This window comes from Corythoichthys intestinalis, chromosome 17 (genome assembly GCF_030265065.1).
Source record: "Corythoichthys intestinalis isolate RoL2023-P3 chromosome 17, ASM3026506v1, whole genome shotgun sequence".
Lineage (NCBI taxonomy): Eukaryota > Metazoa > Chordata > Actinopteri > Syngnathiformes > Syngnathidae > Corythoichthys > Corythoichthys intestinalis.
The window spans coordinates 28334041-28406129 of record NC_080411.1 but is presented as its reverse complement, the minus strand read 5'-3'; the positions used below and the strand labels follow the sequence as shown (position 1 = coordinate 28406129).

Below are 72089 nucleotides of genomic sequence, written 5' to 3'. Positions count from 1 at the left end.
TACAAACCTGCCAATCATCGATTTTCGATCACGTGATCGGATCGGGACATCCCCAGTTAACTTTCATCATGTGATAGAGGATAACTTTCGATGATAAAATCGAAATTAACACTGGTAACACTGTGAAAATGCACACATTAAAACAGGTATCTACCAGAATGGCTGATGAAAAAACACGGCATGACAATCCATACCCAAGGACAGACTGGGGAAAAAGATGGATTTGCTTGAGAGGTTGTAATAACTATATGATTTTTTTCTGCCACAGAAACACAAAATATGAAAAGTTCGCATTTTAAAAATGGGAGATGAGTGGTTATGCTCAGAGTATGACTGCACTACTGCAGGCCATAAAAAAAGAAAATACTAAACGCTGCCATTTCTGGTTGAAGCAGTCATTTTTGGGTCAATAGCAGGTGTCTTTCTGCCAAATCTGTCACATATTAGGTATATAGTTGGTGGCCTATCATCATAGCTGTTGGGCTTTTGACAGGTCCCCTAGGAAAAAATGTTGACCATATCTGCTCTCTTGCTTTGTAACACGTGAACGTCAAGTTGTCATCCAGGCTTTGTTGTTCGGAGGACTTTTGTATGGTGGTAGGCGCATATGACATGCCTTGCCGAGGTGGCAGCCTGCTTGAACATTTAATTGCCCGCCTATGATGTAATTGTCTTTTATAGTAACAGAGACTTTTGCAAGAAGACCAAATCCCCAAAGTTTATTTCAGCATCCCAACCTTAATATTTGAAATAATCCATGTACAAAATACAGAAACATGCCATCTCAGGAGTAAATTTCCTGGTCCTGATTACAAGTCCAAAAGAACCTAAGAAAAAAAATGCTTAAATAATACTTTTTTAAAATACCAAATAAGTCGAGAGCAGTGATCCCCAACCACCGGGCCACAGAGAAATAATATTTTATTAATGACTGCAATCTGGCCTGTGGCTCTTGACACATCAATATCCATGTCTACTCTATAGACTAATCCGAGTAAAGATTTGTATAGGTCGCCATTTAGTGGTTGGCTGCAATTACTAGGGTGTTTGCACACCTATAGCAGCCCAGCGCCAGTCAATGTAAACAGTAACTTTATGTTACGGGTCCCAAAAATGGTACCAGACAACAAATACAATAGTCTGTGGAACAGACAAAAGTGCATGAGGAACGAGGACACGATGTTGTTCACGTGCTGTCCAAATTCAGTCTGAAATATAGGCGGAAGTCCACATCTAAGACGAGGCCAGACGGCAGCATTTCCGGTGTCAAAAGTTCCACTTACTTTTTCTCTTTTAATTTTACAGTTAATAACAAAATGAACCTAAGGGTATATTTTGTTAATTGTGAACCCACAATTTATATTAATATGATTACATATTTTTGTAGTTACTACATTTAGCTGCTGTTGGCTGTGTGCTGCGGGTGGAGACGTCTTTGGACAGCTTTTTTACGTGTAAAAGGCCACCTGGTGAGCCAGAAGAGGAGCCTACAACCTAATCCATTCTGAATAATATGTGGCTAAAAGCTAGCAAACGAGGCATCAAAAGCGATTGCACTGAGAGCATCATACCTCATGGCGAACCGTATTGTTAAAGCTAAGAAACCTTTCACGATTGGAGTAGAACTCATTATCCTTGCGACCACGGATATTTGTCGACAAGTTTTAGGAGAGGCCGCTGTTAAAAAAAAATGTTGATTCAGTGTATGGTGAGTGACATTTTCCCTGCGCTTAATATACGTTTTTAGCCTCGACATGTTATTTTATATTTACCGTCATTTTCTGCCACACATTGCAAGGTTGGGGACCACTGGTCTAGAGTACTCTCTAAAATGCCATTTTTCTTTTATTCCCAAGTGCGGCTGAACGATTTCATAAAAAAATTCATCTCGATTTTTCTGGCAGATACTGTGATTCGATTTTATTCACAATTCTTCATACCCCAGCACTTAGTTTTGCAAAGGATATTTTTCTGGTGGACATCTGCAGTCTCATATAAAAATTAGGGCTGTCAAAATTATCGCGTTAACGGGCGGTAATTAATTTTTAAAATTAATCACATTAAAATATTTGACACATTTAACGCACATGCCCCGCTCAAACAGATTAAAATGACAGCAAAGTGTCATTTCCACTTGTCACTTGTGTTTTTTGTTGTTTTGTCGCCCTCTGCTGGCGCTTGGGTGCGACTGATTTTATGGGTTTTAGCACCATATTTATTATTGACATCAACAATTGCGAGCTACTAGTTTATTTTTTGATTGAAAATTTTAGAAACTATTAAAACGAAAACATTAAGAGGGGTTTTAATATAAAATTTCTATAACTTGTACTAACATTTATCTTTTAAGAACTACAAGTCTTTCTATCCATGGATCGCTTTAACAGAATGTTAATAATGTTAATGCCATCTTGTTGATTTATTGTTATAATAAACAAATACAGTACTTACAGTATGTATAGCATGTTGAATGTATATATTCATCTTGTGTCTTATCTTTCCATTCCAACAATAATTTACAGAAAAATATGGCATATTTTATAGATGGTTTGAATTGCGATTAATTATGACCAATTAATTTTTAAGCTGTGATTAACTCGATTAAAAATTTTAATCGTTTGACAGCCTTAATAAAAATCCTTCCTAATGATGGATGAACCCTTTGTCCTGGGAATTAATCGTCTCAACTCCGCTTCTTGTTTCACTGTAGCCATTTCCAAGTCCACGGTCGTCTCATAAAAAAAAGGCTCTACTGTGATATTACAGTTATGAAGGCGATAAATTACTCTTTTCGCTCCCTTTTCGTGAGCCTCATCTCATTTCTAATTGGTAAGCAGGACTTGTACATGCTTAGTATCCTACTTATCATTAGCCTGACCAGTGGATTGCAAGTATTAGCAGCTCACTTTTAGTTGGAGAACGTAACGTGTGCACATGTGGCTCAAAGTTGGGTGGTCGAGTGAGGTCCAGCAAGGGTTAAATAGATGTCTCATTCTAGGTAAGTAATGAGTACCTTTAGAAAATGCAGCTTTGGCAATTTCGTCTGAATTGCCTGAGCCGTGTCCAACCCTGCTTTTTACCTTACTCCTCCTTTGACTGGCACTCGTGAGGTGAATGAAGGTCCTCCAATCTTAAAATCTTCGTGTCTGGTTAAAATTCGATTAAGTGTGCGATAATTAATTAATTTTAATAAACGCACTAATTTGCGGTGTAATTAATAAGTTAATTACCGTAATTTACGGACTATAAGCTGCTACCCCCCCCCCCCCCATTTTGAATCGTGCATAGTATAGTCCAGTGCAGCTTATTTGTCGATTTATTTGGGTTAATAGCTAACACTATTTGACAGCGGCGTCATAAGACTGCCATAAGACGGTCGCTTCAACTTTGAATGAGTGTCGTGACATTCGCGGACCGTCCACTCGACAGCCGGCCTCCGCGCCTGGGGGGTGATATCGGGGTCCGACCAGTGTGCCGCGACAGGGCAACGTGTCGTTGCGGGTACTCTGGTGAAATGCCGATGTCACACCCCCGTACCGGTGCCCTATATTCGGCTTGGACTCCAGGAGACTCCGATGGCTGGATGGAGCCCTGGTGGCCATTATTCTTGCTTCATACTTTTATGCCATTGGCGCAATCAGCTGCCACTCAAACACACCGGAACTAGCGTTGAAGTTGAATCTTTGTGTCAAAATGATTCAATCGAAAAAAAAAGTGCCTTCAAAACTTTTCCCACTTCAAAAAAAAAGTGTGTTCAAAACTTTTTCCACTTTGAAAAAAAAAGAGTTTAAAACTTTTTGCTTTTCAAAAAAAGTGATACTTCAATAAAAAATATATATATTTCAAATAAAAAAATATATTTTCAAAAAAAAATATTTTTGCAAATGATTTTTTTCTTTGATTAAAAATAGTTTTTTGATTAAAGCAACTTTTATTGCGATTGAATGATTTTGACACAAATGTCCTACCCCTAATATGACTCAAACACAAAAAGGATTGCTTCAATCAAAGAAAATGGTTTGAATGAAAAATAAAGTATTCAAATGCGAATTTCTGAGTCTCAAATATTTTTTCACATTTAAACTTTTTTTTCTACGATTGAATATTTTAAAAATTTTTGATTGAAGTGGTTTTCTTTTGAAAATATATATTTTTTTGTTTGAAGAGACTTAATTTTTGATTGAATAATAAAGACACAAATGTCCTAGCCAAAATGTGGTCCAAACGCAAAATGACATGACTTCAATCAAAAATGGTGTTTCAATTAAAAAAAAAAAAACTTGACTTAAATCAAAAAAAAATTTTTGAATCAAAGAAAAATAGTTTTCAATTATATTTTTTTGAGTTTCAAATTTATTTTTGCATTAAAACACATTTTTTTAAATTGAAGAGACGTTTTCTTCGATTGAAAATATATATTTTAATTGAAGCAACTTTTTATTTGATTGAAGCAACTTTTTTTATGATTGAATAATAAAGACACAAATCTACCTCCATACACGACCCACTCGCGCATTGTCGCGCTCAATCTGTAATGGCGCCGTTTTACCTATATAGAGAGATAAAAGGCAGCGTAAAATGAGTAGAGTGAATTTTGGCAGCCTTTGGAGCCTTTATTTAATTGGCTAAAGCCTTACAATCCCTCTCCCTAAGATTAGAAATATCATGGGATGCAATGTGGGGAAGCAAGGTCGCAATTGACCTTTTTCTTAACACCTTATGTTATTTCCCAACGCAGAGAAGATATATCAATTGGTAGCACTAGGCACAGTAATGGTTCTACTTCCCATCATGCATTTGGGCAGTCGTAGGCACTACAGTATCATCTACTGAAAGCTCAACAAATACACTAGATGGCAATATTTAGTCACAATATACAAAGTCACAAGTCTTTCTATCCGTGGATCCCTTTTACAGAAAGATTGTAAATAATGTAAATGCCATCTTGAGGATTTATTGTCATAATAAACAAATACAGTACTTATGTGCTGTCTGTTGAATGTATATATCCGTTCGAGTTTTATTCATTTTTTTCTTAATGCATTGCCAAAATGTATATGATCGGGAAAAATTATCGGGAATAATTGGAATTGAATCGGGAGCAAAAAAAGCAATCGGATCGGGAAATATCGGGATCGGCAGATACTCCAACTAAAACGATCGGGATCTGATCGGGAGCAAAAAAACATGATCGGAACAACCCTAGTCATAAACAAGGGCGTAGGTTTGCATAGGGGCGGTAGGGACACAACACTTCCAACTTTTCAGGATGCTGAAATTGTCCCCACCGACTTTTAAGCAACCTTATTTGCATTATATAATGGCTTCAGTTATATAGGTCATTTAGATTGTCTTCCCATATCTTGTAAGGCTAGGACTGACCCGACCATTATTAAGTGAACTACAATACTTTCATTATGTTCAGACTTACATTGACCCCTTTTCACTTGCTGAATGTGCCAGTCCATTTTTCCCCTCAAATGCCCATTTGATTGGCTGATGACTTGATCCCCCCTCCCCCACAGAAATACAACATGCCGCCTCCTCCGCCCCCTTCGAAGACGAGGGATATTAGAAGTGTTTTCCCGCCAGCAGCAGCCACTGTAAGTAATGTGAAAAGACATCAATGTTGTGGAGGTGGAGAACACACCACTAATTTTGCTATTGAAAGTCTGACCTCCATCAGAATTTCTTGAAATCGAGGAGGAAGCTGTGTTGAGAAATATCCTCTTGCGTGTTTTCTACTGTTAACGTTAATTAATCTGTAAGAAATGTAGTGAACTAAGGATTACCCCGTTATAAATGCTCAATTGATGATTAACAAGTTTGTATTTCTTGTGTATGTTAAGATAATTTGTGTTCAAAGATTGCTATTTAAATTTGCTAATAAATACCAGACATTTATTGTGGAAGTTTTCAAAATGTTTCTTTTAGTAGTTTTTGAAAACCAAGGTTTGAATCGAACGGTGTATCACCTGAACCAATACACATTTAAGTTAGGAAAAGTCAAGACAGATTTATTTTGCATTGATCATTTATCCTATCAATTAATTAGGTTCATATTGGTGAGAAATATAGCCCTGACCCCCGTTTACCCAGTCTATTTGGTTTTATAAATGTCCCGTCCCCAGGAAAAATTGTACATGCAGGTTATGGTGTTATATCGTCCCTACCAATATTAAGACCAAACATACGCCCTTGGTCATAAGCATTCATTAAAAGTCGTGGCACAACTTCTTTCAAGTTCTGCTATTTCATTGCAATTTCAAGTTTTGATGGTTAACTTACAAAGTCAAGTTGTTGCTTAAAGCTCAAAATTTTGAGCAAATTGGAGTTTCGTTAGGTCAATTGTACTCAAAATTTTAAGTGAACTGGATTTAAGATTGCGTACATGATTTGAACCGTGTTTCAACCTCAATGGCAGCGCAACATGTAGACAAACTGCCTGGTTGGCTATACTATATCAAGAACACTCTTTTTGAAGGAAGTCAGGCTCGGGCTAGGTTCCAACAATCTAACATTTCAAGAATTTTAATTAGTTATTTACATCTGTAGCGCTGCAATGCATGCTAGGAGGCATGTTGGTCGACAACAGTGTTGACAGCAGATGGCAGCAGAGGTTGACTGTCTCGCCCAAGAGAGCAGTGATGGCCAAATGAAGCTTCTTGAAGCAATGAAGCTTCGCAACCAATTGGTTCAAAGCTTCATGGTGTTTCATTTGGTCATATGACAGTCTTATGATGTCGCTGTCAAATAAAGTGTTACCAGTTGATATCTTTTGATGTAAATATCCCATAATACAGTGAGGTCAGCTGCGGCTTATCTATGAGCATATGCCATTTTCATATCAATTTTGGTGGGTGGCAGCTTATTGTCAGGTGCGTCTTATAGTGCGAAAATTATGGTAGGCAGCCCTGGTAAGTATCAAATAAATCCTGTAATAACAATTTTACAATTGGTCTAATGCTTTGATCAGTGTCCTTTAAAGATAAACTTTGTATGACTCCCCTGAATTCAACTACATAGAGAAAAAGATTAAATTAACTGCTAAACGTTTTTAGTAATCTTTTTGTGCTTTAATAGCATGTTTTCCTCTAGCAAACATGCCTGTCGAATGCCATCAAATACAGTGAGGATGGCGGTGGGTGGAAAATTGTGCAAGATTACTTTTCATGCTTCCTTGATTGAGCTTTCTTTAGCGGCTCCAAAGCAGCGACAAGACCTTCATGTTAACCCTAAAAATTCTGTTAAAAATAGCTTCAAAGGAGTAGTCGCACCGTATCAAAAGCATGTGGCAAGCTGTGAAATCACTAGATAAAGCTAAGTAAATTGGGGCGAAGTAACCCCCCCCCCCCCCCCCCCCCACACACACACACATGCACACAAACCACACATTAGTAGTCACTATTGATGGTTGTTGCAGAATGTGTTTGATTATTGTTTTTGAAGCACACTTTACACTGTGATATGCCACCTGTGTCAACACACGACGTCATGTGGAAAAAAATACCCACAGTTGGTTGAGTGGTCGTCTGCCAACCCAAAGGTTGTAGGTTTTATGCTCAAGCCTTTTGACCATGCTGACGTGCCCGTAAGCGAGACAATGAGCCCCAATTTTGAATTAACGTACAGTAATTTTCGCACTATAAGGCCCACCTGACTTTAAGCCGCCGCACCAAATTTGACACGAAAACCACATTTGTTCATAGATAAGCCGCACTGGACTATAAGCCACAGCCATCCTCACTGTATTATGGGATATTTACAAAAGATATTAACCGGTAACACTTTATTTGACAGCGGCAGCATAAGGATGTCTAAGATCAAATGAGCCACCATGAAGCTTTGAACCAAATAGCTTCATTGCTTCAAGAAGCTTCATTTGGCCATCACTGTTCCCTTGGAGGAGACAGTCAACTTCTGCTACCACCTGCTGTCAAAACTGTTGTCCAACATGCCTCTTAGCATGCATTGCAGCACTACAGATGTAAATAACAATCAAAATTCATGTTCTGTTCTAATTATTTCTTTAGTTACTGTTCTAGTTGTTTCATTAATTGCTACATTAACTGGTTACACTTTATTTGACAGTGGCGCCATAAGAATGTCAATAGACAATCATAATTTCGGCATGAGACTGTCATGAGCATTAATAAATGTTTATAACGGATGTCAGTGTTTTTCGGCAAATTATCTCACTTTTGAATTGATGTAAAATAGCCGAGCTGTACATAAATGGAGTTAGTGACATAATTTGCCAGATGACACTTAATAACATCTGTCATAAGCATTCATTAATGCCCATGATAGTGTCATGTCATGATTATGACGGTCTTATGACGTTACTGTCAAATAAAGTGTTAACTTTTAACCCAAATAAATCAACAAATAAGCCGCACTGGACTATAAGCCGCAGGATTCAAAATGAAGGAAAAAAGTAGCGGCTTATAGTCTGAAAATTACAGTAGTTTTTAACCAAAATGTAAACAAACAAAAAGTGTCTACAACTGATTTCTTAAGATTTATTGGTTTTTATTCTTTCAGACAAGTTGTGTTATTTTTAATAGTGAATGGCTGCTTTCAAGCAAGATGGAAAAATCCAGCTTGCAGACCAACACTATTACAGTTAAGTGTTTTGGGTGAGTCATTGAACATTACTGGTACGTACTGAAAAATATGGCCAGGAATTATTAAAAAAAAAATTTTTTTCTTCTGATGGTTGCCCAGCCCACAGTTCAGATTTATTATTATAAATCAAATCAAATCTCTGACTCAACCTGGCCTTTGAAGTGAATGGCAAAAATGTTAAAAAATAAATAAATAAAAAATAATCAAGGCTGATGGTTGTATAACAGTAGAACTCTTGCACTTTTGACGTCTGGTTATTTAAAATAAAAGAACAATGATTTACCTTAAAACAAATACAGAAAAAATACGACCTACTTTGACTGGAAGTGGCAACTATAGAGACATTTTTGCCATTTCCTGGGCCACTTCAAGGACCAATTTGCTGAGATTTTGCTGTATAATGATTCTTGTGTATTACACATGGCCAACACTAACTATATTTTATCATTTCTTTTGACTGAGGTTTTCAGCTAGACTGTTCATTATTATTATTTTAGATAATTCTGTGATTATTTTTCCACCTACCGCAATTTTTTGGACTATAAGCCGCTACTTTTTTCCATCATTTTGAATCCTGCGGCTTATAGTTCAGTGTGGCTTATTTGTTGATTCATCTGGGTTAATAAGTAACACTTTATTTGACATAAGACCGTATAATCATGACATGACAATATCATGGGCATTACTGAATGCTTATGACAGATGTCACTAACTGTCATCCGGCAAATTACGGCACTAACTCCATTTTTGTCCACCTCGAATCTTTTACATCCATTCAAAAGTGAGATCATTTGCCGGTTGATACTAAATGACATCTGTTATAAGCATTCATTAATGCTAATGACAGTGTCATATCATAATTACGATTGTCTTATGACAGTCTTACGGCACCACAGTCAAATAAAGTGTTACCAAATATCATAACTAGCAAATAATTAAAAAAAAAAATGGAACAGTAACTGAATAAATTAGCACAGAAGATTAATTTTGATTGTTATTTACTGTACATCTGTAGCACTGCAATGCATGCTAGGAGGCATGTTGGACGACAACAGTGTTGACATCAGGGGGCAGCAGTGGATAACTGTCTCCCAAAAGGGAGCAGTGAAGGCCAAATGAAGCTTCCTGAAGAAATGAAGCTTTGCAGCCAATTGGTTCAAAGCTTCATGGTGGATCATTTGGTCTTATGAAAGTCTTATGATCCCGTTATCAAATAAAGTGTTACCGGTTAATATATTTCGATGTAAATATCTCATAAAACAGTGAGGACAGTTGCTGCTTATAATCCAGTGCGGTTTATATATGAACAAATGCCATGTCCGTGTCAAATTTAGCTGGTGGCGCCTTATAGTCAGGCGCGCCTCATAGTCCGAAAATTACAGTAATCATACTTAACAAACTAAACTAATTAAGAGTGAATAATTGTGAAGCAGCACAGCAGCAAATATGCACAGTGAAAAAGTAATGATTGGGGATGGAGGGAACCTCCGGCTCTGTTCCAATCAATGCCGGCCAAAAAATATCGAATGAATCATGGCGAGGCTGCAGCATGGGCAAATATTTAAAAAGGTTTCAACACTTTTCCATTTTTGAAAGGAATTGCTGCTTAGTTTTGAGTAACATTTAGAGAAATGTACAATAGCCTTAAGATCATGCTGGTTTTATCACACAAAAGAATTCTAAAGAACTGTGGTGGTTTGGTGGCAGTGGCACTATACAATATACTGTAATGAAAAATGGCAGTAACAGATAAGCATTGTCTTCAGATTATTTAATTTAAAGAAAACCCCCAAAGAAAGTCAAGACCATGAGTAAACATAAGTCGCATACTTTTTGTTTTCTTCATAAATCATCATGAAGAATTGTAGGTGTTTGTTTCCAGAAGCATGACCTGAGAAGATATTGCCAGTGAGCTTTTTCTTTGAAAATACTCGTGGGATTGCCACCATAAGGAAGTACAAATGAAAATCAGTTGCATAAGCATTTGTCACAGCAAGCACAAAAACACTAATTTATATATTACGTACCTCAACTTATGACCGCTTCGACACACGATCTTTACGACATCCGATGTAAAATTTTGACTCCCCATTTGTTACTACATCCGACGACATGCTCAAAATACAACGATATATGACAGCGCCGCAGTTTGTTTTCCCGCAAGATGGACGCATGGCTGATGTTCTTGTGAGAGAAATCAACATAGGTTCCAAGAATGTTAGTGCAGGTGGTGAAAAAAAAGGGAAAAGCTGACACTTACCATTGAAATGAAGATGGAAATGATAGAAAAATTTGAGCGTGGTGTGCACGTCCGTGAACAAGAAAGCCAAAGGTTCCAGTAATCCATGTGCTTTGTTGACATGTCTTCAGCAAACTGTTTGCGGGCTTTCATGTGTACCGTCTTCAGAAGAGGCTTCCTCCTGGAGTGACAACCATGCACACCAATTTGATGTGGAGTGCGGTGTATGGTCTGAGCACTAACAGACTGACCAACCACCTCTTCAATCTCTGCAGCAATGCTGACAGCACTCCTGTCACATGAAATTTTGGAGGGAAAATGACAAGCAGTACTTAATTTGGACATTTAGGGATGTACGTAGTTTCTATGCGGTGTACTCACTTTTGTTGACAGGGGTTTAGATATTAATGGCTACATTTTGAGTTATTTTGACGGGAAAATGAATTAATAGGGCTGTCAAAATTATCGCGTTAATGGGCGGTAATTAATTTTTTAAAATTAATCACTTTAAAATTAGGGCTCTCAAAATTGCCACGTTAACGCGCGGTAATTAATTTTTTAATTATTCATTCATTCATTCATTTTCCATGCCGCTCATTCCTCACGAGGGTCGCGGAGGTGCTGGAGCCTATCCCAGCTAACTTCGGGCAGTAGGCAGGGGACACCCTGAATTGGTTGCCAGCCAATCGCAGGGCACAAGGAGACACACAACCATTCACGCACACACTCACACCTACGGACAATTTAGAGTGTTCAATCAGCCTACCATGCATGTTTTTGGGATGTGGGAGGAAACCGGAGTTCCCGGAGGAAACCCACGCAGGCACGGGGAGAACATGCAAACTCCACACAGGAAGGCCGAAGCCCGGGATTGAACCCTTGATCTCAGAACTGTGAGGCAGACGTGCTAACCACTAAGCCACCGTGCCGCCATTTTTTAATTAATCACGTTAAAATATTTGACGCAATTAACGCACATGTCCCGCTCAGACAGTATTCTGCCTTTTGGTAAGTTTTACAGCAAGGTTTTTTTGTGCTGTCTAACAGCGAACTCTTGTGGTTGCTTTGCGACATGGTTTATTGCTTTCTTGCCAGTTCAATATGGCTGCACGACGTCTCGGGCTGACGCCTACGTTGTAATGTTGTGCTTATATGATCCTTGGACAAGATTTGTCCGTAAGTATGGTTGTTGTAAAGAATGTACATATTATGTTAGTAAGCGAAATGTTATATTTTTTGTATGAGACGCTTTTTGTTTATGTTTAGTGAACCTGTATAGCGTGCTAACCTAACGTTGTTGCTAATGCGATGCTTGTGTACTTTTTTTTGTAGTTTCACTACAGTCTAAACAGGACAGTGGTTTGACACCATTTTATTAATAAATCAGATGAAAAAGGAAGAAGTCTGATTATTAAGGCGTCGTTCACTAACTGTCTAGCTTTGGAAAAAGTAGACGCTTCGGAGTGAGGACAGCATAGACAGATTTAAATGACAGAAGAGTGAAATGTACACTACAGTCCTTATGTACCGTATGTTGAATGTATATATCCATCTTGTGTCTTATCTTTCCATTCCAACAAATTATTTTACAGAATATATATATAATTTACAGAAAAATATGCCATATTTTATAGATGGTTTGAATTGCGATTAATTACGATTAATTAATTTTTAAGCTGTAATTAACTCGATTAAAAATTTTAATCGTTTGACAGCCCTAGTTAAAATATTTGATGCAATTAACGCACATGCCCCGCTCAAACAGACTAAATTGACAGTACATAGTAATGTCAGCTTGTTACCTGTTTTTTGGTGTTTGGCGCCCTCTGCTGGCGTTTGGGTCCAGCTGATTTTATGGGTTAGCACCAGTACCAAGAGTGAGCATGGTGTAATTATTGACATCAACAATGGCGAGCTACTAGTTTATTTTTTGATTGAAAATTTTACAAATATTAATAAAACGAAAACATTAAGAGGGGTTTTAATACAAAATTTCTGTAACTTGAACTAACATTTATCTTTTAAGATTTACAAGTCTTTCTATCCATGGATCGCTTTAAGAGAAGGTTAATAATGTTAATGCCATCTTGTTGATTTATTGTTATGATAAACAAATACAGTACTTATGTACCGTATGTTGAATGTATATAGCCGTCTTGTGTCTTATGTTTCCATTCCAACAATAATTTACAGAATTAATGGAATATTTTATAGATGGTTTGAATTGCGATTAATTACGATTAATTAATTTTTAAGCTGTAATTAACTCGATTAAAAAATTTAATCGTTTGACAGCCCTATAAATTAACCGTATTATATAAACTGCACACAGACTACATTTCATTGTGTCAAAGTGTCATTTTGTCAGTGTTGTCCCATGAAAAGATATACTTAAATATCTGCAGAAATGCTAGAGGTGTACTAACTTTTGTGATACACTGTACATGGGTGCTCTGGTGTACAGCTGATATGATGATCATAATTGTTGCGATGTTATGTTGCGACTGCACAAGCCATAATACTTTTTAAAAAGCAGTTTTAAATGTAGAATTTGGTTGACTGACCACTTTTATCTGCATACTTATCCATCATAACTTCCTGATATCTGATGGAATGTTATGAATGTGTTCCCATGGTCTGTCCCGAGTTTTAATTCTGACCACAGACTCAGCCCTAAACAATGAAATGAACAGAAATAAAATCAAACAGAGATGAAGATGATTTCGCTGGTATTTTTTTTTTTTTTTAAGTAATTTGTGGATCAGAGTTAAATATCTTCACCGATACCATCTTCCAGATTCGGCCCGAAATATTTTTTTCAGAAAGGAAAAAACACAACGAATTAAGTGGAGTCAAATCAAGTCACATGACTGTTTATTTAAACCCTTTTCTGGTGATTATAAATACTCGAAGGATGTTAAATTATTACTTTTGGGCAGGTTTGTAAAACCTTTGATGCCTATTGTCGAGAAAATAGTGACATTCACAGCAGCCTCAAAGCTTTTTTATAGATGCCTTAAGTCTATAATTTGCATCATACAAAAAAATTATAACGCATTTTTATAATAATACATTTTATTTATAGAGCGCTTTTACCGATGCTCAAAGACTCTTTACAATTGAAACAAAGAAAAACAGCAATTAACCTGAGCAGAACAAAATAATACAGAAAAGAATTATAAATTAAAAGCCAGTTTAAAAAGGAGAGTTTTTACACTTTTTTGAATATAGGAAGGTCTGAACTGGTGCGGATAGGTTTAGGGAGTGAGTTCCAAAGGGAGGGGGCAGCAACGGCGTAGGCTCTGTCCCCCCCCCCCCCCCCCCAAGTTCGTTGTGTTATTTGTGGGGGCAGTGCAAGAATGTTTCCATTAGATGAGTGGAGGTAATGGGAGGGGGTGTGGGGACTGAGAAGGTCTGTAAGGTAAGCAGGGGCCAAGTTATTGAGTGCTTTGTATGTGAGAAGGCTGATTTTAACCGTATCATGTGTGAAATGGGAAGGGAGTGCAGTTTGTGGAGGACAGGGGTCTGTGATTCCAATACGGGTTATGGGTGAAAAGGCGTACAGTGGAGTTTTGGAGATATTGTAGTTTATTGAGGAGGTATTAGTATGTAAGTATTAGTTTATGTATTACATAAAGTGTATAAATTTGGCGACAGGTAAAAAAATCACGAGTAAGAGCATCATTTTTTACGAACAACTGAAATTGCATTCTCATACACACAAAGCAATAATATAAATTCAAAATTAATACAGTATATACAATAAAAATGATCATACCCAAATCTGTGCTGACTTCCCTCTTCTTATCCTATCAAGTATTAGGTGTATCCCCTCCCTATGATGTCCCCTCACTAAATGAAGTGGTAATGAGCTCGTAACACTTCTTTTAGCAAGGTACTTTATATCCCATTATATACTTTAAAGTGCCTGTGACACAAAAAAGCATGTTTATTTCATATTACACGCGATATTTTATGCTCCTGAATGAAATGGACCACTTGGATGTGTGCGGACGTGATCGATATATTTATTCAATTTTTTTTACTTCCGGCCACTGTCTCGAATTGAGGAAGAAGGCGGATGTGACGTTAACGGGAGACATTATCTTCACTATACAGCCATACTGCTGTATGCAAAAGGGCTGCTTGTCCAGCTGATTTTGCGAATTTATTTTTTCGCGTCAGGCCAGCCCAATGTGCTGCAGGCTTTTGTTGCTACACCAGGGAGAGTGGTGTGAGCTTTTCTTGGTTATAAAAAGAAACTGTTCACAGTGAAGAATGGGCAAAGTCTGGCAAGTATGACAATGGCGCGGCCCTTGGACGGACGAACAAGTGAGTAAGCTACGTGTTTTATATTATGTCAAATACTGGGATTTTGGCACACATTTTAATAAGGAGGTGGCTTGCATTTTGTGGGTGACAATGCTCCAAGTCCACTCTAAATGTGGGCGTGGCCGCCTCCCTCGGCCGACGCTCTAGTCTACGGTTCTTGATTGTGTCGAGACTTCCATCTCCCTCGGCCCTTTTCGCGTGCCCGCCGAGAGAGCGCTATCCTTGTCTTGGGCCCGGGGAGACCCCCGCTCTCGTCTGCGGTTCTCGATTGTGTCGAGACTGCCACCCCTCTTGGCCCGCTTCGTGTGCCCAACGAGAGAGTGCGATCCTCAGCTTGGGCTTTGGCAGCCACGCGCTACGACATCGGCTGGTTTGTCCACCGAGAATGCGCCATTTTCAGCGTTCATTCCCCAGCTGTGTCCCCAGTGATGAGCACTCTTGTCAGGGCTACAACAGGGGAATGGCGAGCCGAAACTTGCTTGCTGCCGGGGGCTGGCCGATCGGCGAAGGTTGTCACCCCTGCTGCGGTGTGTGACATGAGTCGGGGTAGTTCTGTGGATTTTTCGTTTTCGAAAGGCGAGGAAGAGACTTGAAAGAGCTGCCCGGTTTGAGTTAGCATGTAGCATAGCTCTCACACTCCACTTTTGTTTACACTCTTTCGTCCATCTCCAAGCCCCCGTTGGGAAATGACAAGAGCCGGAATAGAGCTGGAGGTTTTTCGGGAGGTTTAAGAAGTTTTGACTTTTATGCAGTAATTTAGCCCTGTTGTACTGACTAAATGCATTATTAATATTTTATATTGCATTTAGTAGCAGACTGTTTATTGTGATGACCATACAATTTATTTAGCACTCGGGGAAAAATACTTAGATACAAAGAATATCCTGTAAAAATTTTGGAGTAGAAAGAAAAAAACTAATGACATTTTACAATATGCTCTGGTCATCAGCCTCGTGTTTGTTGTCTCTGTCGCTTTTTCTCGTTCTGAATCTTCCTCCTCCTGCAAATACGACTCAAACATGTATGGCTGTATGCCACAGGCTTCCTATGGATCGACAATATCACTTGAAAGATCCACATTTGTACCAGAATCGCTTAAAAATGCTTCCTCCTCTATTGGGCTGGATTTTAAATCTGCTGAAATCACTGTTCCGCCGATGTCATCACCCAGATGGAAGCGCCAGAGCACTACAATGACAGGAGGAGCTAAACGGCAGATTTAAAGACTCATTTCTCATCATCTGTGCTTTGTTAAATTATTGTATATAGTCGAATCGTCTCAAAATAGGATTTTAATTCCAATAATAATGCTAATTAAGATTTTTATTTTTATCGTGTCACAGGCACTTTTAATGTAGTAATATTGAGTAAGCCTGCCGCTCCCACCTGTACCCATTGTTGTTGTATCCTTGGACAAGATACTTCACCCTACTTGCCTGTGTAAAAGAAAAGTGAGCATTGGCTGCCTCGGTTCTGTCAGATTTCCCCAGAGCAGCTGTGGCTACAGTTGTTGTTTACCAACATCTAGAGCTGAGTTAAAAAAATAATGCAATGTAAGTGTTATATAAATCCAATGCAAATTTGTTGTTAACATTTTGTCCGCCACTCTAATTGACAGCACTTTGAACTCATGCTGGGTTCTGCTCTAATGTTTCTCTACGATTAAAATAATTACAATCATGTTATTTAAAATGAAATCTTCCCCTATCTGTTATTTTTTTTTATTCAAGCAAATTGATTCACAGTTTATTCACCCTTGGCATTTCCTTTTTGTGGCCAGCATTGATGTGATACAGGGTGGTTTGTGTAAAATATTCTAAGTGGTTCTTTATACAAAGCACTGGCAACATGGCAATCTTTAAAGATGGAGACAAAAGAAGCAAATGGCAGAAAACTCACCCCTCTTTAAAATAAACTGCTGTATTTTAAGCCAAAAGAACTGCTGTGTTTGATAGAATGATATGTCTATATGCTGCACTAACAGTTTTGTATCCCATTAAGCCCCAAACTACATTAAATTTGTCCATTTTACCCTGGAGACCCCCGTCTACAGACACCGCGCAAACGCTTTTATTTCAAACCAGCCATAAAAAGAAGTAAATATATTTATTATTCGAAATGTCGATCATTTTTAGCTTAGAATCATTAATTGATGTCTAGTATTTCGTTTAAAAAAAAAACGACTTTAAAAAATTATTCACTCGCATATTTTAAACTTTTAAACAAATTACGTCACAATGAAAAAAATGGCGTCTGTAAAAAAAGTCACGGATATCCACCTCACAACTATCGCTTAATTGTATTTTTTTGTTACTGTCGCATTAGTATCTCCGATATTGTAGATGATAAATAATTGATCCAAACAAAGAAAAATTGGGGGAAAAAAAGTTTAAAAGGGTAAATATTTGAAAAGGGAAATCTCGACCACTCCTTGATGTCTGCGATTTTTGCATTGCGACCCTTGTTATATCACCGTGTTTCACCCATAAAATCCCCAAAAAGTCCGGCTGTAGCCATTCACAGCTGTGTCTTGACACTCGGTGAGACATGCAACACAGAGTTTTTGGATCCAAACAAGGTAAGTACGCGATAATATCTTGTTAAAATCATGTTGTCTTTAATTATGCTCTCTCATGCTATCACCTCTAGTTAGGGTCTAGAGCAGGGGTCCCCAAACTTTTTCCTGTGAGGGCCACATAACCCTTCTCTTCTCTGATGAGGGGCCGGGGTCAGTTTGTAACAGAAAAAGTGTGACGATTGCAGGAGTGCCTAAATGTAAAAATGTATTGTTTTTCAGAAAGCCACAATCAAATAACCCTTTCTGGATTCTTCGCGGAACCAAAGTAAATAAAATAAAAATGATATAATATAATATAGTATAATATAATATAATTAGGGCTGTCAAACGATTAAAATTTTTAAGCGAGTTAATCACAGCTTAAAAATTAATCGTAATTAATCGCAATTCAAACATCTCTAAAATATGCCTTATTTTTCTGTAAATTATTGTTGGAATGGAAAGATAAGACACAAGACGGATATATACATTCAACATACTGTACATAAGTACTGTATTTGTTTATTATAACAATAAATCAACAAGATGGCATTAACATTAATATTCTGTCAAAGCAATCCCTGGATAGAACGACTTGTAGTTCTTAAAAGATAGATTTTAGTACAAATTATAGAAATTTTATGTTAAAACCCCTCTTAATGTTTTCGTTTTAATAAAATTGGTAAAATTTTCAATCAAAAAAATTAACTAGTAGCTCACCATTGTTGATGTCAAGAATTACACAATGCTCATGGTGCATAAAATCAGTCGCACCCAAGCGCCAGCAGAGGGAGACAAAAAACACAAGTAACAAGTGGACATGACACTGCTGTCATTTTAATCTGTTTGAGCGGGGCATATGCGTTAATTGCGTCAAATATTTTAACGTGATTAATGAAAAAAATTAATTACCGCCCGTTAACGCGATAACTTTGACAGCCCTTAATATAATATAATATAATACAATATAATATAATCAGGGGTGCACATAATTTTTTTGCCCAGGTTCTCAGAGGAGGACCTGGAGATGTGACTTGGTCCTCATTGAGCTTGAGAGCCGACCCACCTGATGCGATAAATTTATGACAAGCTTTACTTAGAGCCAATTAACTTTGATTAATTATATTAACAGTTAATGCTTGATTAACATCAACTGGCACAACAAAATTGCCAGTACTTTGAAGTGAAATGTAAAGAAATAAACATAAAAGCACCAATTCAAAATAAAGGGCATTATGCGGCTCCCACATTAACTCCAAGCCTTTTTAAAAGTGGGATGTCCTCCTCATAAGACCTCATTGAACGTGTATGTTTAGCTTTGTAAAATGCGAGCAAAAACACGTTTGTCAGTGCATGTCGCTGTTCATTACCTTTATTCCGCCCTATTCCGCCACATGTCCATAGGGCGAGTGGGGTCCTGTTTGACATCGATAGTTTGCTTAATTGCCACATGCTCTCTGTTTTTTTCGTGCTTTTCAAAGTTTGGATGGCTGAAATTCTTTGACCCTACATAAAATGCGTTGCTCTAATCGGCGACATTGGGATTCTCACGGCACATTTTGTACCGCATTTCCGTGCGAGCATCATTCACTTCTAGCCATGGTACCTCCTGTAGCCACTTTTCAGCAAAAGTCCTTTTTTTCGGCAGCTCCGGTGACGTCTCTGCAAAAGCGTATGGAAGCCGTTGAGGGCCAGCGCGTTTGTCTACGTCCAGTACGCATGTGCGGACCACTTATGTGCACCCCTGAATATAATATAATATAATATAATATAATATAATATAATATAATATAATATAATATAATATAATATAATATAATATAATATAATATCATGTAATGTAATATAATATAATATAATAATACTGTATTAATTAAATAGATAATAACCAAATAACCATTGCTCAGTTCTTCACAGAAAAAAGCCAGGACATAAATAACTCTATTGGAAAAAAAAAAAAAAATTTTTTTTTTTTTTTTTTTTACAATTTTTTTTTTTTTTTTTTTGTTCAGGGGGCCGGACCAAATGTGGCTGCGGGCCGTATCCGGCCCGCGGGCCGTAGTTTGGGGACCCCTGGTCTAGAGGTTTAAAAGTTGTTTTTTTTTCTTAAATGCCCTCCTGTTCAAATTTTTTTACCCCCAGAAAATTGAGATTTTGAGCTTTCCAATGATGTATCACACATGCATATAGGACAATTCTGAAATTTGGGGTCTCAGAGCAGAACTTCAAGTCACCTGAGTGTTTTCCGCTAAGCGTCATCAAGACAGCACATGTAATGGCTCTTTTGGCTCTTTGAGATGGGGTTAGAGAAAGCTTGTAGCATTCAGCAATTACTTTGTGTTTAAAGAAAATGGGTCACATGGAATTTAATTATCTGGAATCTGGATACAATCTCACAAGCCAGTAGTGTTTTTTGTTTGTTTGTTTGATGGTTTGTTTGTTTGTTTGGTCGGAGTGTTTTAAGCAACATAAAAAAAAAAAAAAGTGCTTGAATGAATGTTATGAACTGCTGCTCATACTCTCGCGAGGCCATAAACATTCCCATGAGCAGCCCCAGGTCTCTGCTTTGCCCACTGAGGGGAAGAGAGGTTTAGTAATCACATAAATAGGACTAACTTTCCTCCTCCTCTCTTTCCTCTTTTTCCCTCCCTTCCCAGAGCCCAACTGAGCTCTTCCCAGACAGGCCGGCTAGGACTCACATGAGTGGTAAAGCCGAGGGGTCTTGCACTTGGCTATGCAGTAATAGTGGGGATTTAGCACCAATGCGAGGAGTGGCTCTTTAGACTTTTTAGTTCACAGATTGTTCCCCTCCAAACATGACACTTTTGTCCGAAGACCAATCTGCCAGGCCCCAGCCTTGCCGGGTCGCGGAGCCCACCAAGCATACGAGCTCTCTGCATCAGAACTCAAAGGATATGACTGGCTCCAAAGAATACTTCATGGACAGTGCAGAGGGCGCCATTTTCGGGGCAGTGGAGCCCCCAAGGCGCTCGCGGGGGCGCCTGATTCTCCATGGCTTGGTCATGTTCGGACGGGAATTCTGCTACGCCGTGGAAGCGGCATTTGTCACGCCCGTGCTACTAAGCGTGGGCTTGCCGCGCAGTATGTACAGCTTGGTGTGGTTGATAAGCCCCATCCTGGGTTTCCTGCTGCAACCCGTTATCGGCTCGGCCAGCGACTACTGCCGCTCAACGTGGGGGCGGCGAAGGCCATACATCCTGACCCTGGGCCTCCTCATGCTGGTGGGCATCACCCTGTTCCTCAATGGAGATCTGGTCATCTCAGGTTAGAAAATAAAGAGAGGGAATCAGTCACTCGAGGCAGATGTTTTGTAGTATTGCGGTCCTGATGTCGACTGGTGCTCTCCCTCAATTTTCCTGTGCATTAACTTACTCAGAGCCATTAAGATGAATTGGACGTCAATGTCTGTAAATGAGTTTATATTGACGGTAATGTAGTCTTTAATGAACTGTCTTTAATATCTCGAGGAATAAACAAACTGGCCAATTAAGTCTTGGATACTGAAAGAGATGTAGTGGACAGTCAACCTACAGCATACTTATTGAAAACCACCAAAGGCAATTTAGTCCTCAGTGCACTTGTGACCTTTTCTAATCATTTTTTAAACACATCGAATACTAGTTTAATGTATTCAATAGGCCTGACACAAACTTGTCGAAACATACAGTGGGCCAAATAAGTATTTAGTCAACCACTAATTGTGCAAATTCTCCCACTTGAAAATATTAGAGAGGCCTGTAATTGTCAACATGGGTAAACCTCAACCATGAAAGACAGAATGTGAAAACAAACAAACTGAAAATCACATTGTCTGATTTTTTAAAGAATTTATTTGCAAATCATGGTGAAAGATAAGTATTTGGTCAATACCAAACGCTCATCTCAATACTTTCTTATGTACCCTTTGTTGGCAATAACGGAAGCCAAACGTTTTCTGTAACTCTTCCCAAGCTTTTCACACACTGTTGCTGGTATTTTGGCCCATTCCTCCATGCAGAGCTCCTCTAGAGCAGTGATGTTTTGGGGCTGTCTTAGGGCAACACACACTTTCATCTCCCTCCACAGATACTCTATGGGGTTCAAATCTGGAGACTGGCTAGGCCACTCCAGGACCTTGAAATGCTTCTTACGAAGCCACTTCTTTGTTGCCCTGGCTGTGTGTTTGTGATCATTGTCATGCTGAAAGACCCAGCCACGTCTCATCTTCAATGCCCTTGCTGATGGAAGGAGATTTACACTCAAAATCTCTTGATACATGGCCCCATTCATTCTTTCCTTTACACAGATCAGTCGTCCTGGTCCTCTGGCAGAAAAACAGCCCCAAAACATGATGTTTCCACCCCCATGCTTCACAGTGGGTATGGTGTTGTTCGGATGCAATTCAGTATTATTTCTCCTCCAAACACGAGAACCTGTGTTTCTACCAAAAAGTTCTATTTTGGTTTCATCTGACCATAACACATTCTCCCAGTCCTCTTCTGGATCATCCAAATGCTCTCTAGCAAACCGCAGACGGGCCTGGACGTGTACTCTCCTTAGCAGGGGGACATGTCTGGCAGTGCAGAATTTGAGTCCCTGGCGGCGCATTGTGTTACTGATAGTAGCCTTTGTTATTGTGGTCCCAGCTCTCTGTAGGTCATTCACTAGGTCCCCTCATGTGGTTTTGGGATTTTTGCTCACCGTTCTTTTTATCATTTTGACGCCAAGGGGTGAGATCTTGCATGGAGCCCCAGATGGAGGGAGATTATCAGTGGTCTTGTATGTCTTCCATTTTCTAATAATTGCTCCCACAGTTCATTTCTTTACACCAGTGACGTGGGGTGAGGTTCATGGTTGGTGAGGCACTGACTCCTTTAGTGTCAGATTTCAAAATATATAAACCAAAAAGGGTAGCTTATTCAATTGGCTACTGGTTATTTCATATCTCATTAGCATTCTTCACAAAACACGCACACACGGTACATATTATCGATACGTAAAAGTAAGAAAATAACATGCATTTGCTCTTCACCCTCAATGTGTTGGCCGTTGCAATTCTATAATTCATGCAACATAAATGAGAGTAAAGAGTGGTGTACAAAACCACAGAATTCAATTCTGACCTTTAGTGAAATATTCAGTTTTTTTTTTAACTTTTAATTCTGATACTTTAATTAATTTATTACAGATTGCTAAACAAAAAGTGTGAAAAGAAAAACAAAGAATATTTTATTTAAGGACAAAATTTAGTTTTTAAATATTCTATTGTATTTTTCTTAGTCTAAGCTCTTTTTTTTTTTTTTTTTCTTATAAGATTGAAATGAAAACTGTTTGTGGTCTTGCGCCTGTCCTTCACCACAAAAACCGCCGTTACTTTGGAAGCGCATAGGTTTGGTCTCAACATTCGTAGAGACGATATAACAGCATAACCTGCATGTAGGTACACTTTTTGCTGGGGACGGGACATTAATAAGACCAAACAGATTGGATGAAGGGGGCAAAGGGCACATTTCTCATGTAAATGAACCTAATTAATTAATAGGCAAAATGATCAATGCAAAATAAATCCTCATCTACTGATACTAACTTTTACCTGCATTGGTTCAGATGATACACTGTTCGATTCAAACCTTTGTTTTCAAAAAATACTAAAGAAACATTTTGAAAACTTTCTGAATAAATGTCTGGTTTTTATTAGCAAACATAAACATAATGAAAATAATTCACTTAATAATGGTGAGGTCAATTCTATCCTTACAACATATGGAACTATTGAAAGATCTAAATTCTCTATATAACTGAACATTATATCATGCAAAAAAGGTAAGGTTGCTTAAAAGTTGGTGGGGACAATTTTAGCATCCTGAAAAGTTGGTAGTGTTATGTCCCTATCGTCCCTATGCAAACCTACGCCCTTTTTGTAAAAGTCCTCCTTATTTTCCTTTACTTTAAAAAATCTCTCTGCCTCATTGGAGACGATTGCTTCAATTAGATCGTTCTGTGTTCTATTTGACAAGCCAGAAAACACAGTGGATGTGTCCAAATGTCTAGCTAAACTTTCATCTTTCTCAGCAAAACCATATAATTGTTCTACATACAGTTGTGGTCAAAAGTTTACATACACTTGTGAAGAACATAATGTCATGGCTCTCTTGAGTTTCCAGTTATTTCTACAACTCTGATTTTTCTCCGATAGAGTGATTGGAACAGATACTTCTTTGTCACAAAAAACATTCATGAAGTTTGGTTCTTTTATGACTTTATTATGGGTTAACAGAAAAAGTGATCAAATCTGCTGGGTCAAAAATATACATACAGCAACACGAATTAGCAATTTCTTGTGAGTGATTATTGACTTGAACAATCATTGACTTGAACAAGTCAGGAAAGTCACTTGGAGCCATTTCAAAGCAGCTGCAGGTCCCAAGAGCAACAGTGCAAACAATTGTTTGTAAGTATAAAGTGCATGGCACTGTTTTGTCACTGCCACAATCAGGAAGAAAACGCAAGCTATCACCTGCTGCTGAGAGAAAATTGGTCAGGAGGGTGAAGATTCAACCGAGAATCACCAAAAAGCAGATCTGCCAAGAATTAGAAGCTGTTGGAACACAGGTGTCAGTGTCCACAGTCAAGCGTGTTTTGCATCTCCATGGACTGAGAGGCTGCCGTGCAAGAAGGAAGCCCTTGCTCCAAAAGCGGCACCTTAAGTCTCGACTGAAGTTTGCTCCTGATCACATGGACAAAGATAAGACCTTCTGGAGCGAAGTTCTGTGGTCATACGAAACAAAAATCAAGCTGTTTGGCCACAATGCCCAGCAATATGTTTGGAGGAGAAAAGGTGGGGCCTTTAACCCCAAGTACACCATGCCTACCGTCAAGCACGGTGGTGGTAGTATTATGCTGTGGGGCTGTTTTTCTGCCAAAGGAACTGGTGCTTTACAGAGAGAAAATGGGATAATGAAGAAGGAGGATTACCTTCAAATTCTTCAAGATAACCTAACGTCATCAGCCCAAAGATTGGGTCTTGGGCGCAGTTGGGTGTTCCAACAGGACAATGACCCCAAACACACATCAAAAGTGGTAATGGAATGGTTAAATAAGGCTGGAATTAAGGTTTTCGAATGGCCTTCCTAAAGTCCTGACTTAAACCCCATTGAGAACTTGTGGACAATGCTGAAGAAACAAGTCCATGTCAGAAAGCCATCAAATTTAACTGAACTGCACTAATTCTGTTAAGAGGAGTTGTCAAAGATTCAACCAGAAGCTTGTGGATGGCTACCAAAAGCGCCTAATTGAAGTGAAAATGGCCAAGGGACACGTTACCAAATATTAGCGCTGCTGTATGTATATTTTTGACCCAGCAGATTTGTTTTTTGTGACAAAGACGTATCTGTTCCAATCACTCTATCAGAGAAAAATCAGAGTTGTAGAAATAACTGGAAACTCAAGAGAGCCATGACATTATGTTCTTCACAAGTGTATGTAAACTTTTGACCACAACTGTATATGCCACGTTTAGAAGAGCTTACACGCTCATCGTTACCACGAAATGTTAACTCCTGTTTAGCTAGGATGCAGGTTGCATTAATGAGGTCTTTCAAACTCTTTCGGTTTTCCTTTACCTTAGCTTGTGGATGCTACCGTTGAGCTTCCGCTGTTCGTCAAAGCCAAATCGATCCTTGAGCTTCCAAAAGTTTTTAAAGCAATCAGGCTTTGAATGTGAGTGGTCGAGCTCTCATGTTTGCTGAGGCTTCATGGTAGTTTTTTAATGCCACAATATCTCGTGTTAGTCCAGACATTGGCACAAGTTGAGAAGAAAAGGCAGGGAAAGCAGCAAAGGCGATTTTTCGAAGGACAGACACATAGCCAGTCTTTTCGGGTGTACCAGTCCGTTTGAAAAGCGCGAGTTATCTTCTGTCCTGTAGTTTGAAGCAAACCTTTTAGCTCCGGTGTTGTGTTAATCGCGTCCACTTTTGACGGAAAGTCCAGTTTCACGTACGCCCCCTTTCAGTGCGGCAGAGTACTATCTGCCGCAACCTGTGCCTTTTCACTGCGGTTTTATTTCCCATCAGAAAAACTAAATATGTCGCTAACAAACATTAAACTTTAAGGGTTAAAGACATTAGCCAGACTGTGGAAAATCAGGTCAAATAAACGTATCTGGAAACATTATAATGGCGACATGCAGATGTATGGCAACCAGCACGCTCCAATTCCATGTGTCAACCCAGTTTGTTATGGATTGCGCATTCAGAGGTGAGGCTTTACTCATTGCTGCCGCACCTCTCGTTTCATTTCTTTATTTGAACAGGAAATAGGCAAATTCAGCGATTTTGACTATAAAAAATGTTTGAAATGAGTCATACATAAAGAGCAATGGACAAATATTAATATAAATTTGATGCTATAATTATTTTTTTGTCATGATGACAGGTGAGGCTCTGCCTCACCTGCCTCCCCCGACCGCACGTCACTGCTTTACACCAAGCGTTTTACCTATTGCAGATTCAGTCTTTCCAGCCTGGTGCAGGTCTACAATTGTGTCTCTGGTGTCCTTCGACAGCTCTTTGGTCTTGGCCATAGAGGAGTTTGGAGTGTGACTGACTGACATTGTGGACCGGTGTCTTTTATACCAATAATGAGTTAAAACAGGTGCCATTAATACAGGTAACGAGTAGAGCCTCATTAGACATAGTTAGAAGAAGTTAGACCTCTTTGACAGCCAGAAATCTTGCTTGATTGTAGGTGAACAAATACTTATTTTCCACTCTAATTTGGAAATAAATTCTTTAAAAATCACACAATGTGATTTTCTGTTTTTTTTCCACATTCTGTCTCTCATGGTTGAGGTTTACCCATGTTGACAATTATAGGCCTCTCTAATCTTTTCAAGTAGGAGAACTTGTACAATTGGTGGTTGATTAAATACTTATTTGCCCCACTGTAACTAAACAAAAAAGTCAAAACACATTTAGGCATCATTGAACATTTGAGATTCTGTAGACATGAGAGTTCCGTAAACCTGATTTGAGTTGTTTTGAAAAATGTCAGAAGAGTTCAGTCCACAAGGTTAGGTGACAGTGTATCACAAAAGTGAGTACACCGCTGGCATTTCTGTAGATATTTTAGTATATATTTCATGGGACAACAGTGACAAAATGATACTTTGACACAATGAAAAGTAGTCTGTGTGCAGCATTTCCCCCCAAAATAACTAAAAATATGACAAGCAGTACTCAATTTGGACATTTAGGGACGTACGCTGTTTCTAAGGGGTGTACTCACTTTTGTTGTCAGGGGTTTAGATATTAATGGCTAAATTTTGAGTTATTTTGAGGGGAAAATAAAGGAACTCTATTATATAAGCTGCACACAGACTACTTTTCATTGTGTCAAAGTGTCATTTTGTCACTGTTATCCCATGAAAAGATATACTTAAATATCTGGAGAAATGCGAGGGGTGTACTCACTTTTGTGATACACTGCACGTCGTTGTTGGTGAGTCCTTTCAATGATTGACAGGACCCCAGGTTATGCTGTGACAGAACTTGATTAAGTTCATTGTGCCCATATTTTTCATCATGACCTGAACATCGAACAAAATGAAATGGAAGTGTGTTTTGCGGCAATCATGCATTGAGTCATTTCAGGCAGTCACACTTGGAGCTTGTGACTGATGTTGAATGTGTGTTTTGTTGATACTGAGTTACTACTGTTTCTGGCAATGCTTCTCAGGTTATCTAAGAAAAAACATAACTTTGACAGGCTGCATCATGAGATAGCATAAATTTACTGAGGGAATTTACTTAGAGAAGTGATTGACAAAAAGCAGCACACCACCTGTTCAAGTAGCATGACTTTGCTGGCGTCAGACTTATTACATTAAGTGGCCAATTTTACTGCGATTTTCTTGGCTAAAACCTCCAAATGACTCAGATTTGACTTGGACTACATGACCTGACGGCAGCAAAGGATTACAACATAACAGGACAGAGACAATGGAGTACCTGCCTGTTACGGCATTGCGGGATACCCTGATAATTGCAAATGGCTGCTGCTCCAATATTTTTAACCCTTAGATGCATAAGTGGGTCAAAAATGACCCACATGCATTTTCTATGGAATCCAATGGGAATCTTTCATTCTTATCAACTTTGGCTGTCAGGAATAAATTTACCGTGGACCACATCTATGTAAAAAGTGACCCCTTAAGAAGATTATTTTACACAGCAAGAGCTGATACGTGTGCTGTAAGTATTATGTCCATATAGTATTGTGTGTGTGTGTGTGTGTCATGACTCTTTATTATTATTTATCAACAAATTAATCTACTTCATAACTAGCTAGCTAACTATGGCTAGGTTCATACCGCAGGTCCTAATGCACAATTCCGATTTTTTTGTCATATCTGTTTTTTGGCATACCTGTTCAGACTGCCTTTGTCCATTGAACCTGTTCAAGTATCACACATGCGCTCTGATTCGCAGTCCGAGATGCCCTGAGCAAACTGGCCCGCATGCGCAGGAGCATTGGAGCAGAGAGAAAAACGAGGCTGTCAGGCTTATTCTCAACCCATTTTATTTTTTTTTAATGACTGTTGTCAAGCCTGCCCCTTCCCCAAAAGCCGTGTTCAAGCTAGGCGCTAACGCTAATGCACAGCTGCACTGCTACCTTAGCACCCTGTCTTTCTCGCTCTCTGCTGATGTTAATTGCTGCATGATTTCCAATTTGGGGGACTTGACAGTTCGGAAAACAGCCACATTCTGGAAAAATGTGGCCTGGATGGAATTTTAAGCACATACGAAAGTGGCCTGGATCGAATTTGAAAATGGTCCACTTTTATGCGACTTTTCCCGTTCAGTCGAGTCAGAAAAACACGAAAAAATCGGATTTGTGCTAGATTTACAGCTTAAATGGTCCTACAGATGTTGGAGGATGGAGAGGCAGTGACGGGTTGGACGCAAGTGTCCGAAATTTCTGATGATGAGGACCCAGACTGTTTTCCAGGTGGCAGTGGCAGTTGTCCACCTGGAAATCCAACTGAACAGGATCAATCTGACTCATAAGATTCCACTTATGTGTCCTCTGAAGAAGAAAGTTTCCAAATCATGGCCAACAGAATGAGTTGGTAGGGCTCTTACAAGAGAGAATGACCTCCCACCCAGGGCAGAACACAGAGCCACAATATCCTCAGAAATCAGTCACTGACTCCACAAGAACTTAGAACCACTGTCTCACCAAAAAGCTCGTCATCATAGATGATAACATACAAGGAAGTATGAAGTCTATTACTGTTCTGTATTTTTTTTTTTTTTTTTTTGTCGAAAAAATGTTAATTGAATCATAAAGATATTTCAAGCATGAAATCGTTCTTGTGTGGCCCTAAATATCATACTAATTAATATACAAGTGATAATTCTTCACCAAAATGGCATAAAAACACATTGGTTCCAATATGGGTCATTTTTGAGCCACTCATGGAAGAGTGTAGGGTCCAGTAACTTGTGCATGTAAGGTTTAATGATTAATTTTCTGTATCCTTATTATGTGGTACCCAACTGGTGCAATTGTCATTCAATAACACAACTGCGTGGAGGGTTTTTCTCCCCTATTGATCGAGTTTTATCATTCTAAACCACCAGCTTGCCCTTCATTGTGCCTGTGGGCTAACACTTTCATGGCCGCCCTAATGAGGCATCAAATGATTGTACGGACTGCGTGTGGTATCTTCTAATTAAGGCTATTCATGTAAAAGAAGTAAGCTGTATTTTGCAGAACTCGTGCTGCAACGATTAAAAGAATAACCTGAGTAATTCAATAAGAAACAGGATTTGAATGAAATTTTGCTGTTTCGGGGATTCATTTAATTAGAGTGGCATTGTAATGGTTTGTTTTGAAAGGGTTTTCATTTAGCTTCATTGCTTTAGGTCAGACATGTCCAAAGTCCGGCCCGGGGGCCAAATGCGGCCCCTGGTCAAATTTCATCCGGCCCCCAGCCTCTGTCATAAAATCAATAACGTCTGGCCCGCACAGACTTTAATAAATTGGTCAGCAGTACTACTACTAGCATATGAAGTAGCTTACACACAAATGCTGCTCCTCATTTATCCACTAGAAGGCAGGAGCACTCTAAGCAACATTACCCCGTGTGACCCTTTACTCCCAATTTTCTAAAATGGCGACAATCAACACAAAAAAGAAAGTTAACTGTGACAGCCGACGCTTCAAGGATAGGTGGAAATTGGACTATTTCTTCACTAAAATACACAACAACTGTGTCTGCCTCATTTGCAAAGAGACGGTAGCTGTTTTTAAAGAATGTGAGGCAATATTACCAAACAAGACAGGCTGACATGTACGACAAGATTACAGGGAAGACACGCAGCGAGAAAGCAACTTGAAGCTAGTTTAATTTCAGAGCAGCAGTATTTCGCAAGAGCCCGAGAATCGAGTGAGAACACCACAAAGGCTAGTTGCGAGTTTGTTGAAATGTAATAATTAAAAAAAAAGAAACACAGAATGGCTTGCTAAAATTTGCTTAAATATATTGTTCTACGTAAAGGACGTCAGCCAAGGTTGGCCCCCCACATTTTAACCACACCAAATCTGGCCCCCATTGCAAAAAGTTTGGACACCCCTGCTTTAGGTGGATGCACTGACCTCTAATGGCAACAGTGAATATTACATAACTTGTCTAACATGAATCCAACCGCTCTCGTTAGGCCAGTACTTCTCAAATAGTGGGGCGGGCCCCCCCAGGGGGGCGCAGAGTGATGTTGGGGGTGGTGCATGAGACCTTGGGAAACATACTTTTTGCCGTACTAAAATAAAGTGTAATTGCACATCCACTCAGTGGGTGGCAGTGCCACCCTCATTTTCAGCGTGTGCGCAATATTTTTGAACCAAACAAGAGCACACAGCACTGGACATATGAAATGGTAAGACAAGGAAATATGACGAAGCGTATGTAGCATTTGGCTTTTGGCCATGACTTTTAGTACAGTGGGGGACATGGAAAGACCAGTCTGTTTACTTTGTCAGAAAATGTTCGAAGCAGACAGCAGAAATTATTTTTTTCAGCGAAAATGTGCCGAATATTGCTAGCAATCCTCCCGCTTTGTCAGTGTGACATCAGTAAACCAGCTAGCACTTTTAGCATTTTTATAGATGATATACCACGTTGCTCATTGCAAAATAACCCCACACAAAGGAAAGGAGCTGATACTGCCTGCAGCAAAAATAAAAACTGTTCCTCTGTCCAATGAAACTGTTGTTTTTGTTTTATTAATTTTTATTTTTCCGGTCTAATTGTTTGGCATATTGTCCTCGTGAGTTAATATGCGAATCAATTTGAATTTATTATTATTTATTGATTTTATTTTTTTAGTATCAAACGGTCAAAAAATGAATCTTGAGTGTATTTTTACAGGTTTTTTTTTTTTTTTAATTATTGTATTTATACACGTTATTGTAAATTGATCTATATTCGTTTTTCTTTAATATTAAAAAGAACACACTGTTATGCAGAGGTGTACTTATAATAATAAGAATGTTATATACAAATGAACTACAGTATATTTCTAGTGGCGGCAGAGAGTTGGGGGGGCGCGAAACGTTTACGTCTTCCTGGGGGGGGCATAACAGAAAATAATTGAGAAGCACTGCGTTAGGCCAACATAAAGGTTGTAAATTTTTGTTTGAGCTACTATGTTTGTTTATGCATTCGTAATTTACTTACCTAATATTTCAATTTTTTGTGTGCGTGAATGTGTTTGACGATATCTTAAGAGCTTTGAGAAAAAACTAGGGCTGTCAAACGATTAAAATTTTTAATCGAGTTAATCACAGTTTAAAAATTATTTAATCGTAATTAATCGCATTCAAACCATCTATAAAATATGCCATATTTTTCTGTAAATTATTGTTGGAATGAAAAGATTAGACACAAGACAGATATATACATTCAACATACTGTACATAAGTACTGTATTTGTTTATTATAACAGTAAATCAACAAGATGGCTTTAACATTATTAACATTCTGTTAAAGCAATCCATGGATAGAAAGACTTGTAGTTCTTAAAAGGTAAATGTTAATACAAGTTAATAGAAATTTTATATTAAAACCCCTCTTAATGTATTCGTTTTAATAAAACTTGTAATATTTTCAATCAAAAGATAAACTACTTGCTCACCATTGTTGATGTCAATAATTACTAAATGCTCATGGTGCTGAAACCCGTAAAATCAGTCGCACCCAAGCGCCAGCAGAGGGCGACAAAACACCAAAAAACACAAGTAACAAGCGGACATGACACTGTGCTGTCATTTTAATCTGTTTGAGCAGGGCATGTGCGTTAAATGAGTCATATATTTTAACGTGATTAATTTAAAAAATTAATTACAGGCCGTTAACGCGATAATTTTGATAGCCCTAGAAAAAAACATTAGCATTTTATAGAATTCAAGCTCGCTGACTTTTGCTATGGGAATTAGCCAATTTTTGTACTCTGAACCTCATTTATTAATTTATTCAATTCAAGTTTGAGACTTAGTTCAGGTATTTTAATTTAGTTTTAAATGCATTTATTGCTCTTGTGAAATGAAAGTGCAACGCTGCAGTTTGAAGAAACACTCTGAAATGTTTTATTTTGTATTTGCATTTAAGACTCCGTTGAAGTCTTAGCAAGCCAAAATAAATACTACTACAAACTCAAACACTTCTTTCTTTTGATTTACATCTCCTAAAATTTATTCTGCAAGACATTCAATGTTTGTTATCCGATTACGCGGGTATTCGAACTAACTAATCATTGATCGATTACTTAAATAATCGATAGCGGCAGCCCTAGCTTGAACTCGATAGTGAACCAGTTTTGTTTGTGAAATGCTGTTCCAGTCTTTCCAAAACACCCTACAACATTTTTGGTACAGGTTATCAACATAAAAAGCTATAATAAGTCATGCCATTGTTTTGCAGCGCTATTAGCTGACAGGTCGACGCGGCGAACGTGGGCCATAGTTGTGGTGATGCTCGGCGTGGTGCTCTTTGACTTCGCCGCCGACTTCATTGATGGGCCCATCAAAGCCTACCTATTTGACGTGTGCTCCTACCAGGACAAAGAGAGGGGACTCCACTACCATGCTCTGCTCACAGGTAAGACGTACTCACTTCGAGTCATTTCATCAAGGGCGTAGGTTTGATCTTAACATTGGTAGGGACAATATAACAGCGTAAACTGCATGTACACTTTTTGTTTGGGATGGGACATTAATAAGACCAAACAGATTGGGTGAACAGGGGTCAGGGTTACATTTCTCACCAATATGAGCCTAATTAATTGATAGGCTAAATGATCAATGCAAAACATCTACACTGACTTATACTAACTTTCATGTGAAATGGTTCAGGTGATACACCTTTCAATTCAAACCTTTGTTTTCAAAGACTACTGAAGAAACATTTGAAAACTTCCAGAATAAATGTCTAGATTTTATTAGCAAATTTAAATTGCAATATTTGAACAATAAATACAAACTTGTTAATACAGAAACTTCGCGCCCCAGTCCATGGCAGATTTTTTTTTTTTTTCCAATTAAAAATAAATTAATTAATTAATGGCGGAAAACACAGACAAGACTGAAAAAGCCGTTTCTACTCTTGCACTCCTCTTTAAAAGAAACTGCTGGATTTTAAGCCAACACAACCGTTGTGTTTGATAGAACAATATGTCTATATGCTGCCATAGCAGATTCATGGCGCATTAAGCCCCCTAACTATTTTTAATTTGACCGTTTTACCTTGAAAACCCCCGTTTAGAGACGTCGCGCAACGGCTTTTGTTTCAACCCAGCCATAAAACGAAGGTAATTAATTGTATTTATTTATTTATCATTCAAAATGTCTGTCGTTTTTAGCTTAGAATCTTTAATTGATGTCTAATATTTCGTAAAAAAAAAAAAAAAAAGACTTTAAAAAATTATTCACTCGCATATTTTAAATTTTTAAACAAATTACGTCACAATGAAAAAAAAAGATTTCTGTAAAGAAGTCACGGATATTTACCTCATAACTATCGCTTAATTGTATTTTTTTTGTCTCTGTCGCATTGTTTCCGATATGTTAGATGATAAATAATCGATCCAAACAAAGAAAAATTGGAAAAACAAACATTTAAAAAGGTAAATATATGAAAAAGAAAATCTCGACCACTCCTTGATGTCTGCGATTTCTGCATCGCGACCCTTGTTATATTACCATGTTTCACCCATAAAATCCCCCAAAAATCCAGCTGTGGCCATTCACAGCTATGTCTTGACACTCAGTGATACCCGCTACATGGAGTTTTTGGATCGAAACAAGGTAAGTACACGATAATATCTTGTTAAAGTAATGGCGTCTGTAACTCTGCTCTTGTGTGCTCTCACCTCCAGATAGGGTTTTGCTGTTTAAATTTTTAAAAACTTTTTTTTAAAAAAATGCTCTCCTGTTCAAAATTTTTCTTCCACACCAAAAATTTAGATTTTAAGCTTTCCAATGATGTATCACACGTGCATATCGGACAATTTTGAAAGTTGGCTAAATTGGGGGTCTCAGAGTGGAACTTAAGTCACCTGAGTGTTTTCCGCCAAATACAGATGAGCTGTCCCGATCCGATCATGTAGTCTCACTCTCCCTCCTGCTTTTCTTGGTCAGGCAGTGCACTGCAGTTGCTTAATAAAGTTAACGATGATTGACAGACGTCAAGGTTTAATTTTGCCTGAAATGCTTGGAGGCCGAAATTTCAAAGTGCCGCATGCGTCAATCATCATTTAGTTAAACAGTTGCCGTGGCAACTCATTGTGTGTAAGTGAGCAGCTTGAGAGGATTTGAGTGGACTAACTTAATGATGCATTTTAATAAAGACAAGCATTTTTCTTCTTTATTCTTTTTTTTAAAGAAATTCGGTGGGACAGTAACATGTTCAAAACTTATCATGATTATTACATTTGAAGTGCTTAAAAGCATTTTATTAAAATATACATATACATACATTTTTCACTTACTTTATACTTTGGGGGGAAAAAAGTGAAAAACAATTATGTCTTCTATATATCTCTTTCCAATGCTAAATCTGAATAAATAATTTGAGCACCCACACACACACAAAAAGGGTGGTTATTCACAAGAGTAATACATTGCTTTAAATAGTTGTCTTTTTCATCTTCTTCTCCCTTATTTTCATGTCTAAAGTGCATCAGTGCATTGAGCAATTATGGAAAAAATTTAAATCGGGATTAAAAATAAACTTTTTAAGATCAATTATGATTAATGTATGATTATCAGAAAAATAATGTCTGCATAGGCAGCAAATAAAAATATTTTTAAATAAATAATCTAGAAAATAAATAAATAAATACATAATTAATTAATGCACTAACAGGTATTTGGTTTCAAAAGTGTAAAATCACAACAGGCTCTGGCCTCCTTGTAACCCAGGTAGTTTACAAGAAGAAAAGCAGCAGCATGTGTTTTTTTGACTGTCAACACTTTCCTATGAAACACGGACATTCTTAGCAGCTTCTCGCTCACGTTTTTCTGGTCCTATAGTTTCCAGCATGGTTCACTCCATTTGTCACAGTTTAATTAACATTAACCGTAGAAAACACATACAGGAGGACACATCTCTTTAACAGCTTCCTACTCAAGCGATGCAGGGTAGCAAGTTCACACAGTTTACTGTTATGCTAACTCTGATGCAGGTTGGACTTTCAGTAGCAAAATTAGCTGTGTGTTCCCCACCTCATCAACACTGACGTCTTTTTACATTACTTACAGTGGTTGCTGCAGCATCTGCTGGCCAAAAGAAACTTTGAATATCCTTCCTGACAGTTTGAGACAATCAGTATGATAAGGAAACATGGAGGCAGGAAGTAAAGCTGAAACAAGGGGAATAATTACTACTTAAATAAAAGCAGACAAACCTACTGTACATGAAAAGACAGTAAAAATGAAAATCTAAGAAGAGCAATGAAACTTGACCCGAGGGCTTTTTCTGACTAGGACATGTCTGGAACAACTCACTAGGGAGGTGTCCAAGGGGCATCTAAGAAGATGCCCGAACCACCTCATTTGGCTCCTCCGGAATGATCGGGTGGAAAATTTGACAGAACACCTGGCACACGAAGTGGGGAATAAGCCGTGTATAGTGCTCTCCCGGCGAGGGGATGTGAGATTTTTTAGCAGTTTTTATTTTAGCATTAGCATTTTAGCTCTAAAAGAGGAAAAGGCATAGTTTCTGTCAGTTTTCTGCCACGAAAGTGACCCAACGCAGCCACAGAGCATTGGCTAATTCAACCTGGGGCAGTCATCTGTTACGTCACGGCGAAGCAATGGGAGAAATTCAATAATGTGCTGTGTCTTGGCATCACTGTGGAACGGGAGAGTAGACGAGGTCACGGTGGCGTGGCGAGTATAAAATACGCGTGTGCGCGTTCGTAACTGAAAAGGATTAGTCATTTAATTAAAAAGAGCTGTCTTTAATCTCCCTTGGAGCCAAATTATAGCTCTGCGTTTCCCTTGTTTGTTCCCTCGTCAAAAAAATAAATTAAAAAATGCCGTATTCAACATGCAGTGCAGACAACACATTCAGTACGTCATCTTCCCAAGACCACGTCTAACGTACTGAGTGGCAGTTTAGAGAAGATGACGTGACTGTGGTCACGGCTTTCTTGGTTCGGGTTTTTATAACCAGCATGAAATAGCTCCAATTTAGTGTACGTAGGGTTCTGAATTATGGGTAGCTTTCAGGGTTGTAACGATATATCGATTGGTTAAGCAATCAACAAATCGATTTAAATGCAAAACAGCAATCAACTTCGTCCTCCTTTAGATATCCTGTGTTGTGAAAAATAATGGTTTTTATCTAAATGAATGAATTGTTTCTGCAACAAAATTGTCAAAAACATCGAAATGTTTTCCATTGCTTCAGATGAAATGCAAAATATTGCATTGAAGTCCCCCAGGAGAACCAGGACTCATGAAGGCACATTTGAATTGTTGCACCCTACATTTACTGTACGTAACACCTTTATTATGCAAATTATAATCCAGGTCAGGATTGTATGTGCTTTTAAATCTGACATAGGCTATACTTTTCAGAAAGTGACTGTGGTTCGAACGGTCCAGTGACCCAAAATCGTAATTCATTTGACAATGACATTAATTTTGTATTTCGCAGCAGTTTTGTGATATAGGATTTACAGTATATTTATACCATATTGGCCCGAATATAAGGTGTTTTTTGCATTGGAATAACACTGAAAAAGAGGGGGTCGTCTTATATTCGCAGTCTAGACATTATACCCATTCACGACGCTAGATGGCATCAGATATCATTGAAGCGATGTTCTGTCATGACAGATCTCAGCTACTCTTTTTACTTCAACCGAATTACGAATGTGATTGCAGATATTAAGATTTGAATGAGGCAAATTAACATGATTTTTCTCTCAAATATGTTGTTATAATCATTTGTTTCGGATGTACTGTAATTATTTTCTGTATAAAAATTAATTTGGTGTTCACAAAGTCTTTTTTCAAACTTGAGTCTTGAAAAAGAGGGGGTCGTCTCATAATCAGGGCCGTCTTATATTCGGGCCAATACAGTATTTCATTTATACTTTGATGTACATACAGTGAGGAGCAGAGGAATTTGCACCCCTTGTGATTTTGCAAGTCTACCCACTTAGAAAATAGGTAGAGATGCATAGATGCATTTCACCTTATAGAAACATAATCACACAAAAAATCCAGAAATCACACCGTGCGATTTTTCAATAATTAGTTTGTAATTTACTAGGGTTCATAAGTATTTGTACCCCTGAGAAAATCAGTGCAAATATTTTGTGAAGAAGCCACTGTTTTCAATTAGTAGAGGGGTCAGACGCTTTCTGCAGTTTTTCACCAGGTTTTCACATTTGGAAACAGGGATTTTTGGCCCATTCCTTCACACAAATCTTCTCTAGATTGGTCAGGTTTCGGGGTTGTCATTGAGAAACACAAAGTTTTAGCGCCGTCCAAAGATTTTCTATTGGTTTAAGATCTGGAGATTGGCTAGGCCACTCCAGAACCTTGATATGCTTTTTCCGCAGCCACTCCTTGCTCAGCTTGGCTGTGTGCTTCGGGTCATTGTCATGTTGGAAGATCCAGCCACAACTCATCTTCAAATCTCTGACTGAGGGAAGGAGGTTGTGGCTCAAAATCTGACAATACATTTAACTATTCATCCTCTGCTTTATACAGTACAGTCGTCCTGTCTCCTTTGCAGAAAAGCACCCCCAGAGCATGAGGTTTCCACCCCCATACTTCACAGTGGGGATGGTGTTCTTGGGATTGAACTCATCCTTCTTTTTCCTCCACACATGATGAGTAAAGTTTGCACCCAAAAGTTCTACTTTGGTCTCACCTGGCAATATGACTTTCTCCCATGACCCCTCAGCATAATTCAGATGTTCCCCTGGCAAACTTCAAACGGGCCTTCACATGTACTGGCTTCAACCTTCTGAGCAATGTACGATTTTAAACCATTCCACCGTAGTGTACATTTCTGTGTCCCCACATGATTATAGTCCCTTAGTCTCCCTGAGTAAATGCATTCATCAAATCAATGAATGGATGTGCCAGAATTTTCTCCAGTTAAATGTGGAAAAGACAGAGGTGATCATTTTTGGGCCAAAAAAGGAAATGTCAAAGATAAGCAGCCAACTTAGCACAATGTCACTTACAGCTACAAATCAAGTCAGAAACCTGGGCGTAATTATTGACTCAGACCTAAAATTTGATAGCCATCTAAAGTCCGTCACTAAATCCGCTTATTACCACCTAAAAAATATAACCAGAATTAAGGGGCTTATGACACAACAAGACATGGAAAAACTTATGCATGCATTCATTTTCAGCAGATTGGACTATTGCAACGGTATATTTACAGGTCTTGATAAAAAATCAGTCAGGAAGCTGCAGCTAGTACAGAATGCTGCAGCCAGAGTCCTCACAAATACAAGGAAGCTGGACCACATTACACCGGTTCTGAAATCGCAACAGTGGCTTCCAGTGAGTCAAAGGATAGACTATAAAATACTACTGCTCGTCTACAAAACACTTAATGGCCTTGGACCAAAATACATGCTTGACTTGTTAGATTCCTATGAGACATCCAGACCCCTAAGGTCGTCTGGAACCGGTCTTCTGCATGTTCCAAGAACAAGAACCAAGCAGGGTGAGGCAGCATTTAGTTATTATGCTCCTCACCTCTGGAACAAGTTACCCGAACCTCTGAAGTATGCTCAAACTGTTAGCTCTTTTAAATCAGGGCTAAAAACGCTTTTGTTTAGCACGCATATCCATAACTGTCTATATATTTCAATCTACCTGCTTTCTGTTCCTCTTGTGCTTATCTCCATTGCTGATTTCAATTATTATTAGGAGTAGTAGTTTTTGTTTTATTTTTTATTTTTGTTTTATTTGTATTTATTTATTTTTATTCTGTGATTAAGTGCGATCTTTTGTCTTGGTTTTTATGTTGTATTGATTTAAATGTGATTTTTATGATCTTCATGTGATGTAAAGCACTTTGAATTGCCTCGTGTTGAATTGTGCTATATCAATAAATTTGCCTTGCCTTGCCTTGCCTAGTGTTCTACCGACAGTAGCCTTTGAAACTGTGCATTCAGCTCTCTTCAGGTCAGTGACCAGCTCCTGCCGTGTAGTTCCAGGCTGAGCCATCACTTTTCTCATCATGAGTGATGCCCCACAAGAAGAGATTTTACATGGAGCCCCAGTCTGAAGTAGATTATCAGTCATTTTTAGCCTTTTCCATTTTCTACTCATGGGGTAATAGTGGAGTTTTTTTAAATGTAGACTGACAACTCTTTGAGTGTTTTTATCATTATTGTTGATTCTAAGGGGTATAAATACTTATGAACCCTAGTAATTTACAAATAAATTATTTTTAAAACCATACAATGTAATTTCTCGATTTTTCAGACCTTTACCTATTGTCAAAGTGGGTGAACTTGTAAAATCACAAGGGGTGCAAATACTTCTGCTCCTCACTGTATATATATACTGTATATATACTGTGTGTACATTTTTTTTTAATTTATACTTGGATGTACTCTTAGGTTTAGATCAGAGGTTTCAAACTCAAGTTTTTCAGAGGCCACTAATGATTGAGTCTGGGTGAGTGTGGTCCACATCAAGTATTTCACAGAAAAGGTTTCAAATTCTCAGTATTCATGGAAGACATTTAAGAACATGAAGAAGATTGGTCACTTACTCACTGTTCTAATCTCTCTGCTGTTTTACATGTTCCTCAGCAGTATACAGTAATATATATAGATTTAAATATATAGAAATATATTTGAATAATTGGTTTGAGTTTTGGGCCTCCGTTTTGTCATATTTTTCAGTTACGGCCAAGAATTTTCATTTCGGTGCAATCCCATTCAAGTTTTGAAATGGTCAATGGTGGCAATAGTTAAAATACTAATTTTGGTTTAATTTTCTTTCTACCTCACATCTACATTCGAACAGGGTTGTATAGACTTTTGCTATTCCCTGTATCTGAGGCACTTTATTGATTGATGCGACATCATAACAAAGTATTTAGGTAATGTACAGTCTACGGCTGGCGGGCCCCAATTCTGAGAAGCACTGCTAGAGAGGGCACGAGCCTGGAAACGTTTGATGGCGGTCTTGTAGCGAGGTGAACCAAGCTTCTGACAGAGGCCGGCGGTAATCCAGCAGTCATGTGTTGCAGTCATGCGTCTGGGCTGAGTGAGCCTCGGAGGCCTCGTGGGCACATGACTCTTTTCTGGCTTGGAATGCAGGGGTGAGATGGAAGCGGCAGGACTACTGTAGTCGGAGGAGGGGGGGATCAATTTGCCTGCGCCGGGGGTTCATTTTTAACAGCCTTTTGCAAAAAATGCACAATCATGAGGGCAAGACCATTACCGGGTATTTCGTTGTGCGGAGCTATATTGCTGTACTTTTCCTTACTTTTGTTTTCCCACCCTACCTTGATTAAAGTGCATATGGCATGTAAAAAATATCTTAAATAGCACTATTATTGGAATTAAAATCAAATTTTGAGAAGATTCAACGATATACAACAATTTGGCAAAGCGCCGATTACGAGAAATAACTCTTTAAATCTGCCGCTTTGCTCCTCCTGTCATTATAGCGCTCTGGCGCCTCCATCTTGGTGATGATGTCAGAGAATGAGCGATTACAGCGGATCTAGCATTGAGGCCAATGGAGGAGGAAGTGTTTTTTAGCAATTCTGGTTCAAGCGTGGATTTTTCAAACGATATTGTCGATCCAGGGAAAGTATGTAACATACCGCCATATATGTTTGAGTCGTATTTGGAGGAAGAAGAAGATTCAGAATGAGAAAAATGCGACAGAAACACGAGGCTGATGAATAGAGCAGACTGCATGAGCAACACAAAATGTCATCATTGTTTTTATTTCTCTATTCCAATACTTTTACAGGGTATTCATTGCATCTAAGTATTTTTCCCCGATTGCTATATAAAATGTATGGTCATGACAAATAACAGTTATGTGCTAAACGGAATATGAAATATTAAAAATACATTTATTCAGTACGACAGGGCTAAATTAATGCATAACGGTCAATACTGCCGACTTCTTAACCTCCCGAAGGGTATTTTATGCATCCGGAGTTTGTACGGCTCTTGTTATTTACCTGCCGGGGACTCGGAGACGGACGAAAGAGTGTAAACAAAACAGGGTGGTGAGAGCTAGGCTACGTGCTAACCCGAACAAAGCGGCTCGTCCAAGTCTCTTCTCGCCTTCCGAACACGAAAAATCACACAAAACTACCCCAACTCACTATCACACATGGCAGCAGAGGTGATTGCCTTCACCGATCGGCCAGCCCCCGGCGGAGAGCAAGTTTCAGCTCGTCGTTCCACTGCTGCGGCCCCAGCAGGCAGCACCCACCGGAGTGCTCGTTGCTGGGGACGCAGCTGGGAATGAATGCCGAGAATGGTGCATTCTCGGTGGACAAACCTGCCGACATTGGAGCGCGTGGCTGCCCGAGCCCAAGCCGAGTATAGTGCTCTTTAGGCGGTCACGCGAAGAGGGCCGAGGGGATTGGAAATCTCGACACAATCGAGAACCGGAGACTAGAGCGGAGGGCTCCCCGGGCCCAAGCCGAGTATATCGCTATCTAGGCAGGTACGCAAAGAAGGCAGAGGGGGTTGGAAGTCTCGACACAATCGAGAACCAGAGACGAGAGCGGGGGGCTGCCCAGGCCTAAACTGAGGATAGCGCTTTCTTGGCGGGCACGCGGAGTGGGCCCAAGGGGGGGTGGAAGTCTTGACACAATCGAGAATCGGAGACAAGAGCGCATGGCTTCCAGAGCACGGGCGCTCCGGCCATCATCGGTCGACAGGGAGCATTGTCACCCACAAAATGCAAGCCACCTCCTTATTAAAAGGTGTGCCATGATCCCAGTATTTGACATGATATAAAACACGTACAGTAGCTTACTCACTTGCTCATCTGTCCAATGGTCCCTCGATTGTCGGACTTGTTTTGCCCATTCAGAACAGGATCTTTTGGAAACCCCAAAAGGCTCACACCACAATCCCTGGTTTAGCGACAAAAGCCTGCAGCACATTGGGCTGGCGTGACGCAAAAAATAAACAAATCAGCTGAATCCGCAGTCCTTCTGCATGCAATAGCATGGCTGTATAGTGGAGATGGTCTAATTCTCTGACGTCACATCCTCTTTCCTCCTCAACCCTAGACTCTGGCTGGAAGCCACTCATTTTCATGGCGCGTGATTCAAAAAGTTGAATAAATATATCGATCACTTTCACACACATCCAAGTGGTCCATTTCATTCAGGAGCATAAAATACCATGTGTGATAATAAATAAACATGTTTTCTGGTGTCATATGCTCTTTAAGGTATTAATGATGAACAGCTGGTGGCAAGAGTAATCATGTTTAAATTGACATGTACTGTACAAGGCTTGAAATCATGTCTGATGAAGACTTTTCGTACTAATTTTTGATAATTTACTGTATTTCAGATGTGCAAGATGGGGTTCATCACTCATGAATTAAAATGAGCCAACAATTAATAATGACATCATGTCCAGACATAGGAAGTTTTGGAATCTGTGAAGTTGTTCAGTTTGAATCAAATCAAAACATACTGCAATTATCATGAAATACCTGTCAAGAGAAGAGATCACATTTATTATTAAAATGCAAATTGCCCATGTTTAATCCAGTCTATTTCCATTGTTCAGGTGGAGATTGTTGGGAATAACTGGCAAACTATGGTACATGTTGTCTCTTCCAGGTCTCGGCGGAGCGTTTGGCTACCTCGTGGGTGCAATGGATTGGGGTCACTCCATCCTGGGCCAGCTACTGGGCTCAGAGTACCAAGTCATCTACTTCTTCTCAGCGCTCACCTGGAGCATCTTCCTTACCGTGCACCTCTTCAGTATTCCGGAAATGCCCTTGGCGAAGGCGGCGGCCCATGGACCCTCAGCACTGAGCGCACTGAGGCAGCTGGGTTCCCCGCAAAACGGCTATGGAGCGTTGGGTAAAGAAGATGAGGACCCCCGGTTGCTCTCAATACCGGATGTCAGACAAAGGTCTTTCTCTGCTCTCGGGGAGGCCAATGCTGTCACATCTAGTGCCAAACAGCCCAACAAGGTGGTACAGTGTTCTCATGTAACATCCCAATTTTTTTAAGCAACCTAGAGTGCATACATTATGCCAATGCATGATTGAGCTGTTTATTTATGTCTACCCCACAAACTGCCCTATTTTGTTTGAAAAATAAGTCAGGTTTGCCTTTCCATCAGATGACTTGTGTGTGTGCACATATGTGTCCGTATAGGCCAGTGAGAGGATGACATTGAAGTCGTTGCTGAAAGCTATCATCAGCATGCCCAGCCACTACCGCTCCCTATGTATCAGTCACTTGCTGGGATGGGCGGCATTTCTCTGCAACATGCTCTTCTTCACTGACTTCATGGGACAGGTGAGGAATGTATTTTGTAAAACCGCTGTTCTCACAAATGGATGCATTCATAAACTATGTCATGCTTTGTGGGGGGGGGGGGGGTGTCACTCTGGATAGCTGCAATTAGCAACTTGAACCAACAAGGGTGGCTCAGTTGATACAAATCACTTTTGTAATCAGAGAAGGGTCATCTGACCATAATCAGCATATCTTTTGTGAGCACTTAGGTCTTCATTAGTCATTCCCATTCACACTCGCAAAACCACAGGGTTGAATTGCTCCGATTAGCATCTTGAGTGTTTGCAGGGCAGGGCTGCTTTGGCTTTGTTGGACAGTGGACCGCTCAGTCAGGCAATTGGGCGGACAACCTTTTTACATATTCCAAAAGCTGCAGTTTGCCTACATTGCTGGCCAAAAGTATTGACAGCCCTGCAACTCTGTCAGATAATGCTCAATTTCTCCCACAAAATGATTGTAATTAAAAATGCTTTGGTAATAATATCTTCATTTATTTTGCTTGCAATGAAAAAATAGGGCAGCAGGATCTTATTGCGCAACATTTAAAAGCAGAACGTACATACGTATCTTTTACAGTATTGTATAGTATTATACAGTATATGTATAGTATTTTTGCCTCTCGTAACCTGTAATGTCTCTCTTAACAAGAGACAATATTTTCTAGTTTAAACATGTCGTGACCTGAAAATAATGGTTGTAGAGACGTTCGTAAGTAGAGTTACCACTGTATCTATTAAAGGGATCTTAAAAGATAAATGATACTATGAGTTAAAATAATTTGATATTAAAACTCATCTTGATGTTTTTGTTTTTATAGAAGTTGTAAAATTGGTTTACCTAGTAGATCGCCACTGTTGTTGACGTCGCAGAGCGGTGACATCACTGGGTTACTCTGCCGGCCTTTCAGAGTGTGACTCGAGTGACATAATAAACATGTCATCTGTTCAGCCCTTCAATTTAAACCCGAGAGGAACATTAATGAGCTTGACAGCAATGTCGATATTTCACAAAACGAGCAGCAAAAGCAAAATGAACAGGAAAGACGGGATGAGAAGAAACTAAAGTAGGACAAAACCTGTGTTTTGCCAAAATCTGCCACACCGGTGAAACATCCTACAAGAGGCAAATTCGACACAAAGTACTATCGTGCGCTTTCAGCTTGTTTTGTTTGGATGCATACAGACAGAACATAGAGTACTAAAGATGCCTTAAGAAAATACTCAAATGTAGTAATATCAAATAAGGGTGGGTTAAATACACTACGTGACTAATGTGATCAACAGATCAACAATCTACTGTAAAGCTACCACAAGAAAACACAAGGCTTAAAATATGAGAGGGAAACACATGCAAACACATATAGTACGTACTCACCGCTTTTTATCAATGCGCGCATGTTCTGGACGTCTCGCCGCGTAGGAAGGAATTGCAGAACACCGGTATATCGTCAAGTGACAGCGACAAACTACGTCATCGCACCGAGCGTCTATTGCGCGCATGAAACATGGCGCCCTCCGTAGGTCAAAACTTGTACTAAATATTATGGATTTTTAAATCAATAGCAATATTTTATGTGTTTCTAATAACATATTTTAGTAATGGAGAACAATTGTGGCTTATTACAGTGTTTTTCAACCTTTTTTGACTCACAGAAAGTTTTTACATTGGAAAAGATCTCGCGGCACACCACAAACCAAAAATGTTCCAAAATTATTTTCTGTAGAGTATATTTAATTTTAAAATAATTTCTCAGTATGTATACTTACTCAGTGTGAAACTTAAGCCTGTTTAGATGAACACAAAGTCGATGTCCTTATTCTTCAGCAGCTCTCAGTCTTTCTCTGTTTTTATTTATTTATTTATTTTTATAGCAGTTAGGCTTGAAAAAGCTCAGAATGATCAGACAGGGGGACTTGAACAATGTCTTTAACCACATCAGGGCCGAGCATCTCGCAGACAATGGCTTTGCAGGCAGGTAGTATTACTTAATGTCTCTGTCACGATGTGGGACTTTTTGGTTTTAGCAATAAAGTAACTGGCTTTGAGGGCTTTCTCATTTACCTTCGTAGTTTTTATCAAAAAAGTTGTTTGTTTCTCTGTGTTTTCACGAAGGCGAACAAAATAGTCCATCGACTTGTTTTGAAGCGACGAGTGTTTCGTTTGGAGATGACGTTAAAACTTGCTTGACACCATTGCGCTGTTGTTGGATAGCTAATCGTGTCGCGTTCAAGAACTGCTCGGATTTTTACCCATTAGCCACCTTGCTGTTCTCAACAATGTGTTGGAATAAAACACAGGAGGAGGATTGACGGTCGTCACATATGGATAAAATAGAAAGGCCACTTTCAAGTATATCGACACTTGACAAATCTAACCAAATGATGTGCAGTAGACGTGCTGGGGTCCACACTGTCACGGACAGCTAGGTCGTTGATGGCTAGAAATCCTACCAGTTTTTGAACGCGACGGAGCAATACTTCGCTCATCTGCACACGACCAAAAACTTTCTACCTACTCCTTCCTTCCTTCCTACTGTAACTCCGCCCGACGACGTAAAAAAAAATATATATATTGTAATGGCCCCGAATGGGGAAATAGAAAGGAGAGGAGTCGGTGATTACTTTCCCACTTTATTGTGGCAACAATAGAAAATAATAAACAAAATAACAGCGGCATCAGCAACTCTCCAACATCAGACCGCTCACTTCGCTCACAGTTTTTCTGGCTTATAAGAGCCTACAAGTCTTTAAGTCCAAGGTTCCCATTAGACATCAATTTTCAAGTGTAATTTCCAAGTACCCTTTGAAGACAAAAAAAGTCTCATCAGACTTTATGCTCTTACTCCCTATGAAGATACCTCTGTTGCAATCATACATGACTACTAGCTGGTGAGCCGTGAAATGGAGCATTTGTATTCATTGATATTAGGGTGTTGAGGTGTATGCTTACTCACCACAGAAAGGACATGGGACATCAGAGAGTTGCATTTTATCCCTACCTTGGCTTGGAGCTCTCTGTTCATTCAAAAATAAGCCTTTATAAAAGGAGATAATGAGATGAAATCGCAGCAGGCGGGCATCTGACATGCTGCTATCAAACGATGCTTTGATTAAAAATGTTTTCACATTTTTGTTTCTTCTTTGCAGATTGTCTACAAGGGGGACCCGTATGCAGAGCACAACTCCACTGCCTATGCTACATATGAGCGTGGTGTGGAAATCGGCTGCTGGGGCTTGTGTATCAATGCAGTGTCATCGGCTCTTTTCTCCTGTAAGTGCAGTTGATGTGTGTTTCAAGGCAATAAATATGTGAGATTTGACAGATTTTGTAAAGAGAGCGTGTGCCGTATGGGGATGGAGAAGGATACATTTTTAAGCCCACGCTTCCCACTTATCTTAGTAAGTATGCTTGAAGAGGTGCTTCCATGCAAATGAACTACTCCAGAGGCCACACTGCACGTCCATGGACTCTAAAAGAGCACTATCTAAAGGCTTACGATGTAGAAGTTTTGAGAGAGGCTTATTATTATTAGGGCCGTCAAATTTATCGCGTTAACAGGCGGTAATTAATTTTTTTTAAGTAAACACGTTAAAATATTTGACGCAATTAATGCATGGACGGAATGACCCGTTAATGCGTTGCCTCAAACAGTTTACAATGACGCCGTTTTAACACACTGAGACCGAAAAGGCAGACAAATGCGAGTAGACACAGGTTCATTGGACCGCGCCTTTTATTGGCTTAATCAGCCACTACTAACAGTCATGGTTGCCCAACTTCCCATCATGCATTTGGGCGGAGCAAGAGACGATCGTTTTCTTAACACGCCTATGTGAACACTTCTTCTTCTTCTTCTTCCGTTGATTTCCGGCAGACTCGATGCCTATTGGCACATTGCTGCCTTACCCAATGTGGCCAGATCACGTAATGACCTCTATGTCCACGCAGAACATACCGTATACCTTTTGCAGCCACCACTGACAGTCATGGTTGACCAACTTTCCATCATGCATTTGGGCGGAGCAGGAGACTTTCTTAACACGCCTCAGTGAACACAATGCAGAACATACTGCATACCATTTGCAGCCACCACTGACAGTCATGGTTGCCCAACTTCCCATCATGCATTTCGGCGGAACAGTTAAGTTGCTACAGTATCATTTAGTGAAAGCACAACAAAAATAATATTCCTATCCCTAAAAAAACTGTTCACAAAAAGAAAAGCGCTCAATGCAAAGAGAACTGGCATTCCCACTCAAATAGCTATGCAAAATACACATACATTTTAATAATCTTAATGCCATCTTGTGGATTTATTGTTATAATAAACAAATACAGTACTTATGTACAGTATGTTGAATCTTTATGTCCGTCTTGTGTATTATCTTTCCATTCCAACAATCATTTCCAGAAAAATATGGCATATTTTAGAAATGTTTTGAATTGCGATTAATTACGATTAATTAATTTTTAAGCTGTGATTAACTCGATTAAAATTTTTAATTGTTTGACAGTCCTAATTATTATTATTATTAACTCTCACATGTTTGGTACCTAATTTTTTTGACAATTATGAGAATAGGTACCGAACACTGTTAGTTCACCTTCTTTTGGCCATTAGGATTCAATCTGAGATCCACTCAGATAATGACTTGACTGGCAGCACAGGTTGAATCCTTGGCAGGATTGACAACATCCTCTCGAGTGTTCAATTTGGTTGCGTTTGCGTTACTCTCAAAGGAATTTATCTGCAACATCTTATATCAATTCTACGAATATTGTGTGTTATTTTGTGCAGATGTGCAGCGCTTCCTGCTGCCCTACCTGGGGCTGAAGGGTTTGTACTTCATGGGTTACTTTGTGTTCGGCCTGGGCACCAGCCTCATCGGCCTCTTTCCCAACGTCATCACTACACTCGTCCTGTGCAGTGTCTTTGGCGTCATGTCCAGCACCCTCTACACTATCCCCTTCAATCTCATCGCAGAGTACCAGCGTGAGGAGGAGGTAAGTCTTACAGTGTATAATACAGTGGGGCAAATAAGTATTTAGTCAATCACCAATTGTGCAAGTTCTCCTACTTGAAAAGATTAGAGAGGCCTGTAATTGCCAACATGGGTAAACCTCAACCATGAGAGACAGAATGTGGGAAAAAAACAGAAAATCACATTGTTTGATTTTTAAAGAATTTATTTCCAATTTAGAGTGGAAAATAAGTATTTGTTCACCTACAAACAAGCAAGATTTCTGGCTGTCAAAGAGGTCTAACTTCTTCTAATGAGGTCTAACGAGGCTCCACTCGTTACCTGTATTAATGGCAAACTCATTATCGGTATAAAAGACACCTGTCCACAATCTCAGTCAGTCACACTCCAAACTCCACAATGGCCAAGACCAAAGAGGTGTTGCAGGAAACCAGAGACAAAATTGTAGACCTGCACCAGGCTGGAAAGTCTGAATCTGGAATAGGTAAAACGCTTGGTGTAAAGAAATCAACTGTGGGAGCATTTGTTAGAAAATGGAAGACATACAAGACCACTGATAATCTCCCTCGATCTGGTTCTGCATGCAAGATCTCACCCCTTGGCGTCAAAATGATAACAAGAACGGTCAGCAAAAATCCCAGAACCACACGGGGGGACCTAGTGAATGACCTACACAGAGCTGGGACCACAGTAACAAAGGCTACTATCAGTAACACAATGCGCCGCCAGGGACTCAAATCCTGCACTGCCAGGCGTGTCCCCCTGCTGAAGAAAGTACACGTCCAGGCCCGTCTCCAGTTCGCAAGAGCATTTGGATGATCCAGAAGAGGACTGGGAGAATGTGTTATGGTCAGATGAAACCAAAATAGAACTTTTTGGTAGAAACAGAGGTTCTCGTGATTGGAGGAGAAAGAATACTGAATTGCATCCGAAGAACACCATACCCACTGTGAAGCATGGGGGTGGAAACATCATTCTTTGGGGCTGTTTTTCTGCAAAGGGACCAGCACGACTGATCTGTGTAAAGGAAAGAATGAATGGGGCCATGTATTGACAGATTTTGAGTTAAAATCTCCTTCCATCAGCAAGGGCATTGAAGATGAGACGTGGCTGGGTCTTTCAGCATGACAATGATCCCAAACACACAACCAGGGCAACAAAGGAGTGGTTTCGTAAGAAGCATTTCAAGGTCCTGGAGTGGCTTAGCCAGTCTCCAGATCTCAGCCACATAGAAAATCTGTGGAGGGAGTTGAAAGTCCGTGTTGCCCAACGACAGCCCCAAAACATCACTACTCTAGCGGAGAGCTGCATGGAGGAATGGGCCAAAATACCAGCAACAGTGTGTGAAAAGCTTGTGAAGAGTTACAGAAAACGTTTGGCCTCTGTTATTGCTAACAAAGGGTACATAACAAAGTATTGAGATGAACTTTTGGTATTGACCAAATACTTATTTTCCACCATGATTTGCAAATAAATTCTTTAAAAATCAAACAATGTGATTTTCTGTTTTTTTTTTTTCACATTCTGTCTCTCATGCTTGAGGTTTACCCCTGTTGACAATTACACGCCTCTCTAATATTTTCAAGTGGGAGAACTTGCACAATTAGTAGTTGACTAAATACTTATTTGCCCCACTGTATATACACTGTGTATAATGTTACTTTGTAAATTTGTGGCTCATCGTTTGCGAGGCAAAATTGCAAGAATAACATTTAGAGCAAGGTGCCCAATATGCTATTTGCAATCAACTGGGAAATGTCAAGGATAATGAAAGTGTTCGTTTTGAAAAACAAAAGTCCATTAGTCCATTTTCTATCTTTAATGAGACTAACATGCATAATTTGCAGGGATCCAATGTCAAAGCCCCTTTAGCCGAACACATGCCCTCCCTGATGTAAGGTCTGATACCAAGTCAACACTCATTGACTGAACATTCTGAAAATGAGATGTTCCGGCACCAATGAGTCAATGCAATTCATAAGAGCAATGTATTGACCGACAAGTCTGAAGGAGCTACACAATCCGGAATGAATGCATTCAAGCTCACGTTTCCTATTCATCAATTAATCAGCTGTGACACAAGAAAAAAAAAAATCAACAATCGAGCTCAGAGGATCGGTGTACACTGCTATAAAAAATCAGGGGAACACTAAAGTAACACATTGTAGATATGAATGAATGAAATATTTTTTATCAATACTTTGTTCTTTCCATAGTTGAATGTGCTGACAACTAAACCACACAAAAATTATCGATGAAAATCAAATGCATTAACCCATGGAGGTCTGGTTCTGGAGTTGTTGGAGTTGTTGCCTGTATGACCTCCCTACAATGCCTGGGCATGCTCCTAATGAGACGACGGTGGGTGTCCTGGGGGATCTCCTCCCAGATCTGGACCAGGGCATCACTGAGCTCTTGGACAGTCTAGGGATTAACCTGGCAGCGCCAGGTGGACCTAACCATAATGTCACAGAGCTGTCCTATTTGATTTAGGTCAGGCGCATGCGGGGGCCAGTCAATGTTATCAGTTCCTTCTTCCTTCAGGAACTGCTTGCATACTCACAGTCACATGAGGGTGGGCATTGTCATGGACTAGGAGGAACCCAGGTCCCACTGCAAAAGCGTAGCTTATGACCATGGGTCCAAGGATTTCACCCCGATACCTAATAGCAGTCAGAGTGCCAGGTCTGTTTGTCCTTCCAGGGATATGCCTGGATGAAGTTGTAGGCAACATAAGAGATCCGGAGAGATCCTCCACAGGATCTCTGGACCCTTTCACGTCTGTCGCATGTGCTCAGGTTGAACCTGCTTTCATCGGTGAAGAGCACAGAGCCAGTGGCGTAGTTGCAAATTCTTGTGGTCTATGGCAAATGCCAATCGAGCTCTACGGTCCTGGGCAGTGAGCACAGGGCTCACTACAGGTCGTTGGGCCTTCAGGCCATCCTCATGATGCCCGTTTCTGATTGTTTGGTCAAAAACATTTACACCCGTGGCCTGCTGGAGGTCATTTTGTAGGGCTATGGCAGTGCTCATCCTGTTCCTCCTTGAACAAAGGAGAGGATACCAATCCTGCTAAGGGTTTAAGGACCTTCTATGGCCCTATCCAGCTCTCCTGGAGTCTTTCTCCTGGAATCTCCTACAACCGCAAGGTTACTCCTCAAACTGTCCAGGAGGTCAGTGATGCTCTGGTCCAGATCTGGGAGAAGATCTCTCAGGAGAACATTCACCCTCCCATCAGGAGCATGTCCAGGCTTTGTAGGGAGGTCATACAGGCACGTGGAGGCCACACTCACTACTGAGCCTCATTTTGACTAACATTACATCAAAGTTGGATCAGCCTGTGGTGTAGTGTTTTTCCACTTTAATTTTGAGTACAACTCCAAATCCAAACCTCAGTGGGTTGATACGTTTGATTTTCATGAATAATTTTGTTGTGACTTTGTTGTCAGCACATTCAACTATGGAAAGAACAAAGTATTGAATAAAAATATTTCATTCATTCAGATCTGCAACATGTTACGCTAGTGTTCCCTTTATTTTTTTGAGCAGTGTTTTTACCCAGTGGAAGGTTTTGCTGCTCATAGAAGTCTTTTGTAGCGGTCAGGATACAAATTTGGGATTCTCATCTCAAATTCTCCTAAAATCCATTAGTAGGAATAGGTGAGACATAATAACTGGGATGGGAGGACTGATACTTGAGACTAGATGGAGCGATACCCTGCTAATCTCAATTCATTTTTTCTCCTTTATATCTTTTTGGAAAAACCACATTCACCCTCCCTCCTCAGGCCACACATACTTAAAGCGGAAGTATTTTTGACATTGGGTTGAATCTTCCAGTTAGCGGGGTTTAATTAGTCGGTGGAGTTTATTTCAACAAATTCCGTGCAGTTAGTTAGTTATTTGTTATTTTCAGGGCTCCGGAGGGGCTAAGCTAACGCGAGTCAAAGAGCCCGTCCTACCATGCCAGTAAAAAAAAAAAAAAAAAAAAATGACCCATGCAATCAATAGTGTTGGTGATGTTTTCATGATGAAGTTACCAAAAAGTTACCAAAACTTACCATTGCATGTGAATAACTGCAGTATGAACAGCAAAATTTTTAATCCAGTAGCTCTGTAGGTAACAGGCTGCAGAGCGGAGTGATATTTTTTCCACCGGTGTGTTTATGTCGACGCCAGCAGCAAAAATCCAATTTGTATTGTTCTAGGGCTGTAGCTATCGATTATTTTAGTAGTCGATTAATTGATGAACTAGTTAGTTCGAATAATCAAGTAATCGGATGAGGAACACGAAAAATTAGAATACCTTAGCTGAGCCTCAAACGGTATAAAAAGATAGATAAGGATCTATGTACAACAAAAGAACAATTAGCTTACATAGCAAAAGTTCGCTAGCTAGCTTAAATGCTATAAAACGCAAACTTTTTGTTTTTATTTTTAGTTTTTTAACAATGCTCTCAGTAAAAGGTTTAGACACATATTCCCACAAAAAATGGCCTATAAACTACGAATGCATTCAAAACAACATTGGCGCAAACAAAAACCTGTCTTATGTTGTTCTTAACATGGAGCAGCTGGATTCAGCCATGTGAAATGAGGCAGACTAGAGGGCAGTGTATCCACCCAAATCAATAAAACTAAGTACAAACACTTTCAAAATATACCATTACAATGTCACTTTAATTAAACGAATACTCAAAGCAGCAAAATTTAATTTGAATCTTTTTTTTTTTTTTTTTTTTAGTCGAATACTCAAGTTAATCGATTAATCGTTGCAGCACTATATTGTTCATTGTTCTTTGGGAATTCGTGGAAACTCTCATTTGCCCATTTCTTCTGTTTCCACAGCCTCTAAATGCACGTTTCATTACGTTTCCGTTCTTTAGTCAAGACTCTATGGACCAGGGGTCCCCAAATTACGGCCCGCGGGCCGGATACGGCCGGCCTCCACATTTGGTCCGGCCCCCTGAACAAAAAAAAATTGTTTTTTTTTTTTTTTTCAATAGTGTTATTTATTTCCTGGCTTTATTCTGTGAGGATCCCAGAGAGGGTTATTTGGTTATTATGTATTTAATTAATATTGTTATTATATTATATTATATTATATTATATTATATTATATTATATTATATTATATTATATTATATTATATTATATTATATTATATTATATTATATTATATTATATTTACTTTTGTTCCGTGAAGAATCCAGAAAGGGTTATTTGACTGTGCCTTTCTGAAAAACAATAAAAAATTTTTACATTTAGGCACTCCTGCAATCGTCACACTTTTTCTGTTACAAACTGACCCCGGCCCCTCATCAGAGAAGGGAAAAGTTATGTGGCCCTCACAGGAAAAGGTTTGGGGACCCCTGCTGTAGACTGATACTGAATTTGAGAAAGGTGGGAAATCGGAGTTTCCCGTCCTCCGACCAGGAAAAATATCATTGGAACGGCACTCGAACTGGGAGGCCCTAGTCGCGAAGAAAAAGTACCCTGACTTCACGAGTAGCTTCAATCAGACGTCACTCTACAAAATGCGCTGCCCATCGAAAAACAGACCGTCAATCGTAAAACTAAAGAAGGCAGATTATAGTCTGGTCTATTTACCTTAGTCGTCATTTTTCCTCCACTATTTGATCGCTTACGAGGAGCCATGTTTGCTGCAGGTCAACATGTCTTTTGATGGCCAAAATAAAAAACGCTTGGAACGCTTTGAGGTCACAACTGATACCATCCGAGTGGGAAAAGTCCGACTTCCCACCTTCCTCGAACGCAGCATGAGCACTCTCTAGTGTGGTCGCATTATGCATAAAATAAATAAATAAATAAATAGTCCTGCTAAAATGAATTAATTACGGCAGTTTGGTGTGACATTGTTATGGCAGCATGGGTATTTTGAACAACGATCTGCATTTCTTAATTTATTTAACTATGTTAGATCTGTTATTATCGTTTTTTATTGGCTTGCCATTGACTCGTGCTAGCTTGCCACTCCGGAGCCCTGAAATTAAAAACTAACTAACAAACTGTACAGAACTTGTTGAAATCAACTCCACCGACTAATTTAACCCCCGCTAACTCGAAGATGTCAATGCCTAATGTCAAAAATTCTGAACCGCTTTAAACATACATACCTAAATGAAGTACCTAAACTAATATCCATACACTCCTCTACCCGAGCTTTCCCTCCCAATGCACTATTCACCATTCTAAACAATATGGATTACTCTGATGAACCAATGAATCAACTGTGGTGACCACTACTCTCAGACAGTCATTAGGTTTAAAAATCTGTAGTAACAGCAGGTGATCTGATATAATAATTTAAAAAAAAAAAAAAAAAAAGATATCTTTGAATCTGAATAACTTAATCTTAATAACTGCTTGGATGTAACTTCCCTATTCCTTCAATAACAAATGACCATGTGAAACCTTGCCAACATTTTAACCTTTAAATACTCATTTGTTGCACTCTGGGGGATAATGAATAATTTTTAGTTACTTTCTGATCTTCTAATGGAAATAAATTCAAGGTACTCTCCAGACCCATCAAGATCGAGAATGAATACCGCTTCCTTGTTTCAAAACATTGAACTTGAGTGAGGCCGAGGCCTTTTGCGAAGTTTTTTGTCCTTTTAGAGAAGGCGCTCCTAAGAGCAAATGTCCCTCATTTAATGAGCTCAAACGAGACAAAATTGAATCAAGTGCAGGCTTCTTTTCTCTGCATGATTTTCAGTTTCATACAGAGATGAAACATTCCCCTTTTAGTCTCCAGAAGATGAACATTCATTCTACAAACAGATGGCCGCAGTCAGTTCCTGACTGCCAATTACAGCAAACCTGTGTTTTTTCATTTGCTTTAAGAGGACTGCCTGCCCGGCAACTTTTTTTAATTGTCACACTGAACACTTTTTGATCACTCAGTGGTTGCCCAGCGATCTTCGAGCAGTCTAAGAGGGAACGGGGGTGGTGTCAAGGTGACACATACCGTATTGGCCCGAATATAAGACGGTGTTTTCTGCATTGAAATAAGACTGAAAAAATGGGAGTCGTCTTATATTCGGGGTCTAGACATTATATCCATTCACGACGCTAGATGGCGCCTGATATCATTGAAGCGAATGCTGAAATTGAGGAGTAATGTTCTGTCATAACAGATCTCAGCTAGGGATGGGAATCGAAATCCGATTCCAATTCCGAACCGGTTCCTAGTGTTTCGAGGCCCCGACATCACAATGAAAAAGCCTTAACGATCCCTTTAATGATGCCTAAAGACGCGTATTGCGTTGTCACGTGACGTGACGTGACGTGTCTTGTTGTCCAGACGCATCAAACTAGCATGGCGCCAAGAACCACTCGCACCAAAGTTTGGCTACACTTCACCAGGAAAGTGGGTGAAAATGAAAGGTACGATGGTTTAGCACGAGCATTGCAATCGTAAACATAAAAATCACAGCACGTAAGTTCAAACGCTCGAAAGTGTGTCTTCACTTCTCGAGGAAAAATTTGAACAAAGCGACTTGCAGTTATTCCAAGGTGGAGATCGGGCATCGGGAGGGAATACGACTGTACTGTCCTCACCGAGACGCAAAGGCTCAGTCCTGGCTATACAGCGAGCTTAACTCCCAAATGACAATGCAGAAGACGTTGGTAAAATATGCTGACTTTATTCAGCCTATGTTATGACACCATCACTTGAAGAGTGAAACTAAAACTAGAAGTGAAACAAATCAATTTCGTCCCCAATAACAAACAGGTTCGCATCAACGTAAATCAGCGATGATTAGCTGCTAATACAGTAATAACAGAAACGGTTAGCATGCGTTCGCTAGCATTAGGACATTGTCAATCCACTACACAACTGGATTTAAGTGTCCGATTGCGACGGGAAACACACAACAACAACACAAAAGATGATACATACAGGTGTTGCCTCTGTAGATATTTTACAAACATGAACAAAGAACATAGGCCCATAGCAGTGTTTCCCTCTCTCACTAACTCACTCACTCGCTTGGATGCTTTGGAGCTGCACTTATTCTTCGCATGTAAGCGCGCTCTTCTTTACGTGAGCACGTTCTTCTTCGCGTGAGGAAGCGCAAAGGCGCCCCCACTTGAGCGTGAAAGCGCACTAAAAACTAAAAGGCATGTATTTCAATATAATGGTAAATAATACACTATAACACATATTGCCAAAGGCAGAACAACGACCTACAGTATATGCCATATCTACCTTATTTTTTTTATTTTTTTTATTTCTATTAGAAAAATGTTTCAGTAAAATGTTACACATTCTTGTATATTTGCCACTTATTTCCACAGTTTCCACTGAGACCTTCGGCCTCTTTTGACCTCGTTGTGAGTTTGTAAGGTTGTGACTTCTGATTAAACAAACTCGATGCCAATCAAAACGTTTGTTCTTCATTTTCCCCAAATTTGAATCGATAAGATAATCGATAAAGAATCGAATCGTTAAGCAATATCGATAATGGAATCGGAATCGTAAAAATCGTATCAATTCCCATCCCTAATCTCAGCTACTCTCAAAGTTTAACCAGTTTGCATTATTTTATTGCAATGTTTTTCCTTATTCAGATTTGTTTCAAGACTACGGTTACAGTTAGACCTCACTTTGATGGTTAATGCAGTTATTGCAATTTTGTTGTGTTATCACAATAGATTGGTTTATTTACATTTCAAAAACCAGAAGCAATTCATTTACGAATGTGATTGCACTTTAGTTTACATATTTAAATGTTCAGATATTAAGATTTGAATGAGGCATAATAACATGCTTTTTCTCTCAAATATATTGTTATAATGATTTGTTTTAGATGTACTGTAATTATTTTCTGTATAAAAATTAATTTGGTGTTCAAAAAGTCTTTTTTTCAAACTTGAGTCTTGAAAAAGAGGGGGTCGTCTTATAATCAGGGCCGTCTTATATTCGGGCCAATACGGTATTATTCACAGATATGACAGAATATTGGGCCGTTTACATGGTAACGCTGCGACATCAAGATGCAACGATTGTGTTGCGGAATGACCTCACCTTTACACGGTAACAGCAAAAATGAAAGGCGAAGATGCACACTTTTGATTCCAGCCTCCAAAGCGGAACGATTCGATTGTGGGATTGCTCCGCAACCATATGAATGGAACACTCTCACTCCGATGATGTCGGCACTCGCACATGTCACTTTAAGCATGTGCAGTCGCTGCTAGTAAACATTCAAAAGAGCAAACATGGCAAAACGTCAGCTTTAATTGACTGTTTTTATAATACAGTGTGTCACAAAAGTGAGCACACCCCTTGCAATTCGTCAGATATTTAAGTATATCTTTTCATGGGACAACACTGACAAAGTGACACTTTGACACAATGAAAAGTAGTCTGTGTGCAGCTTATATATTACAGTTAATTTATTTTCCTCTCAAAATATAGCTTCTAATATCTAAACCCCTGGCAACAAAAGTGAGTACACCCCTTAGTGAAAGTTGTCAATATTAACATACAACATATCAACTGTCAATATTTTGTGTGGCCACCACTATTATCCAGAACTGCCTTTACTATCCTGGGCATGGAGTTGACCAGAACGTCACAGGTTGCCACTGGGATGCTCTTCCACTCCTCCATGACGACATCACGGAGCTGCCGGATATATGAGACTTCGCGCACCTCCACCTTCCGCTTGAGGATCCCCCGAAGATGTTATATTGGGTTCAAGTCTGGAGACATGCTTGGCCAGTCCATCACCTTTACACTCAGCCTCTTCAGTAAAGCAGTGATCATCTTCAAGGTGTGTTTGGGGTCATTGTCATGCTGGAACACTCCCCTGCGACCCAGTTTCTGGAGGGAAGGGATCATGCTCTGCAGCAGTATTTCACAGTACATGTTGGAGTTCATGTTTGCCTCAATGGAATGTAACTCTCACAACACCTGCAGCACTCATGCAGCCCCAGACCATGACATTCCCACCACCATGCTTCACTGTAGGCATGACACACTTATCTTTGTACTCCTCACCTGGTCGGTGCCACACATGCTTGAGACCATCGGAACCAAACAAATTAATCTTCGTCTCATCAGACCATAGGATATGGTGCCAGTAATCCATGCACAGCAAACTGTTTGCGGGCTTTCTTGTGTACCGTCTTCAGAAGAGATTTCCTCCTGAGGTGACAGCCATGCACACCAATTTGATGTAAAGTGCGGCGTATGGTCTGAGCACTAACAGGCTGACCCCCCACCTCTTCAATCTCTGCAGCAATGCTGACAGCACTCCTGCGACGATCTTTCAAAGAAAGCATTTGGATGTGACGCTCAGCACGTGCGCTAAACTTCTTTGGTCGACCAACCCGAGGCCTGTTCTGAGTGGACCCTGCTTTTTTAAAACGCTGGACGATCTTAGCCACTGTGCTGCAGCTCAGTTTCAGGGTATTAGTATTCTTCTTGTAGCCTTTGCCATCTTCATGTGGTGCAACAATTAGGGCTGTTAAACGGTTAAAATTTTTAATCGAGTTAATCACAGCTTAAAAATTAATTAATCGTAATTAATCGCAATTCAAACCATCTATAAAATCTGCCATATTTTTTTGTAAATTATTGTTGGAATGGAAAGATAAGACGCAAGACAGATATATACATTCAACATACTGTACATAAGTACTGTATTTGTTTATTATAACAATAAATCCACAAGATGGCATTAACATTAACATTCTGTTAAAGCGATCCATGGATAGAAAGACTTGTAGTTCTTAAAAGATAAATGTTAGTACAAGTTATAGAATTTTAGAATAAAAACCCTCTTAATGTTTTCGTTTTTAAAAAAATTGTAAAATTTTCTATCAAAAAATAAACTAGTAGCTCGCCAATGTTGATGTCAACCCATAAAATCAGTCTCACCAAAGCGCCAGCAGAGGGAGACAAAAAACACAAGTAACAAGTGGACATGATACTGCTGTCATTTTAATCTGAGCGGGGCATGTGCGTTAATTGCGTCAAATATTTTAACGTGATTAATTTAAAAAATTAATTAACGCCCATTAACACAATAATTTTGACAGCCCTAGCAACAATACGTCTTTTAAGATCCCCAGAGTTATTTTCCATGTGGTGCCATGTTGGAACTTTCAGTGACCAGTATGGGAGAGTGTGAGAGCTGCACTACAAATTTAAACTCACCTGCTCCCTATGCACACCTGGACTTAGTAACACTAACGAGTCACATTAAATTTTGGAGGGAAAATGACAAGCAGTACTCATTTTGGACATTTAGGGATGTAGTTTCTAAGGGGTGTACTCACTTTTGTTGCCAAGGGTTTGGATATTAATGGCTATATTTTGAGTTATTTTGAGGGGAAAACAAATTAACTCTATTATATAAGCTGCACACAGACTACTTTTCATTGTGTCAAAGTGTCATTTTGTCAGTGTTGTCAGTGTACCATGAAAAGGCAAGTAGGGCAGTTGAAAGCAGTTTCCATACTAACACACAAGGGCGTAGGTTTTGTCTCAACATTGGAAGGTATGATATAACAGCATAACCTGCATGTCCACTTTTTCTGGGGATGGGACATTAATAAGACCAAACGGTTTGGGTGAACAAGGCAAACTAAATCTGTATTGACTTATACCAACTTCCATGTGCATTGGTTCAGGTGATACACCGTTCGATTCAAACCTTTGTTTTCAAAAACTACTAAAGAAACATTTGAACATTTCCAGAATAAATGTTTGGATTTTATTAGCAAATTAAAATAGCATAATATGAACATAAATTGAATTATATTAACATACACAATAAATATAAACTAGTTGATAATCTCTCAACTATCCAGGAATGCAAAAAAATTAAACATTTGTCTTAAAACCACTCAACATTGTCTATCTAAATGAATAAATTAAATATAACTGAAAAAACATCTTAGTCAGGGAATAACAAAAAATAAATAAATATAGACCCTTCCTTCAGGTAAAACATTACTGCTTTTGTCCACAAGAATCTTTAAAGTCCAACAGTGGGTTGAGCAATTATGGAAAAAAATCTAGATCGGGATTAATCAAACTTTTTACCTCGATTATGATTAATGTATGATTATCTGAAAAAATGTCTGCATAAGCTGCATTTTTTAAAAACAAATAATGTAGAAAATATATACTGTATTTTTCGGACTATAAGTCACAGTTTTTTTCTTAGTTTGGCTGGGGCTTATGTGTGAAATTATTAACACAATATTATATCATTTCACATGTTATTTTGGTGTTTTGGAGTGACACTGATGATTTGGTAAACTTGTTAGCGTGTTCTTAATAGCTATGTTACGTTCACATACCCCCCACGTTCGCATTTCGTCTTCATGCATCATGTAACTAGGGCTGCAGCTATCGATTATTTCAGTAGTCGATTAATCGATGAACTAATTAGTTCGAATAATCGAGTAATCGGTTAAAGAACATGAAAAAATACCTGAGCTAAGCCTCAAACATTCATTCATTCATTCATTTTCCATGCCGCTTTTTCCTCACGAGGGTCGCGGAGGTGCTGGAGCCTATCCCAGCTAACTACGGGCAGTAGGCAGGGGACACCCTGAACTGGTTGCCAGCCAATCACAGGGCACAAGTAGACATACAACCATTCACTCACACACTCACACCTACGGGTAATTTAGAGTGTTCAATCAGCCTACCCTGCATGTTTTTGGGAGGAAACCGGAGTTCCTGGAGGAAACCCACACAGGCACGGGGAGAACATGCAAACTCCACACAGGAAGGCCAAAGCTTGGGATTGAACCCTTGATCTCAGAACTGTGAGGCAGACGTGCTAACCACTCAGCCATTCTTAACAAATGGTTCAGACATATATTAAATAATGTGCTAAATATACTTATAAACTAAATTACGAATGCATTTAAAAAAACATTAGCTCAAACATAAATTTAGCTCATGTTGATGAGGTCGACCAGAGGGCAGTGTATCCACCCAAATCAATAAAACTAAATTCAAACACTTTCAAAATAAATAATTACAATGCCACTTTAAACAAATACTCGAGGCAGCAAAATTTAATTCGGATCTTTTTTTTTCTAATCAATTCCTCGAGTCAATCAATTAATCGTTGCAGCACTACATGTAACATTATCATATTGTACACTTATCCAGTTTGTTGTTTTGTTATTGTATTTTTTATTTAAATTGCCTTTCAAGATGACATATCTGTTCTATATGTTGGATTTTATCAAGTAAATTTCCCCCAAAACTGCGACTTATACTCCGGTGTGACTTATATATGTTTTTTTTTCCTCTTCGTTGGGCATTTTATGGCTCGTGCGACTTATACTCGGATGCGACTAATCGTCCGAAAAATACGGTAAATGTGTTTTAATTAATAATTGAAATGTATAAATAGGTACTTGATTCCAAAAGTGTAAAGTCACAACATGCTCGCACCTTTTTGCTTCTATAGACCCTACTCACCAACGTCACAGAATGACGTGTCGCTGTATCCGGCCGCCATATTGTCCGTCAGTGTTTATCCGTATTCTCAATGGTTTCAATTTGTCATGCAATTTATAGTGCAATTCATGGAAGCCCCGGTGCTTTCAGACGCTGTAAACTCATTGGATGCGTTGCATAAAAGGCGTTATGTGGAAAAGCTTCAATCTATCCATTTGCCAGATCCATATTTGATGCCTAAATCGATATTTTTCGACCCGCTGTCTTCGCCCTCTCTGCCTGACATCTGCTACCCTGATATCTACAACTATCTTGTCCACACAAAATCAGCCTATTCTCACGAAAGTTTGAAAAACTTTAAGAGCAGCACTCTAAGCAACATTACCCCGTGTGACCCTTTACTTCCAATTTTCTAAAATGGCGACAATCAATAAAAAAAAAAAAAGTTGACTGCGATGGCCGACGCTTCAAGGATAGGTGGATATAGGACTATTTCTTCAATTAAACATGCAACAACTGTGTCTGCCTCATTTGCAAAGAGACAGTCGCTGTTTTCAAAGAGTTCGATGTGACACGATAATGATATTACCGGACAAGACACGCTGACATGTACGACAACATTACAGGGAAGATACGCAGCGAGAAATTATAGCAACTTGAAGCTAGTTTAATTTCACAGCAGCAGTATTTCGCAAGAGCCCGAGTGTCGAAAGAGAACGCCACAAAGACGAGATTGTTGAAATTAGGAATTAAAAAAATTATAAAGCAAATGTGACACACAGAAGGGCTTGCTAAAATTTGTTTAAATATATTGTTCTATGTAAATCAGCCAAGGTAGCCCCCCGCATTTTTACCACACCAAATCTGGCCCCCTTTGCAAAAGGTTTGGTCACACCTGTTTAACTTCTTTCACTTGGTACCAGCTAAATATTATTCAAAAAATAATGATGGTGGAAGAAATAAGCATCTTGAATTTGAAACTGTATGTTGTCGGCGATTAGCCTCGCAATGATCTTAATTGTGGTTGTCAGCCCAAAACCCTCTAAATATATATTAAATGCATCTTACCAGATATAAAATGACTACTACATAATCTGTAGTGATCGTTTGGTGCCGTTTTCTCGTCGAATTGCAGCAGTCCATCTCGCTCTCCTCTCCGGGTCTCTTGGAATACGATAGAACTTCAAGTCTCTCCGTCTATTTTCTCTGTTATTGCAACCAACCGCCACACGCGCCTTCACCATTTTGATTATTAATGTTAACGAGCAGAAAAACACGCCATAATAGGAGGAATTTGCATAGCGGTAATGCTTAAACCGAAGAGGTAACGGACAATATGGCGCGGAGGCGTGGTTGTGACGTCATGTGAGTAGGGTCTATACCAGGCCGTTTACAAGAAGAAAAGCAGTGGCATGTTTTTTAAAAAAATATTTAAAAATAATTTTTGCTCACTTTTTACTGGTTCAACAGTTTGCAACAGAGGTCACCATATACTGTATCTCACAGTTTAATTAACGTTAACAGTAGCAAACACATCCAGGAGGACACTTTTCTCTAAACAGCTTCGTACTCGAGTTTTGCAGGTTAGCAAGTTCACACAGTTTAATGTTATGCTAACTCTGACGCAGGCAAAATTAATGGTGTGTTTCCCACCTCCACAACATTGATGTCTTTTTACATTACTTACATTGGCTGCTGCTGCTGCTGTTGCCCGAAAAAAAAAAAATCTCTAATATCCCTCCACTTTGAATGGGGCAGAGGAGGCGGCATGTTGTCGACATGTATTTCTGTCGGGGCTGTGTGCGTGTGGTGCGTGGGGGGTCAAAAAAGTCATCAGCCAATCAAACGTGTTTGGGGGACGAAAAAAAAAAGGGACTGGCACAAGTGAAAAGGGGTCAGTTTGAGTCTGAACATAATGAAAATAATTCACTTAATAACGGGAGGGTCGATTCAATCCTTACAACATATGGGAAGACAATTTAAATTGCCTATATAACTGAACTTATTCTATGATGCAAAATGCGGTTCCTTAAAAAACAATTTAAATTGCCTATATAACCGAACTTATTCTATGAAGCAAAATATGGTTGCTTAAAAGTTGGTGGGGACGATTTGAGCATCCTGAAAAGTTGGTAGTGTTATGTGTTATTTGTTTTATTTTATCTGGCAGCTCAAGCGCTGGAGTTTTGCTGTTAATTCACTTTGCCGCTGTTGCGTGTGGGTGCTACTAGGAAAGCTGAATGAATGATTGTCTCAGATTTTTGTCTTGGCCTGTTTTGGAAGGGAAAATATGTCAAATTTTCTAACCCATTTTACGTGATTTTACAGTCGTTTTACAGCTTTTCCTTTTCTATGTCCTTGGATTTTATACATTTTTATTTATAATTTCAAATTGACCTTGTCTGATAATGTTAAATTTTCCCATTTTCTTTTTTTTTTTACTTTTGTAAAATCATCACTTTTGGAGATTTGGAGATATTATCTTTAATATCAGTTCCTTCAACAACTTATTTTTAAATGTATGTATATCACATGTAAAATTCGGTCTTTTTTTTTCCTATAAATTTGATCACACTTTCCATTATTTCAACGCTAATTTTACTATAACATGCATGTATTTGAGGAGGCAACCAACCAGCAGTTTTTATTTGCAGGGCCACATTTTCTCAACAAGTTCACAAATTTTATATTCAACTTTGCTGCTAAAATATTTATAGTCTGCTTCTCACAATTCTTAAATTACAAGTCTGGCACGTCTTTGTCGCGCAAGGCTGGGCTGTCCTCATGCAAGGGCGTAGCTTTGCATAGGGACGGTAGAGACATAACACTACCAACTTTTCAGGATGCTCAAATTGTCCCCACCAACTTTTAAGCAACCTTATTTGCATTATATAATGACTTCAGTTGTATGGGTCATTTAAATTGTCTTTCCATATGTTGTAAGGATAGAATTGACCCGAACTTTATTAAGTGAATTAATTTGATTACATTTCATTCTTACTGTACATTGACCCCTTTTCACTTGCTGAATGTGCCAGTCCATTTTATTTCTTCAAACGCATGTTTGATTTTCTTATGAATTGAACTCCACCCCCCACACGCAGTTACGGGCTTCGACACAAAATGTCACAAATACAACATACCGCCTCCTCCGCCCCCTTCGAAGACGAGGAATATCAGAAGTTTTTTTTCAATATTGTGGAGGTGGGGAGCAAACCACAATTTTTTTCTACTGAAAGTCCGACCTGCATCAGAGTTAGCATCACATTAATTTGTGTGAATTTCCCAAACTCGAGTAAGAAGCTGCTTTGAGAGAAATATCCTCCTGTATGTTTTCTCCTGTTAGCGTTAATTAAAATGTGAGAAATGTAGTGAAATGAGGTTTACCCACTTCGCCCCAATTTTTATTTTTATTTTATTTATGTGGTCTTGAATCAGTCCAAAGGAGCTTTTAGATTTTTTGTTGAGTTCGGCTATGCTTGTGGACATAGCAGTATTTCTATTTTATTTCATTTAAATCTTTTTTTTTTTTTTTTTTATTTAGACAGACAATGTTGAGTGGTCTTTAGACATATGTTTATTTCTTTCTTCCTGGATGGTTAAGATATCATCAAGTTTTTATTTATTGTGTATGTTAATATAATTTATGTTTAAATATTGTAATTTAATATTTGCTAATGACTTCCAGACATTTATTCTGGAAGTTTTCAAAAGATTTCTTTAGTAGTTTTTCAAAATAAAGGTTTGAATCAAATGGTGCATCACCTGAACCTACAAAAACACACCTCCTTAAAACTAGTTAAATTCCTTCATTTTCGGTGTAAATCTAACAGAAATAAGTGAAATGATCTGCCAGTGATTCAAGTAAATTTTACACAGATTTCTTGAAATACGAAAAATAGCTAGCTGAAAATAAGATAACAGACTTATTTTAAGCAAAACGTTATTATATTAAAAAAAGAAACTTGTTTGTCAGAAATATAGAGTTGCATGGAGTGCTACTGGGTGTACAAAGTTCTTCTGGTGCTCTTCGGTGTAGGGATCAAAAAAGCGACAATTCAAAAAAACGAGCCACTGAAGTACAAAAATAAAAAGCCTTTATTCAATCATGGCTTTGTACAAATTGAAAAATGCTGACGTGTTTCAGTCGTGTAGGCCTTCGTCAAGACAATTGTCTTGATTTGTACAAAGCCATGATTAAATAATGGCTTTTTATTTTTGTATTTCTTGAGTGTTGCGGTTTTTTCAATTGTTCAAAACATTATTTAAAAGCATTTTTTTCTGGATGAAGGTGAAAAATGACAAACTTTAAGATGTGTGGGTTTAATAACAAATAGTAATATTTACTTAATTTAAATAAAATAATCTGACGGATTAATCTGTTAACGAGTCTAACACTGAAAACAAGATGGAGAAAATTATTCGACTAGATTCAAGAAAAATGATCAGATTACGACGTTATACATTTGCAGTGTGAAAGTTAGTAAAAGTCAATACAGATTTATTTTGCATTGATCATTTAGCCTATCAATTAATTAGATTCATATTCGTGAGAAATATAGTTTTGACCCCAGTTCAACCAATCTGTTTGGTCTTATTAATGTCTCGTCCCCAGCAAAAATGTACTTGCAGGTTATGCTATTTCATCCCTACTAATACTAGCATTGAGAACAAACATATGTCCTTGTCCCCATGTGATCACTCAATCCATTAGAACAGAGCAATTAAGTTCTCAGCCTCTAAGACATCTAAAAACAAATTTGCAGTTTTGTGTGCTTTTGGCACATTTTTTATCTCCGTATCTTCCCCTTGCCCAGGAGGAAATGAATCGCCACGGGGGAGGCAAGTTGGCACGGGGCACGGGGGTTGATTGCGCAGCCCTCACCTGCATGGTGCAACTGGCCCAGATCTTGGTGGGCGCAGGCCTGGGTGCCTTGGTCAACGCGGTCGGCAGTGTGGTGGTGGTGGTCCTCTCTGCTTCCACTGTGTCCCTGCTGGGCTGCATCTTCATCGCACTCGCTGTTAGATACGTGGAATGAGTCAGCAAACGCTCCTCATCCTCCCCATCGCACTATTTGTAAGATTGAAAAAAAAGACCGTATTATATTGCTAAATAAAGATGCTTTATCATTCCTTTTGAAGTGTGTCTCATCGGTTTTTTGTTCAGGAATTGTAAGTCGAGCCTCTGTGGAGTAGGGATGTGTGCGACTAGTTGTTTAATCGTTTAACCGCCTACTCATTTATTATTAAGCGTTTTGTATTTTACTTGTCGGTTGAAGGCAGTATGAAGCGAAATGCATCTTGGTGTTCGCGCCTCTGCCTCTTTTTAAACAGGCTGAGCAGCCTGGGAGAGATTTGCCCCAACACAATAACACACATACACACTAGTGCTCCATCTATTAATCGATTAACTTGAGTAATTCAATTAGAAAAAAAGCTTCAAATCAAATTTTGCTGCTTCGGCTGGCAGCCAAAGTAATAGGGTGGTAGGTGGGTCCCACATTTTTTCTCTACGGCGTGGCTCCCGGGGCGTGGCCTCCCCTCTGCCTGGGTTGCCGGCCGCGGGAGTGGGGGGTGGTCGGGGCTCCGATCTCGCGTCGCCCCGCGGCGGGTCTTCAGAGTCCTCCTGCCTCTGCCTTCCCCTCTTTTCTCCGACTGGATGTCCGCTCTGTGGTCCGTCGCGGGTTGCTGGCTGGGCGCCGGTGTATCGGCTGGATGTTGCCTGCTCCGGCGAGGGACCCTGCCCTGCCCTGCCCTGGGCTTGGTGGGCCGCTGGGGGTCCCGTGGCGTGCCGTGCCGGTTGGGGGTCTGCGGCTGTGGCTCGTGGGCCGAGTGGGCGGGCGGGGCTGGGGGTGGGTGTGGGGTTGGTGGTGTGTCCCCTCTTGCCATCCCTAAAGGCCGGTTGCTGGGTGCGCGGGTGGCACGGGGGACTACCCTGGATCCTGGGGGGTGGCTGGGCTGACCACAACAAGTTTCTTGTTGTTTGTGTTTCTTTTCTTTCTTTTCTTCTGTTCCCCCATAACCCCTTCCTGTTCGCTGTTTTGTCATAATAAACAAGGTATGTGAATGATCACAATGGGACTATGTCATACTCTCAATGTGAAACATTAAAACTGTTCAGACCAACCGGGCACTCAGACTTCCATTCTCCGTGTCAAACAGCTGAACAGGGCAGGTTCAATTAAAAAATAATGCGGCTTTGAGGATTTGTTTAATAACAGTGACATTGTAATGGTTTGTTTTGAAAGTGATGCATTTAGTTTTATTGATTTGGGTGGATACACTGCCCTCGAGCGGCAACAGTGAATATGCCATAACTCGTCTAACATGGATGAATCCCTGTTAAGACCAACATAAGATGTTTTTGTTTAAGCTAATATGTTTATTTATGTATTTGTTATTTAGTTCAGAGGTATATTTAGCTGTTTGTTTTGTGGGAAAATATGTTTGGAAAATTTGTTCGGAGCATTGTTTAAAAAAAAATTAAAAACGTTTTTTCGCATTTTAGAGCATTTAAATTAGCGGACTTTACTATGCAAGTTAGCCAGTGGTTCTTTTGTTGCACTTGGATCCCCATTTATTTTTTTTTATATCGTTTGAGGTATTTTAATTTATTTTTTAAAAATGCATTTATTGCTCTTGTGAAATGAAAGTGTAATTCTGCATAGTTTGAAGAAACATTTTATGCTCTTTTGAAAGTGTATTTTTAGCAAGCGAAAGTAAATATTATTGCAAGCATAAACACTTGTTTATTTTACACATCTAAAAAAATTATTCTGCAACACATTAATATGTTTGTAATCCAATTACTCAAGTATTCGAACTAAATAATTGATGGCTTAATCGATTATCTAAATAATTGATAGCTGCAGCCCTAGTACACACATGTAAGAGGTAGGCTTGTGCCAGTATAATATTCTGACGGTATGTTAACCTTTAGCCAAAATATCACGGTATCACGGTATTGCAATTATAGCTCTAAAATGTGTTACTTTGAGATATCTGGGTTTAAAAAAAAAAAAAATTTTTTTACATTAAGCAGGATTTTTATTTTTCAACACATAGAAGCAAATTGGAACATAAGTATAACGTTAAGTTTAAATAAATGAAAACTGAAATATCCTCAATAAAATTAAAATAAATGCAGTCCTTTAAGTGAGCCTAACAGCCACAGATCAACATTATTACCATCGGAACAAAAATAATTGAATTATTTTCCATTAAAAGCATGTGTGTATGAGTCGAGTCATGTTTACATCATACCCACATTCTTTCTCAACAGTTGCCAGAAAGAAAGAAAAACACATCTTTTACCACTGCTAGACACACTAAACACGCTGGAGTTAACTCTAGTTGCTAGTGATAAACGCTCATGACAGAGTTTACTAACCTTTAATTTTGTATGAATGTGAAATCATATTGGAGGTATTACCTTCTCGGCAGCCACCCTCCATAAACATGTTTTACATGTCGGTAGGCCCGCCTCCTCTAAGCCACGGTCATCTCTAACTTTTCTGTAGCCGAAGAATTCCCATACGAGCGATTTAGTTTTCTTCGATAGGAGAAAAAGTTCAGGAGTTTCACCTCCTCCAGCCATCGTGTAGCACAGCTGACTCACTGACACTGAGCAGCAACCGGTGGGGGAGGGTTGAGCCTTACAGCTTCAAGCAAGGGATTTCTCCCTGCAACAAAAAATAGCTAATACAGTGCTGGCACCCTGCAATTCTGTCAGATAATGCTCAATTTCTCCTGGAAAATGATTGCAATTACAAATTTTTGGTAGTAATATCTTCATTTATTCTGCTTGCAATGAAAAAACACAAAAGAGAGAAAAAAAAAAATCATCATTTTACACAAAACTCCAAAAATGGGCCGGACAAAAGTATTGGCACCCTCAGTCTAATACTTGGTAGCACAGCCTTTAGACCAAATAACAGCGAACAACTGCTTCAGATATCCATCATTGAGATTCTTAGAATGCTCTGCTGGAATTTTAGACCTTTCTTCTTTGTCTAAGTGCTCTAGGTCTCTGAGATTCTCCAAACTGCCATTTTCAGATCTCTCCACGGGTGTTCTATGGGATTCAGGTCTGGACTTATTGCTGGCCACTTTAGAAGTCACCAGTGTTTTCTCTCAAACCATTTTCTAGTGCTTTTTGAAATGTGTTTTGGGTCATTGTCCTGCTGGGAGACCCATGACCTCTGAGGGAGACCCAGCTTTCTCACACTGGGTCCTACATTATGCTACAAAATTTGTTGATAGTCTTCAGACTTCATAATTCCATGCTCATGGTTAAGCAGTCAAATGCCAGAGGTAGCAAAGCAACCCCAAAACATCAGGGAACCGCCGCCATGTTTGACTGTGGGGACCGTGTTCTTTTCTTTGAAGGCCTCGCTTTTTTTCCTGTAAACTCTAGGTTGATGCCTTTTCCCAAAAAGCACTACTTTTGTCTCATCTGACCGGAGAACATTCTTCCAAAACATTTTTGGCTTTCTCAGGTAAGTTTTCACAAAATCCAGCCTGGCTTTATTATGTCTCTGGGTCAGAACGGGGGTCTTCCTGGGTATCCTACCATAGAGTCCCTTTTCATTCAGATGCCGACGGACAGTACGGGTTGACACTGTTGTACCCTCGGACTGCAGGACAGCTTGAACTTGCTTGGATGTTAGTCGAGGATCTATATCCACCATCCACACAATCTTTCGTTGAAATCTCTTGTCAGTTTTTCTTATCTGTCCACATCTAGGGAGGTTAGCCACAGTGCCATGGTTTTTACACTTATTGATGACACTGCGCACGGTAGACACAGGAGCATTCAGGTCTTTGGAGATGGACTTGTAGCCTAGAGATTGCCCATGCTTTCTCACAATTTTGCTTCTCAAGTCCTCAGACAGTTCTTTGGTCTTCTTTCTTTTCTACATGCTCAATGTGGTACACACAAGCACACATGACAGAGGTTGAGTCAACTTTAATCCATTTTAATTGGCTGCAAGCGTGATTTAGTTATTGCCACCACCTGTTATGTGCCACAGGGAAGTAACAGGTACTATTAATTACACAAATTAGAGAAGCATCACATGATTTTTCAAAGGGTGCCAATACTTTTGTCTGGCCCATTTTTGGAGTTTTGTGTAAAATGATAATGATTTTTTTCCCCATTCTCTTTTTTGTTTTTTCATTGCAAGCAAAATAAATGAAGATATTATTACCAAAGCATTTGTAATTGCAATCATTTTCTGGGAGAAATTGAGCATTATCTGACAGAATTGCAGGGGTGCCAATACTTTTGGCCAGCACTGTACCTTAGGGAAGGTATGACGGATTATTTGTGCTGTTTTGAAACCTTGACGTTTAACTGCGAACAGCAGTGGGACTGGAATTTTTTGGCAAAACGTAGCTTTTGTACAACAATCTTATTTTATGCCAAAAGAAAAGAAAGAAAAAAGAAAGTAAGATTTAACTACCCACGCAGGAGAAAAGCTTTTATGACTTCAACTTTAAGGTCACCTTTTTTGTTTGGTAAATGTTGCTGGATTCCTTTGTTTGCGCTTTCAATCACAGCAGAAAGTGGAATCAGATGGTTTTTATTGCTGTGGATTTTTTTTTTCTTTAATATGTATTGACCTTTCCACCCACAAACGTTTCATAATATCTTTTGTCCCATGAATTAAAAAATTTCCCCTACAGAATATAAAACCTTTTATGTCACTTCATGTCAAGTCGTGATATTTTTGTAGTACATTATTGATTGACACTTTTCTTCATAGTAAGAAGGTATTTTCATAAAATGTGCTCTTTTAATGCATAACTTT

General features: G+C 39.2%; 1 protein-coding gene across 1 annotated transcript; it reads left to right on the top strand.

Moving 5' to 3' along the window:
* The first annotated feature begins 20416 nt into the window (after window positions 1–20416).
* On the top strand, window positions 20417–67393 carry slc45a2 (solute carrier family 45 member 2). Its single transcript, XM_057818134.1, has 7 exons — window positions 20417–21041; window positions 32737–32913; window positions 43141–43499; window positions 43687–43830; window positions 46977–47100; window positions 48629–48834; window positions 67095–67393. Exons 1-7 carry the CDS (start codon window positions 20573–20575, stop codon window positions 67314–67316), a joined length of 1701 nt encoding a protein of 566 aa, XP_057674117.1. The 5' UTR covers window positions 20417–20572; the 3' UTR covers window positions 67317–67393.
* Window positions 67394–72089: the final 4696 nt, after the last annotated feature.

Excerpts from the sequence above, each read along its gene's own strand:
- slc45a2 (XM_057818134.1), top strand. The coding sequence starts at position 20,573 with ATGACACTTTTGTCCGAAGACCAATCTGCCAGGCCCCAGCCTTGCCGG. Across the intron at positions 47,101-48,628 it reads GTCATCGGCTCTTTTCTCCT|ATGTGCAGCGCTTCCTGCTG; the intron begins GTAAGTGCAGTT and ends TATTTTGTGCAG. Across the intron at positions 48,835-67,094 it reads AGTACCAGCGTGAGGAGGAG|GAGGAAATGAATCGCCACGG; the intron begins GTAAGTCTTACA and ends CCCCTTGCCCAG.